The sequence below is a fragment of the Pyrus communis genome, chromosome 3, assembly GCF_041283825.1.
Source record: "Pyrus communis isolate YQ-2024b chromosome 3, ASM4128382v1, whole genome shotgun sequence".
In the NCBI taxonomy this organism is placed as follows: Eukaryota; Viridiplantae; Streptophyta; class Magnoliopsida; order Rosales; family Rosaceae; genus Pyrus; species Pyrus communis.
The window spans coordinates 12,510,352-12,582,440 of NC_142567.1; the positions used below are offsets into that span (position 1 = coordinate 12,510,352).

General features: G+C 36.9%; 2 protein-coding genes across 7 annotated transcripts; one reads left to right on the forward strand and one right to left on the reverse strand.

The window, feature by feature from the left end:
• The first annotated feature begins 736 nt into the window (after positions 1-736).
• LOC148697959 (hydroxymethylglutaryl-CoA lyase, mitochondrial-like) lies at positions 737-7,644 on the forward strand. Of its 3 annotated transcripts, none has more exons than XM_088691050.1 (9): positions 737-1,193; positions 2,876-3,068; positions 3,426-3,627; positions 3,763-3,942; positions 4,326-4,406; positions 4,477-4,640; positions 5,565-5,701; positions 6,290-6,405; positions 7,188-7,644. In XM_088691050.1, the coding sequence occupies exons 2-9, from the start codon at positions 2,902-2,904 to the stop codon at positions 7,434-7,436; spliced, it is 1,296 nt and encodes a 431-aa protein (XP_088547176.1). In that variant the 5' UTR covers positions 737-1,193; positions 2,876-2,901; the 3' UTR covers positions 7,437-7,644. The 3 variants fall into 3 exon arrangements, with proteins under 3 accessions (XP_088547176.1, XP_088547175.1, XP_088547177.1); XM_088691049.1 differs by lacking the exon at positions 737-1,193 and adding an exon at positions 1,989-2,132; XM_088691051.1 differs by lacking the exons at positions 737-1,193; positions 5,565-5,701; positions 6,290-6,405; positions 7,188-7,644 and adding exons at positions 2,002-2,132; positions 4,753-5,115 and having other exon boundaries at positions 4,477-4,662.
• A 17,453-nt stretch (positions 7,645-25,097) lies between these two features.
• Positions 25,098-52,844, reverse strand: LOC148697960 (ARM repeat superfamily protein). 4 transcript variants are annotated; one of them, XM_088691055.1, is made up of 35 exons: positions 52,553-52,844; positions 52,174-52,341; positions 52,005-52,094; positions 51,684-51,820; positions 51,517-51,604; positions 50,745-50,827; positions 50,536-50,642; positions 48,951-49,103; positions 48,392-48,456; positions 44,505-44,592; positions 44,312-44,390; positions 44,025-44,133; positions 42,438-42,497; positions 42,159-42,277; positions 40,307-40,688; positions 40,033-40,217; positions 39,831-39,903; positions 37,664-37,814; positions 37,406-37,575; positions 36,192-36,539; positions 35,254-35,421; positions 34,872-35,165; positions 34,434-34,610; positions 33,580-33,843; positions 31,688-31,786; positions 31,418-31,602; positions 30,157-30,492; positions 29,471-29,624; positions 29,251-29,361; positions 28,997-29,164; positions 28,148-28,274; positions 26,752-26,907; positions 26,552-26,664; positions 26,313-26,372; positions 25,098-25,548 (listed from the first exon to the last, which is right to left on the reverse strand). In XM_088691055.1, exons 1-35 carry the CDS (start codon positions 52,730-52,732, stop codon positions 25,330-25,332), a joined length of 5,466 nt encoding a protein of 1,821 aa, XP_088547181.1. In that variant the 5' UTR covers positions 52,733-52,844; the 3' UTR covers positions 25,098-25,329. The 4 variants fall into 4 exon arrangements, with proteins under 4 accessions (XP_088547181.1, XP_088547179.1, XP_088547180.1 ...); XM_088691053.1 differs by having other exon boundaries at positions 26,752-26,910; XM_088691054.1 differs by having other exon boundaries at positions 37,406-37,578.
• Positions 52,845-72,089: the final 19,245 nt, after the last annotated feature.

A 72,089-nucleotide genomic window follows, 5' to 3' on the forward strand; every position in this document is an offset into this window, starting at 1 on the left:
TGCCATGAAGATCTGAAAGAGGGAGAGAGAGCACACTGAGGTTAACTGACGGCGTAGAAGAGCGGTGGTCAGCGACAGAGGTAGGAGAAATTATTTATTGTGACGGGAACATAGATGGTAGACCATGTGTTTTTATATAAGTGGTAAGAAATTGTATTTTTTAAGTTATTAATTTTTTAGGACATATATTCCACTATTGGTATAGTAACATGTGGTGTACTACCTGTCTTCTAATCACATTGATGTTATCTGGTTTTTAATAGAGTAAACTTGGTGTCAATTTTCAAGTGAACGGACACGTGTGAATACGAAAGTGCGCAGGAAGAGGAAATGTCAGCACATGTGATCCGACCCTTTTCCCACCTCTCTCTAGACTTGGCATTTTGAACCCAACCTGTTAACCCGACCCGACCCGACCCGTTAATATTAGTATTTGGATGAATGCTTAACGAGTCGGGTCGCTATCAGGTGAACCCGTTAACAACCCGTTAAATAACGGGTCACTTTGGGTCAACCCATTAGCACCCGTTAGTTGATGATGTTTTAGTAATTTTAATCAAGTCTTAACAACAAAAAATAAACTCTATGCAAAAAAAAATAATAATAATAATTGTTAACGGGTGAAACGGGTAACTCGTTAGCTTAACGGGTTGGATTCTGATAATCCGTTAGCTTAACGGGCTAAGTTCGGATGACTTGTTAACTTAACGGATCGAGTTGAACCCGATCCAAACCCAATAAACCCAACCCGTTTACTGGTCTCTCTCCTCTCTCTTCCCTTCTCTCTTGGCACAGCGTTCCGGATACGCCATTACACACACGCAACAAGAGAGACGGGAGAGATGTCAATGCCTCTCCATTCAACAAGAAGAAAATCATAGACGAAAAGAACCAGAAAGAAAGATTAAAAAACAGAAAATTTTTGAAAAAAGCGTAATTTCTAATCAGGAAAAAGAATTCAGAGTTTAGGATTTAACGTCGTCCACCTACCCATCCAAACCATCCCATCCCATCCCATCAATCCTTACAATTACAAACGCTTTAAACGACTCCGTCACGTTTCATCACCTTCTCTTCTTTCCATCTAACCACCTATAACAGCAACCAATCTCAAACTGCCTAAATTATCCCCAATTTCTAGGGTTTCTGTGGGTTTTTGTTTTCCTTCTCAGAAACCCTAAGCAATTATTCAGGTCTGTTTCCCTCTCCTTCCTCCCTTTTTTTTATTTTCTATTTTATTTTTCAATGTTTGCTTGTGTTGCCAAGCAAACCGAACAGAGGGTCTCTGTTTTTCTTTTCTTTTCTGTTTTTTATGCTTAATTTTGCTCATTGGACTTTTTAATGTTTTTAGTTAATTTGCTTTACTACATGGATATAACGAAAGACATGGCACAAAATTGAGCACAATAGCGTTTTAGGATTTATATGGCTGACTCCACTTAGTGGATTAAGGCTTTGTTGTTGTTGTTGTATTTATTGCGCCGATGGGCTATTTGGCTGCTTTGGCGTAGTAGGAAAATGTTGCTAACATAGTTTTGGTGGGGTGTAATCGAGCTCGTATACTGATGCTCTTTGCATTGTATTTACTAGTTGTTTTGTTGAGATAATGAGGAGAGGGATGATTACTCTTTTCCTTACCAGCTTTACTGCTTTCTACGCTATGTTTTTATCTTCATGTTCCACAACCGCTGGGAACTGTTACCTGCAGATCAGTTTTCGCAGAGAGTAGATTAGTAGGTAAAACCAAATACACAATGGCCATAAGATTGCTCATGTTATGTTTTAGTTGCATATGTCTTCGCGTGTTGTTCATTGACCAAAGTTCGGAAATTATTTGTAATAGGGTCTCTGATGTGTCTGTGATCGGTGAGTGACAGAAAACGAGAGGACGTAATCACCAGACTGATCTGCACCGATATCCATATATACATGGCTATATATTGAGTTTTTCTACATTAGAATGTTTAAAGAAGTGTCAATGTATGAAAGGGAAATTCGAGGAACTAGAATGGCAATTGAAAGTATAAGTAACAAGCTAATACAATTGCTCTGGTAGAGGAAAGATGACCCATGGATTTTATACAAGATTGAACCGTTCATAGAGTGGACTGTAAAAATCGTCATGATACATGGTACTTTGTTTTGAATGGAAGATGTGTAGCATTATCACTGTAACAGGATATATATAGAGTACTCAAATTGTGGTGTGCTTGTTATCATCTGTGAGAGTGATTTTAGCTACAAATGTTATATAACAGTTCATGCTTCAAGTTTGGTTGGACTCCATTTTTCACGGAACTGTTATTACTATATGTGCTTTCATTCTGATAAATTCAATAAAAAGGGGTCGGAATTGACAAGATTTATGCATTTTCCTCCAGATTGCTAAAGCCTCTATCCTAGTCTCTGTATTTGTTATTTGAAAATTTCGGTAGTTCATTTCTTAGTGCTAAATATCTTAAAACAAACAATTTCCAAGTTAATTGGCTTGCAATTTACTGTTTTCATAGTTCTTTGTTCTTAATTTTCTCGTCTTTTGTTGAGATGTTGACCTGGATTACTAATACTAACTCAAATTAATCGTCATTTAAGTTAATTATGTGAGAGTAATGGTACAATGCTGAAAAGTATAATGCCATGTTGGTTCATTTTCATTTTTCAATGATGCTTCAAATGCCGGACATGATATTCTGGTTCTTTGAAAGTATGGTGGATCGTATGAACTTTAATGTTTACTTTTTCAAGTATTATTTTGATGGTCATTTTCCATTTGTAAGTTAAAAGAAATTATTCATGGTGTGTTATTGGTTCATGCTAGAAAAGTATGTTTTTGTGCTTCCAGCAGATATTTACTTCTGTTTCGTGGCAATTTCAGCTGGGATTTTTCTATCTACTTACACCATGTCGAGCGTGGAGGAGCCACTTGGTTGTGACAAGTTGCCTAGCATGAGTACCATGGACCGGATTCAGAGGTTCTCATCCACTGTTTGCAGGTCTAGTTCAGATGATGCAGCGCTGGGGAACTGTTGGATCGAAGGAAGAAGTTGTAGCACATCGAATAGCTACAAGTAAGTAATTTGTGTTCTGATTTGTTTGTGGAACTCGCAGAATGTATATGTGTATCCATTTGGTGTGCTTTCATGTTTGCAAAACACTCGAATCTGTCATATTCCTTTTATTTTATGTCCATGTGTTCTGGTCGGACCATCAAAGGGACATTATTGGAATTGTCAGCGAGATCTTGCTTTCTCTTCCTTACCTTTCAGTTAAAGATCAAATTGATTTATCAATCTTCTCTTTCCATGTTTAAGTTCAATAAGTCGGTTCCTAATTGTTTCATGCCTTCATAGTAACGTAGTTCAGCTGCTTTGTACTACAAAAATCTTCGAGTGATAATCTCACCTTAAACCTCTATTTATTTTCAGTGAAGATTATGATGAATATACAAGGGAGGCCTTTCCATGGAAAAGACATACAAGAGACCAGGGCTTGTCCCATGGTGACTCATTCAATCAACGGACGTTAAGCCTACGCAGGAATCACAGGGTATTTGGAAATATTTGTGATTCATGGTATTTCTCGGATCAATATAACCCTAAGTGCAATAACACAGATATGGAAAATAAGGTGCTTCGATAACTTTAATTAAATGATGATATATTTTCCATTTGTTTTGACACTTTGTATGAGGATGTCGTCATTTCTTTGATTAACAGATAAAGTTTCCTTTTTCTGTACTGATTTGTGCTTTGGAGGAAACAGTTTTTAAAAGGTATACCAAAGTTTGTGAAGATAGTAGAAGTAGGTCCAAGGGATGGACTACAAAATGAAAAGAATATTGTATCTGCATCTGTAAAGATTGAACTGATTCAGAGACTGGTATCTTCTGGGTTGTCTGTTGTTGAGGCTACAAGTTTTGTGTCTCCCAAATGGGTTCCTCAGGTAATTTACCTTTACTTGTTATTTAATTTTAATTGGTGACTTCAAATTTATCTTAGAAAGTGTGATTTTAATGGGAATAGCTATCTAATAAATATCTTAGAAATTTCTAGGGTTTTCATGGCTTAACCTATAAGTCCCATGAAGCTTAATCAGATGACATTTTCTGAATCAAATTTTGGCAACTAAGCATTAATTTGTGATATGATAATGCGAGGTAAGTATCAAATTTTTATTTGTACAGACCTCCCCTGAGGTTCAGTGAATTACACAAACTTTCCTCTTTTCTTGAGAAAGTAGGCAAATTTACTTTGTCTTAATTCAAAGATATTTAAAATGTTTTGTAATTGTCAATTCACTCCCATCCCATTTTCGTTTCTATATAGTTAGCAGATGCAAAAGATGTAATGGAAGCAGTTCAAAGTCTGGAGGGTGCTAGATTGCCTGTACTGACACCCAATTTACAAGTGAGTGATCTTTAGAAGTACCGGACATTAGTCATGTTACCTATCTAACATATCACATCACTTTTTATAGGGTTTTGAAGCAGCTATTGCAGCAGGTGCTAAGGATATAGCGGTGTTTGCAGCAGCTTCTGAATCATTTTCAAAGTCAAACATTAATTGTAGCATTGAAGAAAGTCTTGTTCGTTATCGTGCTGTTACTCGTGCTGCAAAAGAGCTTTCAATTCCTGTACGAGGGTATGCTCTCTCTCTCTCTCTGGTAAGAAGCAGAGACTTTATTAAATAAACTAAGCATGACAGCTACTTGAGAAAAAGATGGTTTATCAATATTATAGTGGGATTTACACAGATACTTTCTCAGCCTCCTCTCTCTCTCTCTCTCTCTCTCTCTTGTTCCCACTTCTCTCTCCTTGGATGCAAACAGAGGTTAGATCTCTGTGTTTGCATAAAACGAATGTTAAGTAGAGTGTACTACAGTTCCCCCTACTCTATGCTAGCATTCTCCTACATGATGTCTGGGTTAGATCTCTGTATTCTCTCTGATATGGCATGCTTCCTTTACAATTTGGCCTTATTAGTTTAACATATTCTGGAATCTGGCCTAACCCTTGCAGACCACAGATGAAAGTACAAGCTTGTCGTTGAACTAGCTAATTTGTATTTTCAACCTTCTGTCTCTCTTTGGTTTTCAACCCCTCACATCATCTCTTTACTTTGAGACAATAACATAGCATGCAAACTTAAAAAGTATGTGAGGAAATAGTGATGGATTCTATCTTAATCTTGTTTTGCGTAGTTTTTTCTTGTTTCTCTTTATTTATGTAGGGTTTTATGTTTTATCTTTTTTTTCCTTTGAGGGAAGGGATGAAGAATTTAGTGTTTGACTCGGTGGGTTAGATAGAAAGGTATATATATCACTTCAAAGTGTATTTTAGAGCAGATAAGAGTTTGTTGTCTTATGGTAATTTAAAATTTAGAGTTTAAAATTCAATACTTGGTTGTAATGAATAAATTTCCTTTGCTGGAGTTTGGTTTACGAGCTATGTGTTCTTTGTTAGACGAGAGTACAGATCAACATCTTGCTTCTTTATTTGTATGTATCAGTTTTATTATTTTCTTAGTTGGTTTCTTTATGCGTAAACATGGTTTTACCTTGGATAGGTATGTCTCTTGCGTTGTTGGATGTCCAGAGGAGGGAGCAATTTCTCCATCAAAAGTAGCATATGTTGCAAAAGAACTTTGCAACATGGGCTGCTTTGAAATTTCTCTTGGTGACACAATCGGGGTTGGTACACCTGGTAACATTCTGAACTTTGTTCTTTGATTAGTCACTTTATCTTTACAATCATATTATTTTCTTTCCAAAGTTTCGTTCATCCCATTTTGTTTTAAAGATTCTGTATCTGGACTCTTGAACCATTCTTTTAGCTGGTGTTTTGAGTAAAGCATACCATTTGGCACATATTGTACCTCATTGTAGTCATAAATCATTCCACAATAGGATGGAGAGACCCAATACCGAGGCAGATGTTTTAGCCATATTTGGATGGTTCTATTGGACACCCAATATTAGGATGGAAAATGTGTTCATTTCAAAAGAAGGTTATTACCCCTTGTTGACCACACATATGTCGGGTCCTTGGATCCGTCCAAGAATTGAACTCAGGCACTTGTGCTTGATCAATCGAAACCTTATACCATTGTACTAGACAAGGTCCCTAAAGATTGGTGTCGATTCATGGGGTGAACTTTTGTGTTTCCTCTGAAGCTTTACTCCCAGAGGCATGTAGGATTATCATTTTTATTGCTTTTCAAACCATTGTATCCGTCTTTGGTTCGGTATTTTTGGCCTTGTACTTATTTTTTTCTGTCTTCCTGTGGAACAGGGACAGTTGTCCCCATGCTGGAAGCTGTAATGGCTGTTGTTCCTGTTGAAAAGCTTGCTGTTCACTTCCATGACACCTATGGGCAATCTCTCTCAAATATTCTCGTCTCTCTTCAAGTAAGCCATCTTAACATGTCAAAATTGCCTCGTGTACAACCATGATTTTTATTTTTATATTTTTCAGAAAGAAAAAGAAGACTCTTTTAAAAATTAAAATATGAATAATAATTACGACCACACTTAGCGATCTGTCAGCACCAAAGCTGCTTTCATCCAGCTTGATAAACTTCAAACATATATCTATAATAGAAAAATATGTTAGCTACCAATCCACATTAGCTAACAATTAACGATCTGTCCACATCAAGGCTCACGGTGATGCCAAAAAGCAAACTGTATCTTAAAAACTGCTACTTCCCGTAACAGTTTACGGCAATAATTTTGTTACTCAACACCACCCAAATGCCAACAAATTACAACTTCAATAAACTTAAAACTTTTGCTTCCTTTCACCCACCAAATGTGTCTGATGTTTCCATGAACTCAGAATCACCCACAACGAATTAGCTTACCTACAGTTTGCGGCAAAAAGTGTAAAGCAATTAAGTAATGGAGAAAAAGATGATTTGTATCTTCAGCCTCGCTTTGTGCATAATTACATCAGTGCAGAGATCGAAAAACATCAGATCCTTCCCTTGGAATAATATTACTGATATTACCATACCATGTGCAATGATCCAAGCTAAAAACTCGTACCTTGTAGACATTAACGTGCAAACGTCATACTAATTAATGATTCACTTCATGAGTACAAACCTGTGATCATTTTGTTTTCCTCTAATTCATCCGTAAATTTGTTGCAATGTTAATGTATTGCAAACTCATAATCCATTGAACAGATGGGGATTAGCACACTGGATTCCTCGATTGCGGGTTTAGGCGGGTGTCCATATGCCAAAGGAGCTTCAGGCAACGTTGCCACTGAAGATGTTGTGTACATGCTGAATGGACTCGGTGTGAAAACCAATGTGGATTTGGCGAAGCTTTTGACGGCTGGGGATTTCATCAGCAAGCATTTGGGTCGCCCGTCTGGCTCAAAGACCGCGGTTGCCTTGAGTCGAGTCACTGCTGACGGCTCTAAGATATAAGTTGTTTCAGGCCGATAACTTCTACTCAGGCTATACAAGAAATGTTCATGGTCTGCAGAGGCATACGGCAGGAATAAACACTTGACTCTCTTTCGGGCTCTCCGAATATAAATTTGAAACGTTGTATTTGTACAATGAATACCATATACGATGTCCGGTGTATTTGCCTTGTTATCTTTTAAAAATAAAGTTATTGCAGTGATGAAAATATGAGGGATGCACATGGTACTAATTTGTGAATTTGCATGAACGTCGTAAGGTAAGGTTGAAAACTGATGCTATAACATAATGGTTGGGTTGGATTGGATGGTGCTCAATGCAATAATAATGAGTAAAACCTTGTTTGATGTGAAACGAGGATTTCGAAATGAACATGATTCGACTTATTTTATAAATTAATTCATTATTTTCTACTGGTGAAAAAACATTATCGAAATGTCCAAAGTGTATCTTGTTTCTTTATTTGAAATCTTGTAATGTGGATAATTTGTTAGAACCACCAAAATTTCATTATTTGCTTCAAATTGTCAAGATGGTTAGGTTAAATGGTTAATCTTAATCATTTTGGTTTGATAAAAATTTAACAAAAGTAAGAAAATAAATAGGCTATCTGATGTGTTAGTTTCAACCTCTAATCTTAAGTATATAACGAGGGTGAACTATCGATTTAGTCTCTATAACCTCAGTCAAAATTAGATCTCTAAATTATTTTTTTCGGTAAAATAAGTCCCCAAATTCATTAAAACTGTTGATTTCATCCCTAATATTATTTTCAAAGCTATTTTATCCAATTTTTCGTCAACATAAGTCACACGACACATTTTAGGGGGTAAAGCTGTCATTTTATTGCCTATAAGTCCTTAACATTGTATATATGTTGCAAATCTAACGTTTAATTTACCTTCTAGAGTTAACTCAAACACACTATTTCTTCGAAGAGACTAAGTCCTTAAACTATGAAAACTACCAATATATCATCCAAAGTGTGTCACATGCAAATCACATGACTTAAATTGACGAAAAACTGAATAGACCAACTTCGAATCTAATATTAGGGATTTAATTAGCAGATTTTTATTAGTTTAAGAACTAATTTTTTCCGGAAAAATAGTTTAGGGACCTAATTTTCATTCGGGTAACAATTTAGGGACTAAATCGACAGTTCACCCATATAGTTATTGTCTTTAATTTCACATGACTATTAGAAACCGATATTGTATTTCCCATTCTAATTTCCAAAGGGTTTAGGGAACATTCAACCTTTTTTTTTTTTTCCCTTTTTAATTTGCGCGGTTTTATGCTCGTCGTTTGGCAAAAATTAAGAAGGCTTAATTGGATTATTAATCCTTGTGATGATATGGTAGTTAGAAAATAGTTCATGTAGTAAAAAAGCTAGGATTTAAGCCTATGTGGTGAAGTATGTTGGGATTTATGCCCAAAATTAAAAATTATGTCCACTTTCTGTTAATTATTAGCACGTGAGCCACATTTATTAGACTAAAACAAAACTCTCGGTACACATATTAGGCTAAAACAGAACTTTCCGTTAATTGTTGGCACGTAAGGTTGGCTCACGTGCTAATAATTAACATAAAGTTTACAAAAATTTTAATTTTGTGTATAAATCCTAATAGACTTGGCCATAGGAGCTTAAATCCCAATTTTTCTACCACAGAGGCTATCTTACAACTACCCTATTACCACATGAATTATAAATCTAATTAAGGTTGCGTGTTCGATTCACGTCGGGTTCAATTCCTGTTACCCTTGTAATTTCATTTTTCATTTATTTTCTGTTTGTTTTCCTTCAATGACATTCAAGGGTCAAGATTGAACGCCATGCATAATCAAGAGGCAGATAATATTAGTCCTCTTCAATCAAACAATCAGACATCTCAGTTGAACATCCCTCCTCAAGACTCAAGACAGTAGATTGTAAAGAGGAAAGAATGTGAAGGACTATACTAATGTCATAGTTTTCTTGCTTTCCTTTTTGTGCACTGTAAGAAGACATTTACACAACTAGTTTTAGTGGTTTGACAAAGAGCTCGATGTACGCAATTCGACTGGCATGCTTCAAGAGTCAAGTAATTTTTGTACAGTTATAAAACAGTTTGTTACAAGTGTATCAAGTTAGTTGTGTGTGCTAGTGGCTTCATTGTAATTAGTTGTTTTACCTAGGAAAAAATTGTCATCAGAAATGTCTTTATATATACACCAAAGTGTACCTTGAAATTATACATTGAATGAAAGAGAGTCTCTTTTACAATTGAGATTTTCTTACAAGCTAAGTTTCCTTTATGTATCACTGGCCAACTACCTTACGGCTTCTTGAAATCTCAATCCTCTTCCGTTTCCATTTTTCTTCAAATTCTTGCTCAAATTTTTCTCTAAATTCTTAATTTCTCAATTGTTGTGTGTTCCTGAATCTTGATTTTCTCAATCTATGGAGTCTCTGTCTGATTCATCTTCTTCACTCCCAAATCCTTCTATTTCAAACACTAACTTGATGAACACATACACCTCTCTCATCATTCAAAATATTGGAAGCACGGTTCCAATCAAGCTCAAGTGGTCCAATTACCTTCCATGGCATGTGCTCTTTGCTTCAATTTTCAATCGCTACAAACTCATCGAAATCATTGACAGATCTAAGCCATGTCTGTCACCTGTGCTTCCTAATCGATCTCTTAGTCTCGACTTTGAATTGTGGATGTAAAAGATCAAAATCTTTGGATCAGGTTAAACTCCACTCTCTTTGGAGAAATCATTCCCTTTACGGTTAGAGTTTCTTTGTGTCTAAATCTATGGCTAAAGTTTCACTCACAGTTTGGAGGGGTCACTGATGCTCACATTCATCAGCTTCGGTCTCGTCTTCATTCTCTTCAGAAATGATCTTTCACAATCTATGAATATTTGCAGCAAATCAAGGAGATATATGATTCCTTGAACTGCCATTGAAGATTCGGTGTCTTGTTGTGACCTAATTGCTACAACACAGCATGGCTTGCCTGAGGACTTCGAGTCTTTCATTGACTTAATCAACCTTCATCTCTCATCTACAACTTTAGATAAACTCCACAATCTCTTACTCACCAAAGAACTCTCCATTGCTCATCGCAAGAAAGTAATTTCCTCTGCTGCCACTGAACCTTTCAAGCCTTTAATGTACAAGCTTAGCCATCATTATTTCCTTCACCACATCTATATCAGGCTTATGCACAACCTCTGCAACAATTTTTTCACTATAACTCCAATCGTGGCCTTGATAACAATCAATTTCACAATAATCAGAGCAATCAGAACTTTCATGATAACAATCATGGAAATCAGTCCAACTTTGGGTTCAATAATTGCAGAAATCAAGGTTTCGCTCATAAGACTCTTCTAGATCTAACATTCCTTGCCAAATCTCTTGAGCCACTAGTCATAGGACTATTAACTGTTATGACTGCATGAATTCAAACATTTTTTAGAAAGGTTCCTCCTACTAAACTTGCTGCCATGTACACTCACTATGCATCTAAGACAACTCCATCCTGGATTCTTGATTTTGGAGCAACCTCCCACATCACCAATGACATCTCCAATATTCCATCTCCTACTGGCGAAGACAAAGTTTACATTGGCAATGGTAAAGGTCTGTCCATCCATCATACTAGTTCTTCTTCTTTAAACGCTACTCATACTTCATTTAAGTCGAACAATGTTTTACATGTTTCTTAAATGAAACACAATTTATTACCTGCTTATCAATTTCTCAAAGACAACTACTGTTCTTTGACTTTATATTCCAATGGATCCATTGTTAAGGATGTTCCATGACAAGGATGCTTTTGCAAAGACTAGTTAGGGATGTTTTTGTGGGGACTAGTTAGTGTTAAAGCTCTCATCAAGGTCTGGCATAGCCGATTGGGGCATCCATCATCCTTTATCATTAAAAATGATTGCCTCCACTAATAAAATTGCAATGCAAGGCAAGCACTATGTTCATTTCTTATGCTCAAACTGTGCAATTGCTAAGAATCACAAGCTCCCATTTCTTATTTCTAGTTCTTCTTCTACTAGTAGGTTAGACTTGTTACATAGTGATGTATTGGGGGGCCAGCTCATGTTGTTTCTGTTTGTGGCTACAAGTATTATATGTTGATTGTGGATGATTTTAGTAAGGGGTGTGTTATCCACACAATTGGAAGTATGCCCACAAAGCCACTCATTTGATTAATAGCTTTTGGAATACTCATTATGTTAAACTCTTGTTTGTTTAATGAATGGAAAAACTTATTATGCATCACATGTTTAGGCAATAAAGGAATCTAAATAATGTATTTGATCTAAGGAAGAAGTGATCTAAGTAAGTTAGATTAACAAGACCTTTCTTTGATGTTCATTCCTAAAATGTTCCTAGCCATAAGATTGCCAATTGGACATTGACAATCCGCTAAGGTTAATATATGTTATGTTGACTCATCATGAGTATGACTAGTCTCAAGTCATTTAGTGTTGGAACTAAGACAAGCACATAGGTGCTCGAAAGGGCAATCGAATACACTAAACAATGATCAAAAGAGGGTTCAAACATAGATGTCATTTAAGAACTTATGAGTTGGAACATGCAAAGTAGTCCTTTGACTTAAGGGATCATAGTTGTCTGATGGTTAAGCCTTTGATCTTTGACTATGTCAAAGCCATTCCATTAAGAGTGTCCATGGCATTGTTGGGGTCAAGCTATCTAGTCATGTAGACATGTGAATGCACAACAAGGGATCTATAAACTTCCATGGTGGAAGGAGAATACTCTAAGATACGATTCGGAAGTCTTGGCCAAAGCATAATGTGATCAAGAGTATTTTATTAGAGATAGGTCGTATTACATTGTAGTTGTAACTGAATAGATTCTCCAACCACTTCTACTTTGCTTGGGTAGGTTCTCCAAACACTAATCTCTATCAAAAGGGGAATTGAAATGTTGTTTCAATTCATAATCGATCATTAAGAGTAACAATCCCCCACTGTCTCACTAATCGGAACCTAATGGATTGTACACCGAGTAAGGATGAATGTGAAGATATAAATGAGATGGATAAGCAATTAAATAGTTTAATTAATAATGGTCAAGATTAATTAATTAGTTAGTTAATCATACGAAAGGTTTGTATTGGGCTTTTAAGTTAGTTTCGGGTTTCGGGGCCCAAAAGGGTGGTCCAAAAGGCCCATTGAGTTTAAGTTGTATGACAACTAAAATTAAACGAGAAATTAGCCCAAACACAAAACCAAAACCGGCCTAAGGAAGAGAGTGAGTTGGTTGACTTATTACAAGTTTTCCACTCACTTATGAGGTGGTATAAAGGCAACTTTATAGTCATTCCCTCATTAGGGTTTCTTTGAGGCAAAAGAGTGAAACATTTTCTCTCTTTCTCTCTACAAAGAGGCTGGCCACTTAGAGGATTTTTACTAGCATAGAAATCTCTCTAAGTCATTCATCTTCTCTTCACACAACATCTTTGGTGTAGAGACTTAGAGGCACCAAGCCTTTGGTGCTTTTGGGGTTCCTTTCCTCAAATCCTCAAGGAGCAAAGGAGAAGGAAAATAAGCAAAGATCCAAGGAGCAAATGAGGTGACTTAAAGGCACTCCACTTGGGTGAATCCCTTGTTTAAACAAGGATGAGCTTCAAGGGTAATGAAACTCAAACTCTTTATTCTCTTTAATTTCTTAAAGAGTCTTATGGTTCACCATTCACTAGGCTTTGAAAGTCATGGGTTTTATAATTGTTTTGAGTGCATGCCTACTTTAAAGTGTTATAAGTATGCTTATATGTTCAATATTCGCACATGTTCTTAGCTAGGACAAAAAATTTCCTTCACACACCCCCCTTTTTACTTATCACTTACCCCTTGTTAATTTATGTCCTTTGATCTTCTTCCACTCAACATATCTGATGACCAAAAATTAAAAGGGTGTGTGAGAAGTAAAAAGGAGTGTGTGGATATCACACCATTTTTAGTAAATACACTTGGTTCTTTCCTTCAAAGGCCAAATTTGATGTGTATTTTATATTTGTTGTATTAAAAAAACTATGTAGAAACTTCTCTTGGAAATAAATTAAGTGTTTAAGATCAGACTCATGGGGTGAATTCACAAGTAAATTGTTTGCTTCATTTCTTAGTTCAAATAGTATTTCTGATCAACTTAGTTATCCACACACACCTGAATGGCTGTGCTGAGAGAAAGCATAGACATTCGATTGAAATTGTAAAGACATTATTGGTTGATTCCCATGTTCTACAGTTGTATTGGGTTGAAGCATTCTCCACCACCATTTATCTCATAAATCGATTACTTATCTCTAGCTTGACTACATCTTCATGGGAACTTCTATTTCACTCTTTCCTAGAAAGCTCAAAATATTTGGCTGCAATTGCTTTCCATAGTTAAAGCCATATGTTACATCAAAGTTAGAATGTAAAAGCAAGAGTTGTGTTTTCTTGGGGTATAGTTTGCAGCAGAAAGGCTATAGATGTCTTGATCAAGCCGCTTAATGATCTACATTTCCAGGCATGTGCAGTTTGATGAGTACACTTTTCCTTTTCATAATTATATATCTTCATCAACTCAATCTCTACCTAAACCAATTGGTTTTCAATTCTAGTAACACATAAGGCTGCTCCACCTTTTCACATCATTCCATCAATCACTCCATCAACTTCATTGCCTATTATAGATCGTACTAGTACTTCGCCTCCATCATCCTAATCATCCTTAAAAATTGGTCTTAAAATTGTTCCCACTAATGCTGAAAATACTCACCCTATGGTTAAAAGATGTAAGGCAGGTATCTTCAAACCTAAAGCTTACTCTGCAACTAAGCATTCATTACATGCATCAGTTCATTATGTTCCAACAACCTATTTCCAAGCTTCCAAGTATGCTCATTGGGGATTAACTATGCAAGACGAGTTCAATGCTCTTCAAACTACAGGAACTTGGTGTTTAGTTCCATCTTCTTCTTCTCATAATGTTGTTGGATGTAAATGGGTTTTTAGGATAAAAAGAAAACTTGACGAAACAGTGGATAGGTACAAAGCTAGGTTACTAGCTAAAGAATTTCATCAACAAGAGGGTATTGATTACCAAGAGACTTTTAGGCCAGTTGCAAAACCAGTCACTGTCAGAATTTTAGTGACATTGGATGTTCAGTTTGATTGGTTTGTTAACCAATTAGATATAAGCAATGCTTTTTTTCATGGGGACTTAAAGCAGGATGCCCTAATGCAACAACCTTTTGGATTTGTTGATTCAAACTAGCCTCATCATGTCTGCAAGTTAAGAAAGTCTCCGTATAGCTTAAAACAAGCCCCAAGAGCTTAGTTTGATTGATTTTTTCAAGCTTTACGAACATTTGGATTTAAACAGTCATCCTCAGATGCATCTTTGTTTGTTTTACAAGCACCAATTCTTGTTATTGTCTTGGTCTAAGTGGATGACATCTTAGTCCTAGGACCAAATGCCTCTCTTTGTCAAAAGTTTAAAGAACCTTTGATTGTACCTTTCTGCATCAAAGCAAGTGCTTGATCTTCTTACCAAAACAAATATGGAAGGTACCAAACCTTGCTCTACTCCCCTTGGAACATCAAAGCATGATCACAGTGGTCTCTTTCTGGCAAATCCTATTGAGTATAGGTCTATTGTTGGTGGTCTTTTGCATTTTACTTGGACCAGACCTAATCTTTCATTTGCAGTCAATCAAGTCTGCCAGTTTATGCATTTTCCCAAAGAACAACACTTGCAGGTAGCCAAAAGACTCCTACGATATCTTAAAGGAACTCTTATTCATGGTTTATGGTTCAAAAAGGGTTTTCTACATATTTTTGCTTATTCAGCTGCAAATTAGGATGGATGCACTTTTGACAAAAGATCCACAAGTGGTTTCTGTGTATTTTTAGGCAATAATCTCATCAGTTGGAGTGCTAAAAGGCAACCCACAGTTGCTAGATCGTCTACAGAGGTTAAGTATAGGTTATTTACACATACAGCTGCTAAAACTACTTGGATATGCAAAATTATTTGTAATATGTGCTTTCCTTTGTCCCTAAGTACCTACTCTTTGGTGTGATAATATCTCAGCCATTTCTCTTGCTTCCAATCTTGTTTTTCATGCCATGACAAAGCATGTGGAAATAGATTACCACTACATTAAAGAGTTGGTTTTACCCAATCTTGTCAACGTTCTCTATGTTTGTAGTGAAGATCAAATACCTGATATCCATAAAAAGTCTCTGTTAAAACACAAGTTCAATTTTTTGCAATCCAAGCTTCCTCTTGGTACGTTGTCTGCAACTAACGTCAACATGAGGGGGTGTAAAGAGTTAAGTGATTCTTGTATAGCTATAAAATAGTTTGGAACAATTGTATCAAGTTAGTTGTGTTAGTGATTTGATTGTAATTAGTTGTGTTAGCTAGGGATAAAATTGTCATTAGAAATGTCTTTATCATACACCAAAGTGTACATTGAAATTATTACATTGAATGAAAGAGAGGTATTTGTTGTGGTAAAAATCCCCCATCTTTAGTCTTGACGAATTTGTACCTACAAAACAGTTAACACTTTTGATCAAAAACCAAAGCCTCGCACCCACGAAATGAAGGAGTGGAGATTTGGCCAATGTTACTCCGATGCCTAAGTCAGTATCTCTGAAAATAGTGAGTGTTTAGGGCTTGTATATGTAGCAAAAAGCTTACCAAAAGTTGGTGGAGATGAAGGTATTTAGAGGAGGAGATGGCCGACCATAGGGTTAGAGTTTTGCCCTACATATGGTAGCATCCTATTGGCCAAGGTGTGTTATCCATTGGATGAGTGAGGAAAGAGTATTCCCAAGATATTAATTAGGAGAAAATATCTTGGGATAATAGTGGAAGTATCCCTAATACCTTTGACTTTTCCATGCCACAAGTAGGGGAGCTTTGAGCAGTTGTAATTAGCTACTTGGACTTTTAAGGATTCTGAGTTGCGCGTGGGAGCAGTTGAGGGTCCTGCCCATTTAATGAAAGCAATCTTGTCTTTCTTGAGAAAAAGTCTACATGTTGTCCTTTGGATTTCTAGGATTATTTATTGATAGGAGCATATTTATGCGATTTTGTTATCTTATTTCTTTGCATTTACTTAGTTAATTTCCATTTATTTTGGTAATTTAAGTTATTTTCGTATTATTGTAGGTCCAATTGGCAAAGGTGCAAAAAAGGGCAAAATGGAGCAATTTGGAGCAGTTTTGGACTTGGATTGGATAGCATGCGTGGGGAGCACTTGGGATGGACGTTTTTTGTGTTTAAATGAGGCTAGGAATGTGCTACAATCTAGAAGAATTAGGATTGAGGCTTGGAAGATAAGGAATCAAAAATAAATGGGAAACCTTATCCAATCTTATCTAATCCAACCTTATCCTTAACAAACCTTATCTTATCTTATCCTAATCCTACTTTACCTTATCTCCAGCTGCAAGGGGGATTCCTTATCACATTCAACCACTTCTAATCTGATTTAAGGAGTCCTAAAACACTGCAAACAACTCAATCCTTTTCCACCACAAAGTAGGTCGTGCCCTAGCCCTATAAATACAAGTTATTGCTGCAGCTTTCAGGGGGGAAAAAAGACAGAAATAATAGAGAGAAATAGAGGTATACCGCAGCCTTGGGAGGAAAGGAGGAGCTACATCTGCCATCTAGGAGAGAGGGTGCCGAATCTGCCATTGCTGGAGTTTTTCTAGGTTCTTTCTATCCTTAGTTTTAGTTTCAATGTTTAAATTAGATTGTTTTTATTTAGTTATGACGAACATGCGTAACTAAATTTTTTTTTAGCTAAAGGTGAATTCGAAGCCATGAACATATGTTTTATATGAATTGATTACATCCAGTTATTGTTTCATAAAACATGAATGCAATTTACTTATCTGTTTTTATTAAGAACTTGTTCTTGTGTGTTGATTAAGGGTGCACATTTAGTTTGCATGCAGGGATTTGATGCTAGAATATAAGGGAATTTCACCTAATCGTTATGAACTTATATTTACAAGTAGTAAATGTCACTAGTCATGATTGTGTTAAGTAAATTTCTGGCAGGAGCATCATGCAGTTCATAGTTACGAATGCCTTGTCAATGCTTATGATTTTCACAGAACTTAATGATCTTTGATATGTATCTCTATCATGTTGTTCATATAAGGAACTTGATAAGAATAATTTGATTGCGTCCCTGAGTCCAATTCAATGAAAATAGGAAAATCTGAGAGTTAATTAGTGGTGTTCACGATTAATTTGGAGCATTGTCATTCACGGTTTATAGGAATAATAACTGGAAATCGATTTGTATGCATATGGTTCATGTGTGGAGAAGAATCCTCTAGCTAGCCTTTCACCTAATTTTCGTCCAAATTCACTTTGTTTCTGCAATTTAGTTGTTTTAGTGCAAAATTCGTTCAAAAAACCCCCTTTAGTTCTTATTGTGTTCCAGTTTACAGTTTTTAAGTCCAGTTTGTATTGATTAGCAGCCCTTCTAATCCCCGGCCTAGAACGATCCCTACTTACGTATACTGCAATTGTCTAAAAAGGGTTTAATTTGTGTGTTAGTTTTTACCACATCATTTATGGTTCCATAAATGCCTTCCCACTTGCTAGTTTGCAAGCAGAAAATGGCAGTAGGTGTAGAGTCCAAGCTACTTAGGTGTACAGAGAGTTGTTTCCCAATTTGATGTAGATTTTCCAGCTTGTTTCGGAAACAAAGTCTTCACGGGAAAAAAAGGCAATTGCCACCAACACTTATTAAGCTTGTCTTAAGTAGAGGGCTAAATAAACTCAGATAAACATTTTATCCCTAAAAGAAGAAAGAAAAGGCTAGAGGATATTGTAAACCCCTACCCTAGTTTTCTTTTTTGCTTGCCCTTGCAAAGAGTTGATCGTTGTCGCTGTTTTTCTTCTCCACGTTACACCAAGGATAATTTTTTTTTTTTTTTTTTTTGGAGCATTGGGGCTCGATGGAATGGCTTGATAAGGGCCAAGGAAAAGATTAGACCGCTACAGGGCTGCAGTGCAGATAGGGCAGCTCAGGGGAGCTGTTGCTAGTTCACGTGGCTAGGCCAGCTGACTGGGGCTAAGAGCTGGCTAGGCTTGGGGTGAGGAGAATAGCACAAGGCCGTGTTAGTAGGTTAGCTTGCTTATTAGACATTCAGTCGAGAAGAAGTCCTTCTACTGCTTTTGGAAAGCTTAACGTCGAGCTATTTCCAACGTCTAGGTTTGGAGGTAGACTGATGTATCCAACTGTAGCTAAGTCTGGATAGGTTTTTGAAAGGCTCAGTACTAAGAAAAGTAGGGGAGGAAAGTCCATCACTTGGAAAAGTGGATTCAATCGTTAAAAATCATCTTTTAATGAGGAATCATTAAGTTAGACCTACTGGCTCAAACACTGAGCCTAAAGTGCATGCCACCATTTTTCGAGGCCAAAAGGGACATAAGAAGCACCATGGCAATCAAAAAAGGGTCTAACCTTCAGCCACAGGCCCAAAGACGATAGAGCAAAGGCTCGTCTAAAGGCGGAAATTCGACCCTGAAGCTCGATCCCTAGGTCTCAAGGCTTCCAACTTTAAGAAAAGGAAAAACTCAAACCAATCAGGTTTCTACTGTTCTCGATATGTGTTACCAATATGGTTTCAAAAAACAATTGTCTCGCATTTGCTGAGCTTCCCTTTAAGCTATTAATAAGTATCACTCACACCGTCAGAAGATTGAGACAAACTTTGCACAAGTGGATAATCCTAAAGATACCATCTTGGATGACACACCCCAACCCCAATGTCCAGTGGGTATCGAAACCATGGCTTGTTGGCCATCACCCAAATAGGTGACGAAGCCAAGATATGCATAAAGACATAACTAAAGTGTACAATTATTAAAATCTACTAAAAATTTAGCAGAACTTCCTCAAAATAGAGATAGAACCAATTGAGAACACCTGCACGTGACAACAATTATTCCAACACAACCCAAAGGGCCACAACCAATGGGTCTCTGACCCTCTATTACATGCATGATTGTAGGTTCAAAGCATGGTTGTCAAAGTGCAAGTCACACCGATAAAGCTGAGTAGATATCATAATCGGTAAGAATTTGTCAAAGCTTAGGAAGATGCCTTGACGTTGAATATGCTCACATCCATTGATATTGATTTCTTAGGGGAAGCAAAACATAAAAGTGTGAGTGGACAAAAAATAAAATTTTTCTAAAGCATGAACATACTAATCCCTGTTTCGAAAACACATGTAATGCTACATATACTTTTTGAAAACCTAAGTATGCATATATACTGAGCTGATACTTATCAGTGGCATAGCATAAAATATATCCATTAGCCGTAGTCAATGGAAGCTAGATACTATAATCATATCATTACTGAGTAGTCTTAAAGTAAAGACAAATTAAGAGTATAAATGTATAACTATGTCATTATTGAGTAATCTCGAGCAACTACAAGCTGAGAGTATAAATGTAGTACCTTAATACACATGTAAGCAAATATATAATCATACACTAGCCGAAGCTAGTGTAAGCTGGAAATATACACTACTTATAGCTAGTGTAAGTTGGAAGGATTGTAAGCTGGAAATATGACACTAGTTGTATCTAGTGTAAGTTGGAAGGAGATGTCCATAATATGGACAAGTTGAAAATTCTATGCACGTTCAAGCTGTGTTCTATGACTATGGACCGGTACCATACTCTAAGTATGTATGGGTGCTGCCATAAGATAAAGTAATAATAAAGGAATAAGCATTCCTTAAATCGACGTAGAAATAAATCATAATCATAATCCGTAAGTTGGATATTGAAACATGGAATTTGTTTAATCCTCCATGTGTCCCACTGCACCCAAACAAACCAATAGAATTCTCCATCATGGAGAGAAAGTCACGAAAATGCCTTTACATTTAACGACCAGTAAAAGCTTTGTTTTAAGTCCAAATTTTGTTCTCCTGGCGCCCAAGCATTCGTAGCAACGAGTACTATTTGAATATAGTAATTAATACATCACACATGTCACGGAAAATAAAGTCAACAATAGTCAATAAGCACCCTTCTAGGGAATTTGGTATTTTACTTTAGCCAGGACAAAATTACAAGAAATTAGGGACCGTACTAACAATGAAAACTTTTGATCAGTTCCCCCAAGTGGCTAAGCCCCCTATTTTCCATCGTTTAATTTTTCGAACTATTTCTTATGTATTTGGATTATTTGTTTAGTCTTTTGTTTTAAACTTTTGAATAATTACTTTATGGATATTATTCTCTAATACTTGTTTGTATGAATAAAGTTCAAAATTTTCCTTATACAAGTGACTGATTCAATTAATTTATTTCTAGGTAATGTCTTGTGGGGAAGTTGTTGTCTAGCAGATAATGCAACCACACACACCATCTTGCGTGGTGCCCCTATTTTACTAACTTTGTACCATAAAATTCACCTCTAACAACCTTTTTAGCCCATTCAACCTAATTTAGAGGTATGACATTGCTCATATCATGTTGTCCAATGGTAATGAATTAACCATTAAAGAGACCATTTCTTATCCCGTTCTAGAAGAACGTTGTTAAGCTTTAAGGATATTCGAGAGAATAACTATCGTTATTCACGCTGAAACCATTGAAGGGAATGGTTCGGAATATCTTTGTATCACTTCATACAAATATGACTAAAAGCGTATACATGAGAAGATGGATCGTTTCCTAAATGAATTGTATATTACAACCATACGAGCTGTTGAGGCCCACCGTGTGGTCGACCAAGGGTCTAGGCTCCAGACCACTTGCTTGCTTTGGTATGATCGTTTGGGACATCCAAGAAAAATATTATGCGTCATATCCTCAAAACATCTCACAGGCATCTTCTTAACAAAAGTTTGAAACTCATTCATGGGAATACGCCATTTAAGGCTTGCTTTTTGGAAAAATTGTTAATGCAACCCTTAAGTACAAAGATTACCCATGACCCCTAATGTTTCTTCAGAGAATTTAAGAGGATATTTGTGGACTTATTCAACCAACATGCAGACCATTTAAATATTTTATGTTGTTGGTTGATGCATCGTTGGTCACATGTTTGTTTGTTGTCTGCACTCAATGTTATATTTATGAAACTCCTAGCACAAATGATTAAGCTTAGGGCTCACCACCCTGTTATCTAATTAAGTCAATTTAATCGGATAATGCTAGAGGGTTTAAGTCGCAACTTTCGACGATTATTGCCTGTCAGTTTTGATTGAAGTTGAACATTCAGTAACCCACATATACACCCAAAATGGCCTAGCAGAAACGTTCATCAATCACCTTCAATTGATTGCTCAGACCTTGGTCATACCAAACTTCTGGTATCTGCTTGAGGTTATGCAATTCTGCACACAACTATGTTGATCTGTTTGAGGTCTACCACCACCCAATCTTTTTCACCATCACAGTTGGTTACTAGGTACGAGCCTAACGTCTTACACTTACATGTGTTTGGGTTCGTCATCTATGTGCCCATAGTGCCGCCACTGCATATCAAAATAAGTTATGATTCGTCATTAATTATTCCCTATTTAGAGCCCTTCACAGACAATTTTTTTTGCTGCACAATTTGCAGATTATCACTTCAATGACATAGTATTCCCGTCATTAGGGGAGATAAGAACATTAACTTCCTTAAAGAACTTCATGATTTTTTGTGGTTACCCCCACTATATCTTATTTAGATCCCCACACTGCACAGTTTGAAGCTGAAGTGTGACATATTTAGATCAACGAAGTGTTGTTCAAAGCATGCACAATTCTTTTACTAATCTAGAAAAGTGATGAGACCATATATACTAGCTGCAAATGCACCTGCAATGGTAGATGTACCTTATATTCATCGAATCATCGCCCCTGAATGATGGTTGGCCACACATGCTGCACGGCTTTGTACATTTGCGGCTAGCCTCGAACCTGAAGCGTGGAAGACCTGTTGGTGTAAAAGATTCACAATCCCTGAAGATGAAGCCTATGCCATAACCTAAAGAAACTAGTTTGAATCTGACCATCACTTACTCAAGAGTCCAACACATGAGGTTATTCTAGATTATGGAAGCGTCATTGAAGAGTCGAATTTGCCTCCCGAGAATCGTGAGATTTTGGTCTATTATACTAGTTTGATGACGTTTGGAAATGAGCAATCCATGTCTAACTTGGCTCCCTCGCAAAACGCAAGGGTTCTTTTCCATGTGAAGCCAGTTAGCTACAAATGGATTTTTGTAAAGAAGCGTAATGACAAGATTGGGATAGTGTGATATAAGGCACACCTCGTGGTGCAAGATTTCTCTCAACGCCATGAAGATTCATTACAAGGAGATGTATACCCCCGTAATGGACATTATAACATTCTGCTACCTTATCAGTTTGGTAGTTTCTAAAAAACTAAATGTGTAGCTTATGGACGTGGTAACCATGTAACTTTATTGGGACCTTGATACGGAAATCTATATGAAAGTTCCCAAAGAACTTACAATAAGTGGATTAAAAGCTCTAGACCACAGAACACCCTCTTAATTAGATTAAGGTGTTCACTCTACAAATTCAAATAATTTGAGTGGTTATGGTATAACCGTCTGAGTGAGTATTTGATTAGTTAGGGATATGTGAATAATGAATTATGCCTATGCGTGTTTATTAAGAAGTCGCATTCTGAATTTGTAAGAGTTGCAGTTTACATTGATGACATGAATCTCATTAGGACTCTGGAAGAGCTTGAGAAAACTACATAACACATGAAGTTAGAATCTAAGATGAAAGATCTTAGGAAAACTCAATATTACCTAGGCCTGGAGCTTGAGTATTGTTTGAATGGTATTATGGTTCATCAATTGAACTACACCTAGAATGTATTGAGACGCTTTAATGAGGATAAAACAAAACCTTTGAGTACTCTTATGGTCGTTCGGACGCTAGATGCAAAACAAGACTCTTTTCGTTCTAAAGAATATTAGGAAGAGGTTTTAAAGCCTAAAGTTCTATACTTGAGTGCAATTGGCACTTTATTGTACTTAACTAAATGCAATGGACCAGACATGTCTTCTTTGTCAAATCTTTTGGCAAGATATAGTAATGCGCTTACACCTAGAAACTGAACTGGTGTTAAAGACATCTATCATTACCTCAAATGTACTGCAGATTTAGGCTTGTTCTATCCCTATGCATCCTTGAGTGGAGCGCGCCCCTACCCCCACCCCCCGCGCAGCCCCCCGATCCTCATGTTAATTTTTTCCTTGTTGGTTATTATGCTGACATAGGTTGTTTATTTGGGGCATGTTCTCAAACAAGTTATGTCTTTAGCGTTGGAGACACCACAATATCTTAGAGATCAACCAAGTAGACCTTATTTGCTACTTCTTTGAACCATGTTGAATTCTTGTGGATTTCCTTTCATCCTTGACTTAATGATTTATGAAGTCAACGCCACCTGTATTGACCAGATCAAGAAATGACACATCAAAGGAGACAACACCAAGCATATTATGCCTAAGTTTTTCTTTTCACATCAGTAACAAGAGCATTAAAAGATTGAAGTAAAGCAAATCTGTTCCCAATACAACCTTACCAACCTCTTTACGATTTACGAAGTCACTGTCGAAGTCTACTTTCCAGCAGCTTGTCCAAAGAATTGGTATTCTTAAATATCTGATTTGAATTGTTTGCAGTTCTCATTTGGATGTTTTGTCAAATTCATGGGAAGCATCAAGAAGTATACTCACTTGATCTTGATATACTTTTTTTTCCTACAATTAGGAGCATTTTCCCTTTGGGATTTGTTACCTAATGAAGTTTTAACGAGGCACCCATCCTGGGCTGGTCATACCCTTGTGTGTGTTCTACTTGCTCCTTAAGAAGACATTTAGTTTTTATTTAATGCAAGTTCTCCCTTTTCTCCTTAGACTACGAGTTTTTATCGTACCTTGGATTTTACTATTGCGAAGTTTTGTGAGTTTTACTACCTTTGCATTCTTCCGTTTGTTTTGAGACTCATATTCGCTCATTGTGCCAACGACTTCATTAACTGTTCTTGCTTCATCATTGAAGACCCGATGCTATATTTGTTTGAGTATTTACACTTATAGGGGAGTGTTGCAGTCCTAAATTAGGAATGTGATTGTGTAAATCCTAGTATATTACTGTTGGATTCTATAATATTTTCTAGATAGTTTCCTGATTGTAATTGTATTCCTTGGGGAGTATGGGAAGCACTATAATAAAGGCACAATAAGATGAGAAATCATCATCACAAGTTCACCAAATTCTCTCTTTTCAATCTCCTTGCCTCTGGCCGCCACTTTGTATAATCCCTCAACAAAATAGGCCTACAACAACAAAATTTTGTTTTCTTTTCAGTTTTACTGTGCGTTAAACCCGTTTCAATGAGCACCACCATTTTTTTTTTTTTTTAATTTCTCCAATTTGCCGTCGTGGTCTCATGATGCTCCTAGTCAACAGTAACTCAATGTCTTGTAAAGACTTAGGCTACTCCTGATATTGTGTAGTTTTGAAGTGTAAGCAAACCCAATTTTCATCATGGTGTTGGTGCCAATCACACGGCTAGGTTGACAACTCACTTGCAAAGCCGAAAGTCACGTCACACGTGCTCAATGCTGCCCAATTTACTTAGAAACAGTACTACATAATTTGGGTACATAGAAGGAAATATTGGGTCATTCACCAGAATTTAATGTAATATATTTGTTTTAATATAATATACACATTGGACGTCCTAGCATTTCTCCAAATCCACTTTCACTATAAAAAGATGCTCACAACAATGGATTGGCAATTATTGGCCTAAAAGTTTTATGCCAAACACATCGAGTGATCTTCGACATTCTCTTGTTTCAGGTATTCAAGAGCGTCGATGCATTTTTTCAACAAGGACTTTGCTTCACCGTTTTTCTCCACCTCATACAGATGAACAAGCTCGCCCATAAATTTTTCGTCCCTACAATGTATCGTTTGGAGCTTCTCGCACAGCTTGACGATCACAAGGAAGGTCTCTGAAGCAGCGACGTGAACCTGAATTTGTGCACACAAACTCATGATAAATAAAAATGTACCTCAAGGACAAAAACTTCTAATCCAAAAAAGGTTCTCTTACATTATTGTTAAACATGTGTTCCAAATTAGATAAAACTCGAGGGAATTACTAGTTGCTAAAAGTCAACAGAAGAAAATAGTTGAAAGTGGGACTAGTCGGATATAGAGACGGTACAGAAGAACAAGAACAATTACGAGAAGAGAAATAGAAGTTTAAGACTTAAATTTGGAGACCAAAAGAGCTGTTGATTTCGATAATAGTTTATAGATGATATGAGCTTGTATGACAAGGGTCTACATGAAATTAAAGAAACAAAACAAGGAATTAAAATGTAAGTATTGTCTCGGTCATAAGTCATAACCCTTTTTCGTTGAATTTGGACATGGCACATATGAAGTAGGCTCATAATCACCAAATATTACTGTTTGAATCATAAAATGCGAAGGGTATAAGTTATAAAGAGAAGATAGTTGATTAGTTGATTAATTAAAGTTACTGTTGGTAGCTTGTTTACATCTCATCTTTAATCCGGAAATTTTTGTATACAGGATCATCAGGAAACATTTACTTCAGTTTTCCTAATACTTCAAAGCCATGCACAATATACGTCAACTATACTTCAAAGACACGCACAAGAGTAAGATAAGGTACTCAATGAACAATCACTAGAACAAAAAAGTGTAATTCGACCAAACAAAATGTGATGTGCAAAGGATACCAAACGAGGAAAAAGGGAATATACCTGGGCAACGTTAATTGTTCGTATGCATTCAACTATTTGAGGTGGCATTGACAGAAACAACTGAAAACAGGCAGAAAAATAAAAGGGTTAAACAAAGTTCCATAGAAAAGTATACAACAACAACAACAACAAAGCCTTTTCCCACTAAGTGGGGTCGGCTATATGAATCTGAGAACACCATTGGGCTCGGTTATGTGTCGTTCCATGGAAAAGTATAATGATAAATAAACCCTGATTACCTCCTGAACTGAAGATATTATGCTGGCATGTATAGAAGGTTCTTGAGAGTCATCCAGAGCCTTCTGAAGCATTGAACAAAGTTCCTTTGTTGATGAAAGTGCAGATACTTTGACTGCCAAGAAAAGGTTCAATCAACAAGGGACTAAATCTCACAAGAATGATGCAAAAGATGGGGTTAAAAGGGGCCATTGGAGCGTACCTGTCCATGGAAGTCCAGATGACAGCGTGGTAATCAACACATGCAATAAGTTCTTCTGTTGTCCAAGAATATCATTTATATGTGCCACATGGATGCAGGCTGTCATGCAGTCCAAAATTTTGTTGTGCGGAACAGAAACCTTTTCAACTTGATCTTCTTCTGGGTACGAAGCGTTGCATCTCAGATTATTTTAGTATATTCTACTTCGTTAATAAGAGGGATTCAAATGGTTCTACAAGGATAAACAGAAAAAGCAAGCAAACAACTGTACACTAGCAGCCCTAGTAATTTATAATTCTAAAAAGGCAATATATAAAATGGCACTAACAATCTGAAATTAAAGATAAGATCATACTGGTCGAGTGCAGCACAACTTCATGCCTTAACATCCAAAGTAGAAATAATAGTCCAACACCCCCGCAAAGGTTTTAGTTGATTGAAGTGTGAAAATTTTGTTCAAGACCGAAACTTAAGTTATTGAGTCGATTGACTTAGCATAATTATATAATGATGAAGATGCCTTTAGTATAGGCTAACCATTATTAGTAGAATTCAAAAGATGATAGGAAACCAATCCCATTAACAAGAACCGCCTATATGCATGTTAGGCCCACAAGATCGCTTGCTTCTGGTAGAGTTCAACATAAGCGAACAACTATGTCCCGAAACACAACCTAACACATTAACGACCCATCTTTTCGAATATGAGTCAAGAAAGGGAGGGAGAAACAAGCAGACCACATCAAATAAACTGAAACAAAGAGTCTTAGAAAAAGAAAACAACCAGCTCCGAAGAGCTTGAATAAGCCTAAAACTGGCTTAAAGGTAACCGCTATCCAATCAAACCAAATTAAGGGAGAAGTGAACAAGACTCCACTGAACTAGGGGGTTACCGATGCCCATAGGCTAAGAACATCCAAATTCTGTCCTGCAAGACCAACTCCGACATAATTTTCAAAAATCATTCTGTCCCTCTCTATCGAAATCATCCAAAGCACATAATGAATCATGCAACCCCACATAACCAAGCTTTCTTACCCTTCCGAACTAAAGTATTGGTTTTGCTAAGAAAAAAAAAAGTCCCTTGGGTTTACCAGAACCAACAACTTAGAAACCGATAAATAAAATATGTAATCCAGAGAAATCTCAAGTCAAATATGATTCCTTGGGCTCTGGTCAATATTTCATAGGAAATAAATTTGTAAAACGGCAACAAGAGTTTACTGATATGTTGATAAAGTGAGTTTCATTGTCATCCTTACACACTTCTAAGCATCCAATGTTAATCAATAGTGCACCAGTGGCAGTGAACCGATACCCAATAAATTATGTGACTTACTCTAGAAATTAGAACTTAAATTCTTAGTTACAGAAAGAATTACTGTTAACTACCAACCTGCTTTGGCACCATCACCAGGCAAAGATTCTTTCCCAGACTGATCGAGAGTGGCAGAACTGAAAATCTCAAATAATAATGGAAAAACCACACTAAAGACCTCTTGGTTACCAAAGGCTCTAACAACCTGAAAACAGAGCAGGAAACTTTGTTACAAGACTAGCGTCAAAATAAGTCAAATTTCAGTTGAGCATTATCATGGAGACTAAAGAGAAGTACAAATAAAAGTAGATTAATTCAAGAACCCAATAAAACACTAAAAGGAGTAGCACGAATTGGAGCATAGATTGCAACGCAATGACAAGCACTTCTCAGCAGGAAGTACAGAGTAGATTGACATTTGAGCTGTCGTCATCTAGACTCCAATCAGGTAGCTTCTAAACTCTGAACTCAAAGGATGATCACATTTGATTTGTTTGATCAATAGAACACATCACAAGAATTTAATGCACCAGAAACTCAGGCATCATTTTCTTCTCAAATTAACCAAGAGAAAACATTGTTTATAATGTTTTGACAATGAAGCGTACAAGGATAAAAACATTTTTCCTTCTCCCCTTCAAAACTTCAACTCCTCCCACGCCTTGTTACAAAAAACAAAAATTTTGGATCTGTTGCATGCAACACCAGAAACAGGCCAACCACCTTATTACTCACAATGCCCATGTAATAAACATCCACCAACCAATAGGTGATACAACCAGAACCGCTCTAGGTTTTAAGAATACAAAGAAGTAAAAGTGAATATTTTATTGCCCTAAGATTGAAATACTTCAGGAAAAAATAAATAAAACAGAAGTAACTGATGAAAGTTTACTTGTGATACAAACAATCATGATGGAACCTTACCTTTTCAAGACAGGTGAGAGCTGCTTCACGGTATTTCTTTGCTTTTTTGGTGCATGCAGAAGATACTATGCTCAAAATTTCATTCAGGGTGGAGGGATCATCACTTGAAATTGCTTTGTGGCAAGACACAGAAAGAGCAGCTATTGCATCTAATAGAGCATCCTTTCCCTGTCACATAGAAATAACTATACATTAAAAAAACTACTTAGATGGACTAACACTCATCACCAAAGACCATGAATACAAATCCCCACCTCCCATAACCGACCAGGAATCTCTTTCATAAGAGATTGGAGCAAGACAGGATAGTAAGAAGACAACGATTCACCCAAAACATCACTGAGCTTGGAGATTGCCTGTGCTGACTGCAAGTTGAAAGATGACACATTAAAAATATCTCAGGTACAAAACCTACAACGACTAAAGTGCAATGTGCAACTTACTGAAGGGGAGAAGAAAAGAGATGGTGCATACCTTCTTTTTACTTGCCCATGATGATGATCCAATGCCCTCACAAATCAAAGAAACAATTTCTGCCAAGTACAACTGAAGGGCTACCCTTTCACCACTTGTATGCTCTTCCCACAACTCTTCAAACAGGCTAGAAATAACTTTGTCATCCTCAAATCTGCATATGAACCATCAGATTCCAAGGTCAGCTATCGCAGCTCATTTACATAATTATCTTTTTTTGTTGTTTAATGATGATTGTCATGAGGCTTTCACTAGTGAGTTAAAACTTACCTGACCTCATCTAAAGTAAAGTGAGTAAGAGATGACAAAGTTGGCATCTTAAGCCCCACTGCTTGGTTTGAACTTCCCAGAATAATGGTTTTAAGGAAGACGAGTAATGTAGAGAATATACGAGGTGGAGAGTTTCCTTAATTTTAATTCATCATATCAAATCCTTGTTATGGTTCGAATTCAATTTTTACTCATAGTTTAAATAGACAAAACTCAATACATCAACACCTGTATTGTAATTGAACAGGTTTTGTTATCTTGAACTTTTAATGAAATAACAGCTTAGCATTCATCTCTGTATGGTAAACTCAGCACTTAATATACGAACTGCACAGTTGTATAAAGCTACAAATAATTCCATATATTCAATTCATAAAAGGGAAACAAAGAAAAGGAGTTTAGGGCATGATTCAGACCTTGAGATAAAAATAGCTGGAATAATTGCTGCAAGATATCCACTTAGGGCATCTGAGGCCACAGATGAATAGCTTTTCAATAAAATTGCACATGAAACTTGATAATTTTTATCACCGGTATGCAAAGCTACAGTATCGTCAATCAATTTTTCTGCCTGAGTAGGTGCTGCATGCTTTAAAACTGCTGCACAAGCACCAGCAAAGGCACGTTTTGATGCAGCACTTTTTTCATCCTTAACAACTGGAAACAACAGCCTCAGTAGCCTGCTCGTATATGGTTTGATTTCAACACCAACTTTTTGAACTAGTAATGTAATAAAGCTGGCAACCCCAACCCTGTGACAGGTTATATAAAGAGGCCACACAGTAGCATCAGTAACAGAGAGATAATATAGATTTGTAATACTACTAAAGCACCAACATTCAATCTGCTCAAATTTCTTACGTCCATCTCATGGACACCGAGCAATTTTTATTTCATCATTCTTGTGATCAAAGATAATCTAGATTTTGTAATACTACTTTTTGTTTTGAATCACACGTTAAAAATTTCACATATTCTTTCGAGTAGAGCAAGGTGATTAAAAAAAAAAAGCACAAGGGGGAGCTGGATATACAATTCATTTTATTTTATTTTTCAGTGTTACACCTCAAGTAACTCTTGGCACACAACTTAAGGGCCCATTAGATAACCATATTGTTTTTTTCATTTTGGGTTTTAGTTGTGTTTAGTGTTAGTAATAAAGGGGAAATATGTAAGGGAAAGGATGAATAAAGAAGCTTGGATGTAGGATGTGGCAGAGATGTAAAAGAAATGTACAAGGAGAAAAACACGCAAATGAAAACTAAAAACCAAAAACTAGTTAAGTTGTTCACTTTCAAGATAATTGTTTTCGTTCCTTCTTCCTTATTTGTTCCCTCTCTCCCATCACTCCCTTCCCTTAATACACCTTCCTCGTATCTAAAGCACAAAAAGTATAAACAAAAAAAGCCGAAATGGTTATCAACAGGCCCTAAGTTTCTTAGAGTTACCCATAACATTTCATATGATAATTGAAGCTAAAGATCCTACGTTAAATCCTTGTAATTGCAATTTGTAAACTCCCATTGTAACTGAATTCCACATGGCGGACTCCACAACATTGGAGGAAGGCCCAAACATGAAAGGGAATGTCAACTAAAGACTAATTGTTGGCTCACATCCTAACATTCCCAATAATAATCCCTTAATTTCGGGTGCGACAATGGCCCAACTACAAACCTTGTATTGAGGCCCACTCCGGACCGAACCAACTGAGCAAGACGAGGAACCAATTGATCTAATGATTCCACATCCACAACTTTAATGCAGAGATCAAGAGTTTCCCACATAGGAGAACCTTTTGCAATTGAAATTCTTAAGTTCTCAAGCTTCTCTGTCTGTATTCCAGCATTTGCTGCATGCAACTGGAAGAGGAAAGTAAAATTAACAAAAGAATTGCAATAAAGTGTGTGCCACATAAACAAGAGCTGCATTAAAATCTTGCCAAACCTCCACATAGTTAAGCCCTTGGTCCTCAAGGCTAGATAAACTTTCCAGCATGCAACAAACTAAATCAGATAAATGTGGGCGAATTGCAATCCCTGCACCCTATATATAATCAGAAGAAAAAGTAGTTACTAAACACACGTGAGAACACATCAATTTCAGTAAAGGTTCTAATTAGATTTAGGAAAGATGAACTTAAGGTTCCATTTTTTATGGAGAGTAGAACTAACGACTGAAAGTTTCATTTCCATTTTAATAGAAACCTGATAACTTCTCGTCTCTCTGATTTGTGAGGGTTGTGGGCAATAGGGATCGTCCTTTGAGGTTGAGGTTGAGGGTGAGGATGCTCTACTGGGTTTCTGTTTTGAGGTTTTCTTTTTTTGTTCTATTTTATGGGCAAATTAGTTTTGTACGGTCCAAGGTAGTTTCTACACCAAAACATCTGTATAATACTCCTATCCTATTCACTCCAATCCTAGCCTATCCTATCTGATATACCAAGTTCTACCCGATCCTGGCAACCAAACAAGGCCTGAAGGTTTGCATCATTAATTGCCCCATCACCAGTTGTGTATTCTGTGGATAAGGCTGTATAGTGAGACCAGATTGAGTTGGGCAACCCCAGATTGAATTTGTGGACGGACTATATCTATCAACATCCTTATAGGTTTCAGTTTCATCAGATTTTCAGGATTGGTCCTTGCATGCTATATTTTCTGATTACAGAACTACTGTGTAAATTTTTGAAATGAAACAAACTGATAAGAAATAAACAAGACAGAGAACACAATGTCAACCAGAAACACAAAAATTAAACAAATTGATAAGAAACAAACAAGACAGAGAACACAATGTCAACCAGAAACCAATAGCAAGGAAATTAACAAAATCTATAACAACCACAAAAAGAAATTATAACAGTAACTTATTATATTTTATAGAGCTGCCTTGCAATTTAGCAAAATGCATGACAATGAGTTATCCCTGAACTCTAACAAAAAAGAAACACAAAGTGAAGACCAAAACCTGACCCTTTCCCACAACTCTTCTACCCCCACCCCCTTATTATTGTCAAAAATTCTTACATTCTTATCCATCCAAATCACCCACAAAAGAGCTATCCTGCAATATCCCCACAACACTTTAGCTTTACTTCCTTTGTTTGTAGTGTCCTGCTAGTTAGATGTAGTTTGGGGAATGTCTTGTCCACTATGTTGCATACAGTGTTTTAAAAAGCAAGCCCTGAGGCGCGACTAGGCGGCTTTGGAGGGTGGGGTGGTGATGAAAATGCCTCTGTCCAGCGGGAGTGGGCTTAAACTCACCAAGGTGGCTGAGGTGCACCTAAGGCGTTTGACTGGGCCATTTTTTTTTGAAAAAAAAATATATCTGCCCAAGTTCAAGTTCAACTAGACTATATGACATACCCTCCAAGTTCAAGTTCAACTACACTATTGACATACCCTCCAAGTTCAACTAGACTATATGACATTTCCTCCAAGTTCAAGTTCAACTAGACCATAATTAATAATTTTAGTTCAACTAGACCATAATTAATAATTTTAGACTATATGACGTACCCTCCAACTAGACTATAATTAATAATTTTAGGTCTCTTGACGTTATCGCCTCATGCCTCAAGGCTTTTGCCTAGGAGGGACTATCCATGAAAAGCATTGGCTTCGCCTTCGCCTTTTAAAACATTGGTTGTATATTAGAAGGACACTTTACATTTCCAGTTTGGAATCAACAAAGAGCGGGATATTAAATTATTACATTCCATAGAAAGTTCATCTTTCTGGTAATATCAATTGAATGTATAACTGGATGAACCATTACACAAGGATAAGAGGTACATAGTTATTCTTGACCTATAAAATCATAAGAACAATGCTAACCTTTGCAAGCTTCATAACAACTCCGATAGATGCTTTGCGAATACTATCAACTTTACTTAGTATTCCATCTGTAAGCAGATAAGGCAGAACAATATCCATTGTCTGGCGTGCCTCTGACACATCAGTTAGGGAGACATCAGAAAGCCTCACTGTCAATGAAGTTAAAGCACGGCATAACTTGTCACCAGAGTTTCGAACAGTCTCTTTTATGTCATCCATGGCACGGAATGATGCTGACCATAATTTTCTTAAATGCTTCCCCACCTTAGTACAGAATATGGAGAAAAACGTGCAGACAAAAAGCAAAAATATTACACTCTGAAAAAGCAAAATAATAATAGCATGGGAATGCTAGATTATGTTGAACCTCTAAGCAAGCTTATGGATCTAAACATAAACAATGACACAGCAGAGATGGAGAGAAATATAAAGGTGTACCAAATCTTAAAGCAATCTACAGAATAGCTACGACCGGGTGGTCAATTGAATGGGAAAAATGAAAATATGCCTAAAGTAAATATATATGTGTATATATATATATATATGTATATGTATATATATAATAGGACAGAAACTAATCATAGACGCTTGAAATTAAAAAACAAGATAATTTGTATCTTCATTCATGCAGTGTTAGTATAATGCCAAACCGGCAGGTATTTCTCATTCCATCTATTTATCTAGTGAGGAATGACCCCCTTGCAATAAGTGCAGGTGGACATTGAGGGAATCACCATACCAGGGGGTAGAAGGAGGTTTTTGGTTTTCGGATAATAGTAATACACATCAAAAGGGAAAAACAGAAGGAGCTTCCATTCCAATTAAATACATGAGATCCATTAAAAGCTTATCACCTGATCAAACTTTCGACCCTGGATGATATCCGCAAGAGCAAGACATGACGACTCACGGGAGCGCCAAAGCCGGGATCCACATTGTATTAACAAATCATCAACAATGAGGTCCATGTTCTCATCAATGGTTTTCTTTGAATCTGCCACTAGTGATTTCCATATGTGTGACATAGCATCCTAACACATCAAAGAAAAGCATAATGACAAAGTCAATACTTAAATATGTATTTTACAAATTATGATATTATCACTTGTAAAAGAAAAAGGGGAAAGAAAAAAAAAAGGAAAAAACTGCTTTGAGGAAAGATGGGAAATACTAACGTGAAAAAACATTTGGCACAGAAGAAATAGCAGAGATGACATAAAAGTTACATAGATGGAAATGTTAAAGAATTTGTTGCTTTCATACCTAAGCTAGAGAAGTACATGAATACATACCTGCACATTTTTGTCAGGATCGTATTGGTACCGAACTAGTCTGGGAATCAATGAACGCAAGTGTGGCTTTAGAGCATCTCCTGCTTGCTTAGCTATCTTTGAAAATCCAAAGGCAGCACCCCTCTTGGAATTTAGAGAGGCTTGATAATTAGCCAGATCCATAAACTTATAAATTAGATCTGGTTGCCCCATCTCATTTGCTACATTGCAAAGCTCCTTGTATGTGCTCAGTTTCCCTCCACTCAGGCCTTCACCAATAACTCCCTCTTGAAACACTTCGGAGTCTTCATCGAGCTAACAACAAAAATCTATGAACCTAAGAATTTGCAGAAATGCGGAGAGAGAGAGAGAGAGAGAGAGAGAGAGAGAGAGAGAGACTCACCTTGATAGCTCTTTTCCTCTTCCCTGAACCAGTCAGAGAGTTAACAAGTGCATGGACCAAATTCTCCTTCATTGCTGTATCACCAAGTTCATACACAATGCTCATCCCTTGTGAGGCCAGCTCCTGTGTAAGTTCATTCTGTTCGCCCAGAAGATGTGAAAAAGCCTCCTGCATGCAAATGAAAATGTAAAATCTATTCCCTATAAATTTTCAACTGATACCCAGAGCTTCCAAGGTTCCAGAATTCTGGTATGAGTATACTGCACGGAGACTCATTAATTTACTATGCATCGATTTTCAAAATGTTGTGAATATTACGGTTAAGAATGGGAAAACAAGACAAACCTCAGGAAATCGAAAACAACTAATCAAGATAATCAACTCCAAGAATTAACGTGGTTCGGCTATATGTGCCTACGTACACAAGGCATCAACAACAATCTTTCACTATATCAATAACGAGTACAACAAATAATCTTGTCAAGCCTCTAGGACTAAGACTTGACAAAAAACCTGGGAGAACAAGAACAAGAATGCATTCTTATCTCTTTTCTTCTCTCCCACACACTTTGCCCTCACAATACACTCTCACTCTAACTCCTTGAGTGGTATACAACTTATTGTTTTGCTCCAATTCAAAACTAGTGCAATAGCCTCTTTATATAGACATAATAAAGGTCTTCTTCAATAAGGATTACTACTCCTAATTGGAATCCAGTTATGAATCCTTCTCCAATCGATAAATCAACTCCAATTGGGAAAACCACTCCAACTAGGAAAACAACTCCAATTGGGTAAACAATTCAATCCTCTAAGACTATAATTCCTAACAGACTTCGGACAACTCATCATGGGCAGAAAAACCCAACACAAAGGACTGATAATTACAAATCAACTCAATGACTGGAAAAAGGAAATTGTTGAAACCAAAGCCAAACCTGAATGTCTGGAAGCATTTTCTGGATAGCTGGGTCATGGCCGCAATACATTGTAATTGATAATAACCAAACAGTTCCAGAACACCGATCTTCCTTTCTTGTACTGTATAGAAGATCGTCAAAGAGCTTTTTAGTTATTGCATCTCTAACTTTGGCATTACGTTCTTCTTCAGCTCCATTCTTTTCAATTGAGATATATTTTGACAGAGATGAGGTTACATCTCCCATAAGAAAGTTTGAAGCCATCGAAAGCGAATAATTAGCTTTGAGAATTAAATCTGCAGTCACTGGAACACCACCCCATAAAAATGATAGAGCCTCGCCAGCAGCAAAGAGGACGTCCTCAACCTGTATGAATCCAGAGTTGCACGAATTAGATATTTTTCTCATACCCTTCGTTAATTTTCGTCCAAAGAATATTTGAAGTCTACTATGGGATTGGAGTGTAGAATTTGGGGAGTATGGTGCTAGGAGTTATATGTAGGTTGTGGTTGGAAAGAAACCAAAGACTATTTGAAGATTGCTATGAGGTTGGAGTACAGAATTCAGAGAGCATGTTGGAGGGCAGCTGTGTGTTAACTTCAGCTAGGATATTCTATATTTTCTTCTTTTTTATTTTAATTTTTTTTTCTTTTTATAAGTTGAGCAGGTATTTGTAAAGTTTTTATCCTTTTAATGAAATCGGGTGATTCTTCTAAAAAAACAAAACATTTTTGGGAGTGACATTTTAGTCCATTACAAAACTTTCTTCAGAGTTTGACAGGCGTACATTTGTGAAAAGAATCTGTGTGACATGCCCAATTCTGGTCACTTCAAAGAAAATACTTATAACTATGTAAACGTACAGCTTACAGAGGTATAATTTTGGAGGCTGCTTGCTTACTCTCTCTAGCTTTGACTTATGAGTGACCCATCCCCACACTGTTACCCATATTATAAAAATTAAGAGATATTCTTTAACCATAACGTGTCATTGGGTGGGTTGAACTTGGCCTTAATTTGGCTAATTTAGGGTTAGGAATATAGGAATTATCCCTTCACTCCAATTATGGATTGAGACCAAAATGCCTTGACATAAACCAGACTATTGCTTTAGTCTGCAACATTTAAACAGGAAAGAAAATTGCTGATGAATATGGTTTTTCTAGTCTTTAAAAGCACTGCTGTAAATAATGAAAGGAAATTATTTTAAGAGAAAATAGTTTCGTACAAACCTTGGATCGGGAAAGACTGAAAATTAAATCAAGGGCAATATTTAGACGTGAAGATGAAGTTTCCTTTACACACATATGGCCAATGGATATAACAACTTTTTGAATTGCTTTATTGTCATCGCCACTGAGTAGTTTTCTCAACTTCTCATGTAAAACCACCAGAATATCAACTGCTGTTTAATCATTCGGTTAGTAAGCATCTCAACACAAGGAGAAGAGAAAAGATAGTAAATGAAAGAGCAAAAACCATCAAATTACCTGAACTAGAATCAATAACAAGCAAAGGCAACGGGATAATCAGCCCAATGTGACCTAAGGCTTGGGTTGCTATTGAGGCCAGTGGTGCAGTCTCAGAATTAGTAACATCAACAAGGCACTTTAATGTAGTTTGAAACAGTGCATCTGGAATCTGCACAGTATGAATATTGAACACAATGCCATGAATCAATTGCAAAAAAGAAAATGAATAATACACCATAATCAAAATAAGACATCAGTAAATTGGAAATTTATATACAATATTCTAATGGAAAGACAATATCAAACTGAAATCAAACTTATAGACAATATTCAAATGGAAAGACAAACTCCAGTGACCAATAACTTTCAATTGCCAGCAAGGTCAATAAGATAAAGAATACCCAAAGCTAACTTGGCAAGTGGTCGGCAACATCTGAGACAATTTTTTTGTTTGTTTATGTTATAGGAAACAATTCACTTTTGTATTTGGAAAGGAATAAATTTGATTGCATAAAACAATAAAATTACAAATGGGGTGGACAAGATAGCCACAACATCGAATGCACAAACATCAATGAAACATAGAAACAAAAGTTCTCCTATGCTAAAAAGATATACCCCTGAAGCTCTTTAGATATTGAGGGCCATTGGGATTTCCATAACCAAATTCTATCCCATAACCTCTCTTTTTAGCTAATAGGAAAATCTTCAAAAATCATTGTATTTCTCTCCTGCTAGACTACCCAAAATATGAACGATACTATGCATCCCCACAAAACTTTGGCCATCTTCCCCATCCTTGGGAATTTATGCTTCTCAGAAAAAAGAGAGAAACGGTCCCTGTGAATAACCCAACTTAAAACACCCTAAACAGCTCCAATCAAAGACTCAAAACCATAGGATAATGCAAAAAAAAAAAAAAAAAAAACATATGGATTACAAGATTCCAATTTTTATTTTTTATTCAATAAAAGAACGGTCATATTAATATCAAAGAAAATAGAAAAGAGGTTGGTCAAGAGAGCAACCAGAACACAGAAAACAAACAAAACTTAGAAACCTAAAACAAAGAAAACACAAAGCACAAATAGCTGGGAAAACACCTAAAAACCTCAAAAGATTCCAAATCTCTTGCATAGAATGCATCACTGAGGATAAAGGCAAGAATTGGGTCTCCTTTGATTCTCTGAAGAAAGATTTTCATTGAAAAAAAAAGGATTACAACCAGTGTCTTGAAAAACTAGTTTTAAGACTAACCTAGGCAGTTTTGGCGAACGCCTCTGCCCAGCAGGAGTGGGCTATAGACTAGACTAAAAGCCTAGGCTATCACCTCAAGTGCCTAAGCTATCGCCTCAGGTGCCTAGGTGTTTGAACTGTTTACTAAAAAAAAAAAAAAAAATACCAAACCCCAAATGACGTCATTTTTTGGGCAGGGTTTTCATAAAATTCATGCTAATTTTATGCTTCTAACTTTGTTTCTATTAGTTTATTATGACTTTGTGATTAGAAAAATAACAATAATAGTCAAGTATTTGATTGCTTGGCATGCTTGTCTAACAATGTATGATATATATATATATTAAGTATTATAATTAATTTAGGTACCATGAGGCCATTGCCTCACGCCTTGAGGCTATCGCCTAGGAGAGGCTATCCGCAAAACACCTTGGCTTCACCTTTGCCTTTTAAGACATTGTTTACAACACAGGGGACAGGTTGTTCTCTAAACAACTGCTGTCTACAAAAACGAAACAGAAAAACAAAGAAAAACCAATAAACACCAAACAATATACTACAGCACCTCAATCAGAAAATAGCATGAACTGACCAATCCTGACCAGGAAACTCAAACCCATGAGGTTGTGCACAAAGAATCCATGAGAATAGCAGAAGATTCAAGATAAATCCCAATAGTAAATCGTTTATATAATTATGAACTCAACTCAAATGAGTGGAATCTGTTGTCAAACCTAGTTTTGTTTCAAAATTATAGTCTGATATGTGTACTTTGCAATTTTTCTTGTGCATTCAAACTAGGAACTATTGTGCAAAAAATCAGCACGGATGAATGGAACCCAGAATATTTATGTTCCGAGTGTGATTTTTATTAGAGAATAGGGGGTAACAGACGTTTCATATAGAAGGCAACACATTACCGGGACAATTCAAAAATATAAGTACTTACGGCTGGTGTTCGCGACATACAGTCTGCAGTTACATATCCTACTGCACATAGTGCTCCATGTTGTTCTTCAAACCTGAAAAATATTTTAAGCAACCCAAGAATGAGAGTTACATTATCATAACAAAGAAAACAGCAGAACTGAAAGGCAGATTTTATAAACTCTCACTGATAAACGGCATAGTGCAATATATAAGCTACCAACCTTATCTTACGTCTTCCACTAACTGAGGCAATTAGTTCAGAGATAAGAGCAGAAGATTCAGCTGGATCAAGAGCAGAGGAAGCAAACCCAAGTAAACGTGCTGCAGCTTCACGGGTATCCAAGTCAACATGACTGAGTAGTTGCCTTAGCCATGAAACTTTTTGGGCATAGGTCGAGGCTATCAGCTATAAGGAACTAAGATTTGTCAGATGTGCTCTTACATTAAGGGAAAGAGGATAGTAGTAAATAACAAGAAAAGTTTTTCAGTCACAACCTCTGGCATACAAGATCCAATTGCAATTAAAGCCTTGGAAGCCCGGGCATGCAACTCGATAGACCCTTCAAAGGCCATAGCATGTTCAAGAAGTAAGCAGAGTGCCTTTACAGAAGACTGAAAATCAGTTGACCCTTTAATAGAACTGTCTTGCTCCAATTCCGAGTCAAAGCACTTCAACAGAAATTGAATCATAACTAGATATGTTTTTGAGGGAAAATGAAGCTTCTGCTCCCTCATCTCAGATGAATCTAATAAATTCGGTTGCTGCCTAAGAATATAATCTAACATGACTCCAAGTTTTGGGTAATGTAGCTCTTGCTTCTGACTCATGATTTGCCCATCATCTTTCACAAGTAAAAGGCCCTCAAGAGCCATCTCCCTACAGAGAAGGAACAAATAAGGTGCAACATGAAATTGTGCTAATTTTTAGAAACATAAACAAAGAGAAAATAGGGTACTAGTAGTACTAACCAATGTAAGGTTCAATTGTAACCATAATAATAAAACCATATATTCAGATCCCTCAAAAATGTTTACCCTGACTTCTAAACTCAATCATTTAAAACTCTGAATTGACTAACCAAATTTACAAACATATAAATTAGTACACTATAAAAAATGCAAATGCAGTTAAATAAATATAATAGGTAAGCAAACAGGGTGTCAAGAATTTTCAAGAGTTCATAAAGGTACACCTTCAATTGGGTCCTTGTTCATTTGTAAGAAACAACACTTTATTAGGGAAAAAAAATATGCAGATAAGATGGTAAGATGTCCAAACAACCATAACCACAAAAGAAATACAAAACCCAAGAAACACTTGGGAGAATACACCCTCTCTAGTACAGAAGCTTGTTCGAAACTGCTTTTCTAGGAAGCACTTCTAGAAGTACTTTTATTATGGATTAGATAAAAAAATTTGAAGTGCTTAGGGTTTGAAGTCTTTCTGCCAAGCATAGTTAGAAGCACTTTTGGTTGTCAGAAAGTACTGTTAGCTCGTCCAGAAGCAATCCCCAGCAGGTCCTTAAACTAAAAGCAGTCCTTAAAATGCTTAAACAAAGAAGGCCAATAATAATTTCCTTGTTCCACTCCAAGAAGGCACCACTAGGGAGCCAACAGAACATCTTGAAACAGTTAAACTTCCCTGCTAGCGCCAAATATTAAAAAATTAAAAATTAAAAATAAATAAAAATTAAAAAAAACAATAAGTAGCTTCTAGGGCACGCCCAGACCAACCCAAACATATCAAACAAACGAGACAAGATCTAACTTGTCTTCAGTAGGATATGATCGAAAATTCCTTAATTTGTTTTTAGGGAACCATTTCAACTTTGGAAGTGTTAGACTGGAAAGAAATCGATTGATTTTTAAGACTTGCATGCAACAAAAGTCCGTCTATGGTCTTTATTATGGGCCTCAGTTTCAATACACTATAAATTTCTCTGTTCAAATATTTGGCTCCTTTGGAAATCCGCTATTTGTTAGGTTTCGTTGTGTTAAATTTTAATTTTAGTTTTTGGAGTTTAGGGGAACTTTTGTTTTCCATCTTGTGGCCATCTTTTCCCATCCTGTAATTTTATTGTTATATTCTACAAAATTCAGTTTCTTTCTCAACCAAAACACAATGAACCCCTAACCATGAAAGTACCAAATTGAACCCTTATAAATATCGACGGCTTGTTCAAAGCAAATCAGTTAGCATCTGACCATCAAATATGAAATCAAATTGTTCAACTGGAACCTTTACACCTAATGCACCCAGGCTAGGAATTGTTGACCAAAAGAAAGAGGGAGAGGTTGCTGACATATAAGCATCAAGCATACAAATAAAGAAAGGAGCTTATATTACCTTATATCCAATTTAGTATCAGCTGCCCCAAGCATACAAATAAATCGGCTAGGGCAATGTTGCAAGTCAAATAAAGAAGTCGCCCATCTTATCACACAGAATCGTACTTCACTTTGTTCCTGGTAAGCAGTGACTACCACTTTATCAGGCCTCCATTATGAAAAGTAATTTATGAAACATAAAATGAAGCAATAAATTCAAATACCAGGAGAACAGAAGGGAAAGAAATATAAGAAAGTTATTGACACCAATATACTAAAAATTCAAAAGTTAAGACACCTCTTGAGCATTTTTTAGCAAAAGCATCTCCAGATCCTTTAGCACTGTTGATGGGGCACCCTGAAAGAAGATAATAATCGGTATAAATATTTTGAATATACAAAACTGGTAACTAGAAAATTGGAACTGTGAGAGATACTGACATAAAACTGGGAAATGAATAGATCTAGAAAAAGCTTAATGTATTATATCTATATTAGAGGCAAAACAGTTCAGAAGAAAAACACAAATAGAAGAGAATTATCACTCAAATATTTGCAATATTTGAGAGACATTTATGCAAATGCGACCAAAATTAATCTAGAATATTTCCAAAATCTCAGTTTTTATGGCCCCTTTCTACTGTTTTGGACCAACATCGGCATTTCTATTAAGGATGGCAGCTAAATTGGTTGTTTTCTTGAACACTCAAGCAAAAATGTGTTTGAACTTCGAACCAACACCAGGCCTTAACATTTCTGTTTGAACCAACACTAACCATGAACCATGACAAAAAGAGAACATCTTTAAATTAACTAGGAAGAGGGCTGGAAATGCAAACATTACCAGAATGCACTCAAAAGTAGAATCATGCACTCCTATCTCCTTTATTACTAGGAAGGAGTACAAGATGATTTTTTGGAGTGAAATAACAACTTCCAGATATATAAATCAATGAAGTTATTTATTGTGCTCTAACATGACGACTTGCATAAATTGGTTGTTCAAAATCTTTGAGGCCAAATAAAATCTTTACAAATAAAAAGTAGGTAAATGTTTATAATCAAAGATACAACCAAATACAGAACATTGGCATTGGCGCCGGGTCTGCTGTCCACAAAATGGCGTCTCCTCCATGTCTCCTCCTCCATTTTTTTTTTTTTTTTACATGTCATACCACTTAACTCCAACTTAAATCTGTTAACTTTTAATAAATTGAAAAAATAAATAATAAAAAGTGAGAAAAAAAACTAGCGGATACAAAACTCCCCAATCCCCACCCACCCCCCACCCACTCAGCCCTAAAAGCCAGCCACCCCTTCCTTACCCGTCACCGGCCCACAGCCAAAGCCTCCTCTCTCACTTGGCTTAAGATTCAGATCTATGAAAGATCATTGCGTTTTTTAATCAAAGTGGCCCAATGGCCCCAACCCTACTCGTTCAATGATAAAAATCATTGCTTCACGTTGTTGTACTCTAATTGACAATGGATGATACCTATGGCTTTCAATTTGACTATTTAGGAGCAGTGGGGGATGGGGTTATCTCGACGAGTTCTCGGTTGATTTGAAAATTTGGGAAAGTTGATTGAATAGTCTCCATGGATGAGATTATTCAGAGAGAGAGTCGAGGGAAGAATTTAGCAATGGCGACTAGAATCGGGGTTTGCAGCCGATGACTGTCAGGCTTGGTGGGTGGGACTTCAGTGGCAACTGGTTTCTTGGTTTTTTTATTTTATTTTATTTTTTTATTTAGTATTTTAATTTGTAAATCATTAAAAGTTAAGAGAGTTAAGTTGGGATTAAGTGGTGACATATCAAAAAATGAAGGAGACATGGAGGGGAGACCGTTTTGGGGGACAGCAGACCCCACAGCCTGTGGCATTACCTTGTAAGCAGTGGCAAGGGAATTGGTTGCTTCTTGTATACTGAGGCGAAAATGCTGGGCCTCCACCTTCAATGCATCAAAAAGACGCACAGCCATGTCAATCTTATCTCTGCAAGGAGGGAAAATACAACCAAACATTTTTCCCCTATAAGTTTTGATATGAAGCATGCAAGAGACGTCGGAAGAACCATATGCACAAGGTTAAGGAATAAAGAAAATGGAAACAGAAGAAACAAATAGGATGGTTTTTTATTTTCTTGATAAGAATAAATAGGAAGGTACTCAACCTGAAAAGTTGAGGCATGCGCTGTGCAAGCAAGCCAATTGCTTGATAAGCAAAAGTTTTGGAGTCCCTAACAGTAGCATCTGGGTAAATTCAGTGCACTAAATCAATCAGACTGAAACTCTGCCCTTTCCATCTAATTGTAAAATGTACAAATGAACATAAGTTAAAAGGTATCCACTGCATAGAGAGCAAACCTGATTCTGAACTTGAAACAGTGTCAAGTGACTTCAGAATTCCACTCAGAATAACAGGGCCCATGAGTTTGAGTTGATCAATCTTTGACTGCACGCATAGAGGTTTTAAAACTAGAAGTTAGAAAAATATAGAATAACAGTACAAACCCTGAAATAAGTTAAGTAGGAATACTATTTCCCTAAAAAAATAAATTGAGGCCAATTTCTATTCACTGATTTTTAATCAAAATAAAAAATATGCAGATCAGTCTCAAAAACATTACAAGCCATGAAATAAGTTTAGTAGGAATACTGCTTAAGACTGAATCAAGACGACCCAACCCTCTATAGAGAGATAGGCTTTCCTACACCCAGCCGTTTCCTGACATTTCCCACTACAGGGATCCCAAAAACTCAAACAGCACAGCTTACCACCCAAAGCAAACCCCAAAAAAAAGGAATGCCACTCACATATTTCAGATCAAACACCCATAGGAAAGGAATCATAATCCTACAATGATTGATAGCCATCGAAACACAATTCCAGATGATTATCCAAAGAACTGTCACAAGGGTTGTGGTTCATTCCGGTATGCGGTACAAAAACAGGTAGGGAATCGACTAGTCACTATGGTACGGGTATGGAGGTGATAGGCATAGTCCATACGATATTTCAGTCAAAATTCGTCTGAGAATGTAACTTGGTTCGATTATTTCGGAAAATGGTGATTTCCACACAAAGGCTAAGTTGACGGAATAGGGTAGCAGATGGCCTACGAATAGGATCACTCAAACCCCAGATCGAAAATTGACGGGTTTGAGCGTAATGGGTAACACTGATCCAAAGAACAATAAAACCAGCCTTATCCCCCGAACTGAATAAATGGTGTCATCTGGGAAATTGAGGACACCAACCTACTTAAGAGTTAAGACATCAACCTCCAAGGTTAAAGAAAAGGAAAAGGGAGTTCTAACAATCTAAGCCGTGTAGACACTTTAAATCTACCGCCAGGTACACCGTTAGTGACAACAAAAAAAGTTAGTTGGCTCAATCTCCCAGAACCTTTTCTAGCCAGAACAAAGTCCATGAAACAATAACCATTATCCTCATCCTTCCAGGTCACTCTCCATGCTTTTCTAGGGAGACCACATTTAACGTCAAAGTGTTTAAAATGTCCAAGGTTCCCTCAATAACCATTATCCTAGTTTCAGTTGTCTCTCGCTGTAGCTTATCTTTGATGACTGCTAGTCCACGAATCTAATTTCCTTTCTTTTATAGTTTAAATCAATAAAGTTACAAAAGCAGACAAGATATCCAAATAGAAAAGCATGAACATTATCAACAAAATTATCACCCTAAACCATAAACCAATGTTTTAAAAGCAAGAGATGAAGTTTTATAGCTTACACCAATAAAACTACAAAAGTGGACAAGATATCCACATAGAAAAGCATGAACATGATCAACAAAATGATCACCCTAAATTATAAACCAATGTTTTAAAAGGTGAAGGCGTGGATGAGGCATTTCATAGATAGTGCCGCCTAGGGAAAAGCCTTGAGGCATGAGGCCGTTAAAATTTTTAATATAAAATATAATGTATAAACAATATAATACTTTGTAAAACAGAAATTCATTGTCAATCAAAAGTGCACAAGTCACAAACAAGTTTAACCAAGCAATCAAATTAATCAACAATCAAACAAATAGAGGGGAATCCAGACATCTAGTCTTATGCAAGTGCATCTTTATATGTATATGAGATTTATGGAGTGCAAGTTCAGTGCAAACAAAGGCTCAAATGAGTTGGGGGTGAGGATTGGAGATCAAGGAGTGCCAAAGAGCGACCGCTTTTGCTACCTAGGATCTATCTTGCAAAAGAATGGAGAGTTGGATGAAGACCTCAACCATAGAATACAAGTTGGATGAATGAAGTGGAAGAGTGCATCCGGCATGTTGTGTGACCGTCGTATGCCACTGAAGCTCAAGGGAAAATTTTATAGGACGGCAATAAGGCCGACAATGCTTTATGGCATGGAATGTTGGGCGGTGAAGCATCAACACTTCACAAAATGGGTGTAGCGGAGATGAGAATGCTTTGTTAGATGTGTGGGCACACGAGAGAGGATAAGATTAGGAATGAGGATATCCGAGGTAAAGTAGGAGTAGCCAAAATTAAAGGAAAGATGAGAGAAAATCAGTTACGATGGTTTGGACATGTGAAACGAAGGCCTACTGAAGCTCCGGTTAGAAGATGTGATTAGGGGACAGAGGTTTAAGGCCAAAGGGGTAGAGGAAGACCTAGAAAGACTTTGGAAGAGACTCTAAGAAAAGACTTAGAGTACTTGGATGTAACAGAAGAAGTGACATAGAACCGAGCGCAATGGCATTCTAGGATTCATATAGCCGACCCCACTTAGTGGGAATAGGCTTTGTTGTTGTTGTATTTGGATGGGATGTGTAGTCTTAAAAAAAGAAATAAGGTTAAAATAATGTTTCTTTTAAGAAAATAGTATAACGTTAAAAAAAAATAAAAAAAGACGTTTTATCTTTTTTTCCTACTGACCTGTCATGAGAATATCCATTAAAAGATACTTCTTTATCTTACAAAAATAATAATAACAAAAACAAAAAATGCTTATCTATCTTGTACAATGTATTAAAAGTGTGAGGCATCCGAGGGATAGCCTGGCCTAGGCGTGAGGCATGAGGCGTGAGCTGTGAGGCGAAACCTCACGGGACCTCAATTTTTTAATATATACACTGAGCCTACTCATATATTATATTAAAAAAAAAATTATTAATCCATAATCACCCTGAGCACACACATATATTATAAATATATATACACACATTTATATACATATATTATATTATATATATATATATAATAAAGGATGAAAAACACAATGAGTACACATATAACAATGCACGCAGACAACACACACATCCATTATATAAAAAAATAAAAATAAAAATAAAAGGCAGAGAGACGATAGTGCAAGGAAGAGGTATGAGGCAGTTAAAACCCTACCCAAAATTTGGGTTCGGGAAACAACAGCAAAAAAAAAATAAAAATAAATAAATAAAAAGCAGCAGCCAAATAGAGAAGCCAGGACGCCTGCCGCCCACTCCCTCAAAATAGAGGCGGCAACCCTCACACCCAGCCTCAAAGGCCGCCTAGGCGTGCCCTGAGGTGAGCCTTTTAAAACATTGATCTTGTATATGAGAAAATATATATATATATATATATAAAACAAAAAGTGAACAGAAAAGAAAATGAGGGGGCAACAAAGTGGTCATTTTAAACTTTGAAGAGAAAAAAAATATATAAAAAAGAAAACTCAGCCTAAAAAAAAAAAACTAGCAACTTCATTTTCTTCGCTGGGCAGACCGCTCTGCAACTCAAAAATTTTCAGATCTGGGCCACTTAAAAGAGAAAAAAGGACACCCAGTCAAACGCCTTGGGTGTGCCCTGATGAAGCCTAGGCGAATTTTTCGCCGACTTCCACAAAACAGAGACAATTTTTCCTCCCGCCCCACCTCCAAAGCAGCCTGGGCGCGCCTTGGGGCGAATTTTTAAAACACTGCTCTAAACCAATAAAATACAAAAGCATAGAAGATTGTGTGATCTTCTCAAAAAAAATAAAAAAATGAGAAAATAAAAATAAAAGACTTAGGCTTGTGATCTGCACATAAATAGAAAAGACAATTGACAGAAAATTATGTACTGCAACCATAAAGTTAATATGCCTAACCCTTAAAGTGGGCCAACTCCTGAAAAGCACATCATATTGCAAGTTTTAATCAATGCCTTCTTCAAAATGTCCAGAAAAAGTTTTGCAAGTGAAACAGAAATCCAAAAACAAAAAATAATAATAATAATAATAATTCACGAGGTCCTTACATGTTTAAATACCCAGACAGTGAATTCCATTCCCAACTGCTTCAACCTCGAGGTGGTATCACTTCCTATCAATTACCCAAACACAACACATCAATATAAATAATCTGTATCAGAGCATTATTACACACTCAACACCAACATAATATAAAATGGAAATAATGTTTCTGTTGGAAAGGGGTAAAGCCAATTGGAGAGATGTTACACATAAACATTAGAGGATTATAATTTATATTAGTGTGATGGTTCTGATGTAGAAAGAGTACACTGGTCATGTGACTTTTTTAAATATACAATCTTGCTACATTTAAATTCCTTTGTCAAGAACCAACGCTACCATAATATATGACTCCATTTTCTTGAAATTTGAGCAAAAGCATCCACTCCAGATATGCATAGAATAGATTTGACTCTCAAAAGAACAATTTAATTTATAACATTTAGACCATGCTCAAACACTCATTAACACCAAAAAAGTTTATAGCCAACATTTAGGCATCAAAATTTTGGTCAAGTAGTAGGAATTGATTTGTAACTAACTTTAAGAAGATAATCTGCATACCATATATGCAACCAAAAATGCACTGTAAAGTTGCAGGGAAACTGTTGGCTGCTGTAATAGACCGGCAGAAAATAGATATAAGTTTTGCTTTCAAAGCAGGATTTGCCGGAGTGATTCTAGATTCAGGAGCAACACTTTGAGATCCAGCAGTACCTGCGTAAACTGGATCTTATGTACAGAAGATGGATTGAAACTAAAACAAACTTAATTCATGTCAATAAAACAAAAGAGTCCAAAACCCTTGGAAATGGACCAAACAAAAGAGTTCAAGTTCTGCAACTGGATAAGCAAGCAGCACAATGCAGCTATAATCTGACCACAAATATGTCAATTCATATTTAGACCACAGATTATAGGCTTTATATGATATACTATGAAAAGTGATTCCATCTGGCATAAAGTGATTAGAAGCAAGTATGGTCTCAGTGACAATGGTTGGGATTCCAAGATAGTTCGGTTGGAAAAAGTAGAAGTCCTTGGAAGGATATTTCCCAAGGGTACAGTTCTTTTCTGGAGTGCTGCCGTTTTGTTCTTAGTAAAGGAGATCGAATTAGATTTTGGGAAGACATTTGGCTGGGCCAAAGATCTTTACAAAGTCTCATTTCCTAGGTTGTTCAACTTATCCAGGTTTCATAACAAGAGTATTTCTAGTGTGGCTAGTTCGCCGAACATTCTTTGAATTGGGAATTTGCATGATGTGGAATTGGACGAGTTGTCATCTTTCCGGACAAGTTTGGATCAGGCTCGCATTCACCCCTCAAGAGTTGATGCAAGAAATTGGATATTTAATTCTTCAGGATTCTCTGTTAAATCTTATTGCGATTTCCTCCTCAAAAACTGTGCAGAGGGTTTTTCAGGCTTGTGGCCTGGTTTGGAAATCTAAAGTTCCTAATAAAGTGAAGGTTTTGGTTAGTGGCTCATGGGAAAATTAACACTTGTGACATGCTCCAAAAACAGAGACCTAGTTCATGTCTACAACCTGATTGGTGCATTTTATGCAAGAAAAGTTCAGAGTACAGATTATCTGTTTCTTCACTTTCCGGTGGCTTTAAATCTCTGGTTGAAGTTGTTTAGGGAGTTCGGTATGACTTGAGTTTTACCCAGGTATTGTATAGTTTCAGCTATCTTTTGGGTCATTTGGATGGTAAGAAACAAGCTGATTTTTTAGGACAACGAAGTCAGTATATCCTTGTGGGATAAAGTTCGGTTATGGTCATCTCTGTGGGCATCGGTTACTACAGAATTTAGATAATTGTCTTTTTCAGAATTTGGTGTAACTGGAATGCTGCTATTAGTTAGTTTTGTGTTGTTTTATAGTTTCTAAATGTCAAGGTGATGGTGCTATTTGTCCTGTTTTGTTTGTGCCCTTGCAGACTTCTTGTCCACTCTTGTATTTTCATTGTTTCTTTGCAATAAAAAATTGTTTCTTCTTCAAAGATGAGTTCACAGTTATCTCACCAGAAAGCTATTACACAAATACAAATACAATAGAACAATATATGAACAAGTTAAAATCTACATCTGAATTTAAAATTACTAACTCAGCCAACCAATTAAAATGAACAAAAGAATTCAGAATTTGTACCGTTAAATAACAAAAAAAGTTTGTTTATCAGGTCTGAATCGTCTAAGTTAGCACCAGCAGCCTTCTTCTTTAGAAGCTTCTCCCCTCTCTTAACAACAGGCTCTTGACTAGAATTACACAATTATTAACATATGAATCCACATATCAAATAAGAAAATCAAATAAGTTGAGACTGAAATTTTAGTTATAGTGGAGAAATCAAAATGTACCAATCTACAGAGGAAGCCACATATAGCGGATAAACGAGCTCAGGGGCCAGCTCTATAGCGTCAATAACATTCAAGATCCCCAACTGCTTGCAGAAAATCAAAGGGAATATTGGAGTTTATTGATAAATATATATTTACTGATAGTAGTAAAAAACCATGCACACAGACACATGGATAAACATACATGCATTAATTGTGATAAACAGTTTTAGTTTAAATTACCCTATGTTTGGGAGGGGAGAGAGGTGGAGGATGGAAAACAAAGAAGGGTGATGGCAGGACAAGGATAATTCATATATTTTTGAAGTATGATGAAGGATATACGAGACAAAATGGGAGGGGGTAACCTTCCCCGTCATCCCAAAAAAAAAAAAAAAAAAAAAAAAAATTAATCCTTTCAGAAATGGAAGGAACAAAAAGGTTTTGACACTTAAGTTTTCCATCAGTCATTTAAGGATTGCAAATGGAGCAAAATATGTGCAATGAAAGAAAAAGAATATAGGAAATAAATCAAACATGTTACCCAAATACTTTTGTCCTCCTACTTCAAGTAAAGGGAAAACACTTTATTAAATCATCCCTTCCCCCTCCAAACAAACAATAGGAAATAAGAACAAAACCTATTATATTTCCTCTCCCCACAACCCGAACCCCAGCAGAATTATACCCTTAGTAAAAGACCATCATAAAAAGTAACATATCACTACCTATAGGAAAAAAACATGCACAATATATTATACACAGAAGAACTTCCAACTTGTACAAAATTTACCTTTCTTGTTAGAAGTATATCATTTTTCAATGGTTGTTTCCCTGTCACACGGTTGGTTTGAGCAATCGAAAGTCCAGGTGGGCATTCTCTGTTGTGAAGCATGAGTACTTTAGTATGTATGACTAAAGAAACTTTCGAACATTTTATACTAAAACCCACTTCCAGACCTTTGAGATGACTGTTGATACAACATTGTATGAAGGCAAAATTCAAGAAACACGTTCCTGTCCTGGGAATCACTTATCATTCTATACTTTGCAGCAACTTCATCGTTAATTCCTTTTGAGTGACATTCACCAATGACCTGTAATCAAGTCAGAATATTAAGTTCTTATTCTGTCCTATACTCTTTTATGATCCTCAAATGAACTGGATACCATATTTTAATACAAAATCATAGTTCAATAAGCTCAGAGCATATCCATTTTTACTATACAAAATGTACACCTTTTTCTGGTCATACCCACTCTAATAAGACTGCCGGTTACCTTAGTAGCGAGTCTGAGTATAATTTCTTGGTGCTGAAGAGGAAGCCTGGAAACGCCCGACAGAAGTATAGCCGCCAAATCTTCCTTTTGCTGTAAAAGAAGATACAATGTTGTACGATCATATGCTGTACATACAAAGATATGAGAGGAAGAAGGAACATGGAGATACCTTTGTATCTGCACGGTCCATTGCCATCTCGATATACAGAATGCTGAAATTCCTGACCATTGAAGCAGCATTAGCTTCCGAATATATATTCCATAACTCCAACAAGGGTAAACCAATCTCAGGTTGGTGCTTCACCCTCTTGTTTACGTGACTCAATATCTCAAGAACCTGCCCCCAAACAACAAAATCCAATTCCAGATTAAAATTTCCATAGATTCAAAACCCAATTACCAAATTCAGCTAAACATACAAGTAAACCAATAATTGTGGCAACTATTGTTCAGAAATTGAAGACCACCATCGAGAGGAAAAAGTAGCAAAGCGAATGGAGAGAGAGAGAGAGAGAGAGAGAGAGAGAGAGAGAGAGTTTGACTCTGACCTTGTTGCGGACGGCGGAGGATTGAGAAGAAAGTGAGGAAATCGTATAGGGGAGAAGCTTGGAGAGTAAGGGTTGGAGGTTGGAGTCATCGCAGAGAGCTAGCCGAGTTAGCAACCGGTCCAGCATCTCTACTTTCTCTTCATCCGACTTCGTCGCAGACGCCGATGATGCTTCCGCCATTTCTTTCACAGCACGAAATGTGTAGAAGCAATTGGGAACAACCTTGGACCTCCTCCTTCGCCTTCGGTTGTGATTTACCTTTTATATTACAATTTAGGCCTACAAGTTTTATACACCTTTTGTAAATCTAGTTTAAGCCAATTTTAAGAAAAATTTTAGTAAACACTGTTTGGATTGATTTGCTCAAAATAAAATTACTGTTTGGATTCAGAAATTCTTGAAACTGCTTGATTCAAAATTTCTTCGACTGAGAATTTCACAGAAATTAGGTAATGACGGAAATTACAGTTCAATTTTTTCTTTTTTTTTCTTTTTTAATCAACCAAAGGTAGAAACTTTTATCAAACGAACAACGCAAACTTACAAATTACTGGCCCAAGACAAAATATATACAAGCAAAAGTAGACCAGCCAAAATGACAGAAGAAGCCCAAACAAAAGTTTGAGCCCAAGACACGCTGGAAAAAACCAACCATGAAGCATGTGGAAGTCTACATGCAACGCTGCCGAAGGCAGAGAAAGAGAAAAGGTGATGGTGTGGATAACACCAAACCGGTGAGACCACCAGAATTCGATACACCTAATCGATTGATCTCAACGAATAGCGATGAAAAGTGGTTATAGGTCAAATTGGAAATGACCTAGAAAATGGTGTGCCAAAGGATTGTGGAGAACAAACTAGAATAGGTTTGAGAGGAAAGGGAAAACACAACAAAGAAATACAAAATAAAAAAACATAGCGTAAAAAGAAGAAAATGCCACCGACCCCGGCCAGAGTTAGGGTCAGCGACAACGAAAATTGAAAAAATTGTAACTACTCACACAAGATGGTGAGAAAGGCTCTCAAGCAGAGAGAATTGCTCTCAGGGAGGAGAGAGTTATTATTGACTTTGGTTGGTTTTACAAATTGTATTGTTCGAATAACTTGTAGAATTTGTGTTTTTCACAATAATAGATTTTTTTTTTTTTTTTTGAAGTCAAAGTACAAAGTAGAACACCAAAACAAAATTTGCTATCATTTAAACTACTAATTTCTATATACGATACATGTGGGACGGGGCAGGTCAACGCGGTTTGGGGCGGGTTGGCAAAAATGGTGAGACGGGACGGCTCCAAAAAATTGAGACAACAGGGCCCCGCCTTGACTATAGGAGAATTTATTATTGTGTCTCAAGTTCATCTAGTGTTGTGATTGTTGGTAACTAGTTGTTATGCTTGGGCTATATTGAGAATGTGAATTAGCAGACTGCAAACCCAAATTCCTACTAGCTGAAACCTACATTATTTCTTTTTCATTTTTCCTCTTTTGAAATTCAATCTCATTGTGAAACGACCTCTTTTGGCTTATAACCCTTACCTCCAACTCCAAACCCAACGACCTCCTTTTCCTTTTCGTTTCACTGGAAAGTTTAAGCTCTATTCTCATTATCCGCTCTTGTCCGTTGTTCCTCGCTGCTGAAGTTCATCGCCGTCCAAAAAATCTCATCATCGTGGTAAGTTGTTTTTCCTTTGGGTGTTTGTTTTTTGTCCTGTTTATGGCTGAAATTGAATTTATTTTTTACTTATTTTGCTGCTATTTTTCATTTTATTTTGATTTTGATTTTGTTTGGTTTCTTAAATTTGTTTGTATTTCCTTTTGCAATTTGTCCATTTTACTATTGATATGCATAGATTTTTTAATTTTATTTATTTTTTTAGCTCATGAGGACGAATAAAAGAAAGAAAGCTCGTAAGAAAGTTCATGAGAAAGTAGCGGTGAAGCAAAAAGAAAAGAAGGACTCATCGTAAAATTAACAAAAAAAAAAAAAGACCAGTGGACCCGTATGACTATTAGGGAGCTATGAATGAAGGAATAAGAAAGCTCAGGCTTGCTCTCAGAAAAATGACAACACTAGAGTAAAGAACGTAGGTAGCCACTCCCTTCTTAGGGAACCGTACGTGAGACTTCTGCATCATATAGCTCTGTCCCCAACCCGTTTTAAACGAGTCAGGTTAGGTCGGCTCAGTTTTTTTTGAAGATTTTGGAAGGCCTTGTTGAGCAGTCAGGACATACAGAGGGATCACAAGGTGGAACCAACCTCTTTAAGGCCAGGGCTCATGATTTCTCCAGGACTTGTAGTAATGTGCATCAAGAGTCTTCTTTCATCATTGAAGCCATAGAGCTTTCAGGACCTCGTTGACAAGAAAATATCGAGTTGTATTGTAGTATTAAAGAGAAATTGTAATGGAAAGGCTTAACTTCTTTTTCCTCCACAACTTCCTCCATAGCCTTCATCCTCTCAAAGCTCACACAAATTTGCAGAGAAAATCTCCTCTTTGTATTCTTGAGAAAACGAATTGGGATTGGATTTGGGAAAGTGAATGAGACAGAGGGAGGGAGGGACGAGAGAGGAGCTGCCAATTGGGATTGGATTGCAAATAAAATTATTTTATAAATAAATAAAATACTAATATTTTATTACCAATTACCGGGGCTATTCAAGTGCAACGGTGGAGATACAAAAGGTGATTACTGATTATTAATGGCAATTACTGTTCATGAGGTGGATTAAATAGTGAATAGCCAGGGGGAAGGGCTCCTACACTGGAAATGCTCTAAGGGGTTATTGGTTTTCTTTTTACATGAGGCACATCAACAGAACATGCTGACTTTTTCTTGTTTAGAGTCTTGACCGTTAGCTAATTAAGTGAAACCTCATTAATAATCAATATCTTTTAAACCTTATGTATCACCAACCAAATCAATATGATTAGGTTTATTAAGCGATGAGTCATAATCTCAACGACTATTATACCTGATTTAGCACCCTCAACTGTGGCTCTATTTTTACCACACAAATCCACTATATCGTCCTAATTTGGAATGACCTTCCAACAAAAACTTTTAGAACCACTATGGGACTACCAATAAAAAATGAAAATTAACAACCAAATCATAAGTATAAGAAAAATTAAAAGGACATCACGCGCACACAAAATAAATAAAAAATGAATTTATGATATTTTCACACTCTTGCCAAACATGGTCTTCACTTATCATCTTTTTGTTTGCATCCCAACTAAATCCACTTTGACTTAGCATACCCCTCACTACTGCATAAATTTTTTTCCAAGACTTCACATAGTTTTGAATGTCATCTAAGCAGGCAATATGGCTAAAGCTTAATTATAAGCAGTTATGACATGTTGTGCAATGTCCATATGACATTGGGCTAGCCACGTGTTGGGCGACAACTAAGGGCGACGCAAGTCATCCTATTATACTTATGCTAAGAACATGTAAACATGCATGCAAATATGCGACGAATAAAATAAACATAAATAAAATGCTTATCTTTAAATATTAAAATATGAGTATGCATGAACATGTTTTCAAAGCATACTACTAATCAAGATTACAAGTATAAAGTATATTATTTGAGAGTGCGATTACAAAGAAAGAGCTCCTCCATAAAGATGAAGACTTATAGCTACCAATACAGGAATGCCTCGACGCCGAGAGTCGTACACCTTGTTTCTATGCAGCACAAAGCAAAGGTGTGGACCAGAGTTCATAACATAAATAAATAAAACCACTTTTCCTTTTAACATACTAACCCTTGGTTTATAAAACTCATATACATTTATAGACCTGGCAATTTCTTACACGACATGTTAACCCAACTCAGAACGACACGAAAATGACAGGTTTCGTGTCAACACGTTAACTAATCAAATCGTTACCAGACTACATGTTAAGAACCCGTTAATAACATGTTCTTAACAGGTTTACCCACTGGTGACCCGTTTCAACTCGATAAGAAAAAGTTAGTTTGATAATTTTAAACTACTAAAGAAACTTACTACAATAGCCATAGTAAAAAATATCAAGGCACATTAAAAAATTCATAATACTTCAATTTTACAAGTGTAAAACAAAAAAATAATATATATATATATATATGTGTGTGTGTGTGTGCAAACGCTCGTGATTGCATCCTGACACACCCCGACCCGGTATGTCCATTAGGACTCTGAATCGAGCTGTGCTGGTAAACACCTGGAAGGTGACGAAGCCATAAAGTGAAGTGATGTGGAAAATGTGAATAAATTTAAATCTAAAAGTGCCTAAGTATAAGAATGCGCTGGTGAGCGGGAATGAACCCATTTCACCCGTGACGTCAGAGCATAAGTAAAGTACAGTAGAGTGGATAAGGATTATACCCTCAGAGGTAGCCACCTCTACTGAGATTGACCAAGAATCCTCATCGATACAAACGTTCAGCAGCTAAAACTTGGATGGGCGAAAAATAAGGGTGAGTGGGCCTGAAAATAAAGTTTTAATAAAAACCTTTTGAAAACGTTATAACCTCTTGCTGTAAAACCTGTATAATTTCCAAAAAATAATACTACGTAGGTATGAAACCACAAGAGCAGCGAAAACTTAAGTATGCCATGTCAAAACATTTTAGCACTAAAAGTTGTAAACCAGATGTGAAGCCAATATAAAATAGTATGCCAGTTGGAGTCACCTAACGTGACTTGTACGACTAGAATTATAGCTCATCAATCTAGGCTAGCACACGAGTCGAAGTCACCTAGGGTGACCTGTACAACAGGTTGGGTAAAAATATGTACGCACAAGTGCTACGATCACGTGAAGGCTGTGCGGTAAATCGCAGGTTACCTACGAATCCGAACCACATATTGTGGTCTGTACAACAGGCTGGTACCAGACTTGGATCCACGGTGAGCATATGGTGTGGAAGGTGAACAATCACGTGAAGGCTGGCCCTAGCCCCGAACGGGAGTACTAATACCGGGGTGCAACCATGATAAGCTCTAAATAAATGTGTGCATAGCAATGCAATACAACCCATTCAATCACATAATACTCACCTAAAGCTTCCCTGAATCTCCACAACATCACACAATACAATTCACAAGTGTAACAATGCCATATTTAAAATGTAACTTATTTACGACATGGCAAGCAAAGCATAATTCCATATAAAAACGTTTCTGGAAAACAAATGCCCCCTCACCTGGAGTCCGCGCTACAACTCCCTGGCACGAATATCAAGGCGCCATGAACAATCGTCGCCTAGAACAATTATCAAATCACGTCTCATAATTCTTATCAATAAAACACATAGCTTACATAAAATATATCCCCTAAGGACGTTCTAGAATGATTGGTAACCTATTGACCAAAAGTCAACCATCGGTCAAAGGTCGACAGTAGGGTCCACAACCCTACGTAACTCGATCCGGAAAATCTGCTCCTCGGATTTCCGATTCGTAATTTCCAGAGATCCACAAAGAAACTCTGACGCTCCAACCACTGATTGGGCATTGTTCCTAACCTCTTGAGGAGTGTTTTGGTGGTGGTAATTGAAGGAAAACATTTCGGAATTGGTGGATTTCGGACAAGTCTTCCGTTGCACCCACGGGGTATTCTTCGTGCAATCTTCACCATTTCATGTCAATTTTGGCTAAAATTGGATGTTGGGATATGGTGATGAGATTTGGTGGTGGTGAATGGGTGAAAATCACCGAAAAATTGCTCAGAATCATCGGAAATTGCTTCGAACCCAATGGCACCGTTGGTCGAATACGTGAGTATATGGGTGAAGGGGATAAAGGTTTAGGTTGGGTGCCACTCAGCTCTCTCATTTCCCCTCATTTCCTTCTATTTTCATTAGACAGCTGTCATATCCCGGCCCAGGTCCCCATCATATCCCAGGCTCGACTCCACCGTAGCACGATATTGTCTGCTTTGGGCCCCGACCACGCCCTCACGGTTTTGTTTCTGGGAACTCACACGAGAACTTCCCATGATGGGTCCCAGGGGATGTGACAGCAGCCTCTTCCTTTCTCCTCATCCGATTCGCCACCAACCCCTCTTGAAACTCTCATCTTTATTTCTTATCTTCTATCCAACACTCTCATTCCTTTCATCTTGTTTCCATCCCAGCCACACATGTTGCTCCCTAAAACAAGTCACAAAAAAATATCTATCAATTATGAAATTTATCAATTTGTCTTTGGTATTTGATGTTTCGTTAAATTTTAACTGCAACTCTGATTTCAATTCCGATTGCACCTTCGCGTTTGTATAGTCGAGTACTTCAGGAATACGCCAAAAGAATATTTTGTACGTCTCATTATACGTGGGTCAACGAAAGTCAATACCCTCACCTCTAAGGGAATTTTCGTAAAATCATGCTTTTAAAATTTATAAAAACCAAAAATTAAGGACGGGTTGTCACACTTCTTCTATACTTTGATGGTGGGTACATAGTCATTTCGATTTGTAAAACCCTACAAACCCTCGTGCAAAGTGTTTTTAGGGGAGTTCAAAATAATAAAAATTCGTATTAATTAATGTAAAAAGTGAAAAATGTGAAAGAAAATATGTATAAACACTCGTGATTGCATCATTTACGCTTAGACGATCGTTACATCATCGGTTGGATTTTTAAAACCCTCCAAACCATCATGAATAGTGTTAATTGTTTGAGTACAAAATTAATAAAAATTCATAACACTAATGTAAAAGAAAATATACAATCACTCATAATGACAAACTTTACAACTTTTGTGAAATGGTCAACTCCAAAATTTGATATCATAATCCATAATTTTATATTTAACTGTCGATTGTCGTTTACACTCTATTTTTTTACCGGATTTTATTTTTTTAAAACCTAACCTTTTAGCAGTTGCAAAAAAATGAATAATTCAAATCGTTGATATCATATTTCGATGTTTACTGTTAACTGAAATATAAGTTGTCTTATATAGTTTCTAGAGACTTTATACACTTTGAACAGTATTTTCACTAACCGTAAAAATTTGAATGTAATATCAACAATCTGACCCATTCATCATTTTGCATCCGCTAAAAGATCATGTTTTCAAAAAAGAAAATTTGAAAAAAATGAAATTTGATGAGAAGAATGGAGTGTAAACGTAAACAACAATCAACAATTAAATTGAAATCTATATTTATGGGATTATGGTGGCGTATTTTGGAGTTGGTCTCTTTACAAAAGTTGTAAAGCTTGTCATTACGAGAGTTTGAAATATATTTCTTTTATTTTTCATACTTCTACATTAATTAAGAACTATTAAAAAACTTACTACAACAATATCATAGGAGTTAATGTGAGATTAACTCCATACTGTTAAATTCTTTGATCACAGTTACATTTTTAATATTATTTTTTCATCTGATTATTTATTGATTTAAAATATATTTTGTTTAACGAATAACGGGTTAGGTCATACTACCCGGCAATATTAACAGGTCGAATTCGGTCGGGTCATACTTGTTCGTTTTAACGAGTGTTACACGACACGACTCGTTAGGATATCGAGCATGTCACAAAAATGGAAAACACGACACAAATGCTATATCTAATTCGTATAACATATATCAGTGCACTTATTAGTGATATGATAGTATAAGAAGACTCATTCTCAAAGGCAAACTGGTACAAGACTGGACTGCACTAATGAAGAAAACATGGCGGACTCATTCTCAAAGGAAAATCTAATTCATATACCAGATACTCCCAGCTTTAGTGGCAAAACCAATGTCGAACAGCTCCACTAGCCAAGGTTAGTGTCGGTGTGATATGTTTCTGAGTAAATTGTAGTAATAGTCCCTCAACTTTAATCAAATTAGAGCAATGGTCCCTAAAAAAAATTTCATTACCATTGGTCCCTTAACTCATCAAAATGTGTAGCCATAGTCATTTTCGTCAACTTTGTTAGAATTTTGCCAAAATGAGTTATGTTGGAAGGACCATTGCTACAAATAGGTTAAAATTGAGGGACCATTGATCCAATTGGGTTAAAGTTGAGGGACCATTTCTCTAGTTGGATTAAAGTTGAGGGACCAATGGTAATTGACTTTTAGTTTAGGGATTATAGGTGCACGTTTTGATGAGTTGAGGGACCAATGATAATAGATTTTTAGTTGAGGGACCATTGCTCCAATTGAGTTAAAGTTAAGAGACCATTGCTAAAATTTGTTCTATGTTTCTTCACTGGCGCAACCTAGTGTTGTCCCGATCATAGTGTCCTGGATATCGGGATGACCACGTACTGGCAGACACCTGGTGTTACACAGCTTCACTAGCTAAGACTAGTGTAGCAAGGGAAAGTCGGACCTACATGGAGATTGCTCGCAACCATAAGGTCGTTGATCTTGACGAACTTTGTATGGGTGAGGCTGAGCATGCGAAACATCTGAGGTTCATGTTGGAGAAGTTAAAGAAGCACCAGTTGTATGCGAAATTGAGTAAGTGTCAATTTTGGCAGGACCAGATCAGTTTTCTTGGGAGATTTCAACAGTTGTAGCTTGGGAGCAACCCAAGAACATTTCAGAATAATGAGTTTTCTCAGTCCAACTGGTTTTTACCGATATTTTATGCAGGATCTCTTAGATATTGCCTTACCTCTCACAAAGTTGACTTGAAAAAAAGTGAATTTTATGTGGGATGAAGATTGTGAACAAAGTTTTTAGGAGTTAGAACATCGAAATACGAACGCACTCGTCTTTTCTCTTCCTCGACAATGGCAGTGAGTTTTAAGGCTTTAATGATTCATCCTGGTTAGGTAAATGTTGTGGTTGATACTCTTTGTTGGAAATTCAATGAACAAATTGCCTATCTTCAAGCTATTTATGTCATATTGGTATCTATGCATACTTGGGATTTTCTTCTGCTCTATTAATGTGCTGATTGTGATATCATTAGAATGTCTGGGCTTTCGAGTAGACATGTCCGTCAGCACTGATGTGGTAGAAACTAACACACAAATTAAACCATATAAATTATGCAATCGTAGTACGAGTAAGTAGGGATCGTTATATTTTGGGGATTAGAACGGATGCTAATCAACACAAACTAAACTTATAAAACTGAAAACTAAGTTAAACTAACATCAAAACAATGACTGAGGGGGATTTTGGACGAATTTAACTAAAACAAAAGTAAATGGCAACAAGTAAATTAAGTTGTGAATGAAATATGAATGAAAGGATAGCTAAAAGATTCTTCTCCACACATGAATCATATGCATACAAATCAATTTCCAGTTATTCTTTCTATAAACCCCGAATGACAATACCCCAAATTAATTGTGAACAACACTAATTAACTCTCAGATTTTCCTAAGTTCATTGAATTGGACTCAACTACACAACCAAATTATTCTTCTCGTGTTCCCTAACTATGAAAAGCATGATAGAGATACATCTCAAAGATCATTAAGCTCTATGAAAATCATAAGCATTGACAAAGCATTCGTAACTATGAAAAGCATGATACTCATGCCAAGAATTTACTTAACTCAATCATGACTAGTGACTTTTACTACTTGCAAATGTACGTTCATAACGATTAGGTGAAATTCCCTTATATTCTAGCATTAAATCCCTGCATGCAAACTAAGTGTGCACCCTTAATAAACATGCAAGAATAAGTTTTCTATAAAGCAAATAAGCAAATTGCATTCATGTTTTATGAAACAATAACTGGATGTAATCAATTTATATAAAACATATGATCATGGCTTCAAATTCACCTCTAGCTAAAAAGAAACTTAGCCACACATGTTCATCACAACTGAAAAGCAATCTAAAATAGACATTGAAACTTAAAACAAAGAGAGAGAACTCTGAAAACTCCAGCAACTTCAATGGATGAATGGTAGGCGCGACACACCCTAAATCGCTGCAGGAATTTCATATTTATAGGGGGAGAACAGCTAAATCCAAGTAGAAAAGGGATTAGGTGTTTTAAGTTATTCTAGGACTCTAAGAATCAGGTAGAAAGTGTTTGAATGTGATTAGGATTCCTCTTTGCAGCTGGAGATAAGATAAGATAATGTAGGATAATATAAGATAAGATAAGATAGGATAAGATAAGATAATATAAAATAGGATAAGATAATGTTCCTCTCCAACTAAGATTCCTCTTTCTTGTATAATTCATTGTCATCCAAGCCTCAACTTTAATTTCTCTAGATTTTAACGCATGTCTAACATCATTTAAACACCAAAAATGTCCAACCCATATACTATCCACATATTTTATCCAATCCAAATCCAAAACTGCTCTAAATTGCTCCATTTTGCCATTTATTATCATCTTTACCAACCGGACCTTCAATAATACGAAAATAGCTTAAATTACTACAATAAATGGAAATTAACTAAGTACATACAAAGAAATAAGATAACAAAGTCACATAAATATGCTCCTATTATGCAATCTCTTGTCTCTCTGAATCTTGTTTTGTCTTTTATCAAAATTATGAATAGCCGTGGTGGGAATATACCTCATCAGCAACATACTGAAATAATAGGATGACTTGTTGATAGGAGCATATTCATGCGACTTAAATGGCTTGTTCTCGTGCATTTACGTTATGTTTCTTTAGTAATTTTAGTACTTTAAGCTATTATCGTGTGTTTGTAGGTCCAAAGGGCTAAAGGAGCAATAAGATGCATTTTGGAGACTTTTGGAGCACTTTTGGGCTAAGGATGGATAGCTTATGCTTGGAGCCAAAGTGTTGGACGAAATTGAAGACCTAATTAAAGACCAAAGTGTTGGAACCTTGTTCCCTTTAGTTTTAGGACATTTAAACCTTTCCTAATCCCAATCATGCCATGCATTCACACCATTCTCTCCCAAAACCGTGCATCTCCACAATCCCATTCATCAACACATGCATCCACATGCATTCACCCTTTAATCCATTAAATCCACATGCTTTCCTATTTAATTAAATCAGCCACATGCATTCATCATCATAACCTAGCTGTCATTCCACTTCATTGCACATGCATCTTCAAATAAATCAGTCATTCCACATGCATATTCAACCTAGCTGTCATTGCACATGCATTCACTCTTTAATTCACATGCATTCACTCTTTAATTCACATGCAAAACACCTTCATTCCAGCCACATTCCACATGCATTTATAATCATTCACCCTAGCTTTAATTCACATGCACACACAATCACAAAACAGCCATCATTGCCGTGCATCCCATTCCATCTCCCATTTCAGATTGCATTCCATTCATTCCAGCCAAGCCACATGCACTCCCTTTAATTAATTCAACCTAGCTGTCAAAGCACATGCACATTCACCCTAATCATTCACATACACAACCTGCCATCATTCACACAAACACCATCATTGCCGTGCACATTCTCCTTGCATTTCAGCCAAATCACATGCACTCTCACCCTTTAATCACATGCATAAATCAGCCACATGCATCTCCCATCACCATTCCAGATTTCCACCAAGTTCCTAGCTGTCATGTTCCCTCTTCTTCACCTATAAATAAGCATCCATTGCAGCCACATTCTCATACACTCTTCCATATTCGAAAACACCACAGAAATTGGTCCCTTGGGGCCGTGCCCATCACACCATAATTCCATCCATTCCATCCATATTTCAGCCATCAATCCATTGCATCCATAATCCCCAAAACTCACCTTAGAACTTGTACTACAACAACGAGGAAGAGAAGAGTGCCTAAACGTTCATACAATTCAAGTTTGAGTTGTTGGAATGTTTAGGTGTTTTTTGATTTCAATATTTAAATTCAATTCTCTTTGTTTTGTACATATGAGGAATGGACGAGAAGAGTGCCTAAACGTTCATACAATTCAAGTTTGAGTTGTTGGAATGTTTAGGTGTTTCTTTGATTTCAAAGTTATGAGGAACTAAACCCCCCCTTGGCTAGGGGGGGATTCGAAATATATGTTTATGCTTGCATTTTGATTTGATTACTTCTAATTGCGTTTCATAAGTTGTGGATTCAATTTGTTTAACTGTTTGATTGATAACTTATTTATGTATGTTTATTGAGAGTGCACGCTTAATTTTCATGCATGAATATGACGCTAGAATATAAGTGAGTTTCACCTAATAGTTAGGAACTTATATTCACAAGTAGTGGAGGTTGCTTATAAACAATCACGTTAAACGAATTCTTGGCATAAGTTTCATGCGTATTCCATAGTAACGAATGCCTCGTCAATACTTAAAATTTTCATAGAGCGTAATGATTCTTGCTTGTATCTCTATTATGCAATCATGTAGAGGACTTGTGGGGAATGTTTTGGGTTGTCGTATGCAATCATCCAATTCAATAACGTTAGGAAGATTTGAAAGTTAATTTAAGCGGACCTAATTAACTTGGAGCGTTGAGAATTCATGGTTTATTGAAATGCAATTGGAAATCGTTTTATTATGCAAGTGTAACATGCATTCACTCTTTAATTCACATGCAAAACACCTTCATTCCAGCCACATTCCACATGCATTTATAATCATTCACCCTAGCTTTAATTCACATGCACACACAATCACAAAACAGCCATCATTGCCGTGCATCCCATTCCATCTCCCATTTCAGATTGCATTCCATTCATTCCAGCCAAGCCACATGCACTCCCTTTAATTAATTCAACCTAGCTGTCAAAGCACATGCACATTCACCCTAATCATTCACATACACAACCTGCCATCATTCACACAAACACCATCATTGCCGTGCACATTCTCCTTGCATTTCAGCCAAATCACATGCACTCTCACCCTTTAATCACATGCATAAATCAGCCACATGCATCTCCCATCACCATTCCAGATTTCCACCAAGTTCCTAGTTGTCATGTTCCCTCTTCTTCACCTATAAATAAGCATCCATTGCAGCCACATTCTCATACACTCTTCCATATTCGAAAACACCACAAAAATTGGTCCCTTGGGGCCGTGCCCATCACACCATAATTCCATCCATTCCATCCATATTTCAGCCATCAATCCATTGCATCCATAATCCCCAAAACTCACCTTAGACCTTGTACTACAACAACGAGGAAGAGAAGAGTGCCTAAACGTTCATACAATTCAAGTTTGAGTTGTTGGAATGTTTAGGTGTTTCTTTGATTTCAATGTTTAAATTCAATTCTCTTTGTTTTGTACGTATGAGGAATGGAAGAGAAGAGTGCCTAAACGTTCATACAATTCAAGTTTGAGTTGTTGGAATGTTTAGGTGTTTCTTTGATTTCAAAGTTATGAGGAACTAAACCCCCCCTTGGCTAGGGGGGATTCGAAATATATGTTTATGCTTGCATTTTGATTTGATTACTTCTAATTGCGTTTCATAAGTTGTGGATTCAATTTGTTTAACTGTTTGATTGATAACTTATTTATGTATGTTTATTGAGAGTGCACGCTTAATTTTCATGCATGAATATGACGCTAGAATATAAGTGAGTTTCACCTAATAGTTAGGAACTTATATTCACAAGTAGTGGAGGTTGCTTATAAACAATCGCGTTAAACGAATTCTTGGCATAAGTTTCATGCGTATTCCATAGTAACGAATGTCTCGTCAACACTTATAATTTTCATAGAGCGTAATGATTCTTGCTTGTATCTCTATTATGCAATCATGTAGGGGACTTGGAAGGAATGTTTTGGGTTGTCGTATGCAATCATCCAATTCAATAACGTTAGGAAGATTTGATGGTTAATTAGTGCATCACGGTTAACTTGGGGTGTTGAGAATTAATGGCTTATTGAAATGCAATTGGAAATCATTTTATTATGCAAGTGTAACATGTATGGAGATGAACCCCTTAGCTATTCTATCATCCATTCATTCCATTTCATCAATTTCATATTTACATTCTGTCTAGTTTATTTACTTGTTTCGTTATTTCAATTTTCGTCAAATCCTAAATCCCCCTTTACTTTAATGTCCAATTTAGTTAGAAAGTGTATTAGTTTGTGTTTATAAGTGTTTTGATTCAATTTGTTTCACAAATTCGTCCAAATTCACCAAAATGCTCAAAACTGCCCAGAAAGTGTTTTTAAGGCAGTTTTGAGTGTTTTGGGTGATGTTTGAGTCTTTTGGTTTGTTTTAGTGTTTCAAGCATTTAGTTTCGTATTCTTTGAGTCTAGTTTAGTGTTTTAAACTTTATTTTACGTTTTTGAGTCAGTTTCCAAGTGATTTGCAATCCCTCCTAATCTCCAGTTAAGAACGATCCCTACTTACATACTTACTACAATTGACAAAAAGAGGGTTTAATTTGTGTGCGTATAAATCTTGCATCAAATTTTGGCGCCGTTGCCGGGGATTAGCAACTTTGCTAATCCTTTGGATTGTTATTTTCGTTTTCTTTTTAGTTTTAGTTTTAGTTTCTGTTATGTATTTTAGTTTTAGTTTTTGATTTGTGTTTTGTTAGTTGATTTCAAGTACTAGAGAAGCACAACATGGCACTTGATAATGCTTCTCTTTTGTCACAGCTTATGGAAAGGTCCCAATTGCAAAGCGTTGGTACATTTGATCTTCAATCAAGGAATAACGTGTTTTCCTACTTACAATTCGGATTGGAGTGATCATTCAATTTCTATGTGGTGGGAACCTCAAAATGTTCAACAAGAAGGATATTGGCAGCCACCTCATATTCAATATGCCCAACCAAACTCAAGTTCGTCAATAGATTATAATCAAAAGCTTAATGAATTAATTTGTTTGGTGCAGGGCTCACAAAATCAAGTCAAGGAGGGCCAAAATCAAGACAAAAGGTTGGACAACTTGGAAATGCAAATTGGGCAGATCGCAGAGTTCGTAGGACAGTTTCGAGACCAAGGCGAACTCCCTAGTTCAACCATTGCAAATCCGAAGGGAGAATTTGAAACTGCCAAGGAAATCATGTTGAGAAGTGACAAGGAGGTTGGAACGGACCCTCAACCATCAAAATCAAATCACAAGGAAGAGGAGTACACCCAACCCACGACAAGGGTGGAAACACCTTTACCGGAGGCACCTATTGCTCCTATGCCATCTAATTCAGGTATGGTTGTTCCAAATTTCATTATTTTTAACCCCGTTCCAACAAGTATCCCTATTCCTTGCAGATTCATGACTTCCAAGGAAGAAGAAGGTGAAAAAGACATCTTGGAAGCCCTTCCAAAGGTGAAAAGTAGAGAATGTCATGAATTCATCAAAGAGGACATTCTTGAAACCACAAAACCCAAAGAAGTTGAATTTGATGACATTGGACAAGTCATAACCATCACATGCAATCTGGCCAAGTGCAATATCCCTGAAACTTTCAAAGGAGTGGTGTTTGTCATTGAGTTCTTGTCGAACAAAACAAGTAAGTCATCTTTTCCAAATTCCATTACATTTTATACTAACTTGCTGTTTTTTATGAATCAGGCACCTACACTAGAATTCAAACCAATGCCGGTTCACTTCAAGTATCACCTTCCATTAAAGGACCAATTCCATGCCGTTTGATTTGATTAAAAAAATAAAAAAAATAAAAAAAATAAAAAAAGAGAAAAGAAAAATAAAAGAATGTAACTTTCACAAAGGTTGTTTGCGTGAAGACCCACTACGTGGCAAAACTTTCACAAAGGTTATTATAAACATTATTTCCTTTGTTTCCCGATCTACGTTTTTAGCGAAGTATGTCAACCAAAGCACTTTTCATATCTATTTTCCATCTAAAATAATCATTTTCTTCTCCTTTCATTTTCAATTTCTTGGGGGTTCTCTTTCTTTCTCTTTAGCTTTTGTTCGCATACTTATTTTCTTTGGGATCCGTTCATTGCTCATAACATAAAAAAATATTTTAATTGAGACATTAAGCCACGCATCAAAACTATATTAACATAACAAGAAATAATCCTTAAACACAGTAACAAATTAAGAGGGAAATTAGAATCGAATTGTTGGGTTTTCAGGCATATTAATGGGACAAATGCAAGGTTCTAAAAGATGCTAGGCGCTAGTCGGGCGGCGAGCTGGAGCCTGCCCGCCTAGGCGGATTTAAGTAAATCTATTATATTTTGTGTAAATAAGTGTGTTTATACTTAAAATATATATAATTTCATTCTAAATGACACACCCCGACCGAGATCAGGGCGTGCTGGCCATCACACGGAGGTGACGTAACCATGTGCACGTGCGAAAGCTAATAAAATAGTAATATAAAAAGTACGAATAATTAAAACTAGCATACAAAGTACTAAAAACATGTGCTAGCGTAAAGTGAGACGCTAAGTTCAGAGTAATAAGTCTACAGCAGTCCAAAGAAAAAGATACGACAATAGTACACCCGAGGGTGACCCTACGCTGGTGAGCGTCTGTCAGAAATGCCGGAAAAGCCCTCTGGGAAACCACCGAAACAGCTAAGCAACTAGAACCTGGAGGGGCGCAAAACAAAAACGTGAGTAGGCAAAAACAAAGTTTTTCAAAAACCATTTAGTAAAATACGTTCTAACCCCTCGCCGTAAAACCTGTATACTTCCCAGAAAATAAACATATATACGTATGTATATAGATATGCCAATCATGCTCAAGAATATGCCATGTCAAGTCTCATAATGAAATGCAAGTGCTCAGGTATAAATCATTTTCATAACATATAATCTGGCAGCCGGAGTCACCTAACGTGACCTATACGACTGCATATAGAGCTCAAATCTCAAACTCAATAACTGAACCTGCCCACGAGTCGGAACCACCTAAAGTGGTCTGTACGACAGGCCTGGGTGTAATACATATATACGCTCTAGTGCTACGATCACGTGAAGGCTGTGCGAATAATCACGGGTCACCTACGAGTCGGAACCACCTAAAGTGGTCTGTACGACAGGACTGTGCACCTAACTTGGATCCAAGCTGAGCGTGTGGTGCGGGAGGTGAACATCACGTGAAGGACTGTGCCCTACTCTGGGCGGGAGCACTAACACCGGGGTTGCAGGTTATGAGCTCTCTAAGCATCTCAAACCACTACTGAAATATAAATGTAGACATCGAAATTTCAGTAAAACAAATGTTCACCAATGCATTAAAGTTTTGACGTGTCAAGGCATACATGGCATACGCCACGTGTTGTACAAATTGTACACATGGCGTGTGACTCAACAAAATAGGAAGAAATACCCTTGAAGGACTAAACAAGTTTTTCTTCTCATTTTGGGCAATAACAAGGAAAGTACATTTCAATCCACTGAGGATCAAAACAAGTTTTTCTTCTCATGTTGGGCAATGACAAGGCAAGCACACTTCAATCCATTACGGATCAAAGCAAGTTCTTCTCATTTTGGGCAATGACAAAGCATACACATTTCAAGTTTAAAATGGTGTTAAGTGGGAAATTAAGCCATAAGTTAGACCACTTCAAGTTTAAAATGGTATTAAGTGGGAAATTAGGCCATAAGTTACACCACTTCAATTTCAATATTGCATTAAGTGGGAAATTAGGCCATAAGTTAGACCACTTCAAGTTTAAAATGGTATTAAGTGGGAAATTAGGCCATAAGTTACACCACTTCAATTTCAATATTGCATTAAGTGGGAAAATTAGGCAATGGTGCTTGGAAAGGAAAAAAATATTTTGTGGTGGTGATTCATTCTCAAAGCCTATAAATAGGCTTCTCCATCAAGGTATCAAGCATCAACCAATTCACAAATACATTTCTCTACTCCCAAATTGGAAGAGAATTCCCCAAATCCTTGAAGCTTTGAAACTCCAAAGCTTCCAACCATCCAAATTCCCAAGAAAAGCCAACACACACCAAAACCAATTCACAAATACATTTCTCTACACACCAAAACCTTGAAGCCTTAAAGTTCTAAAGCTCTCAAGAAAATCCTGAAGGATCAAGAAAGCACTCTTCGTTTCTTCGTCAAATCCTCCTTCAAGATCAAGCCCCAACGGCCCTTGAAGAACTTCCCCCAACTCAAGATCAAGCCCCGACGGCCCTTGAAGAAAGTGTTCATCGTTCATCCTAAGATCAAGCCCCAACGGCCCCTTGGATCAACAGCACAAACAAATCCACACATCCAATCGTTCTTCAAGACTAAGCCCAAAAGCCCTTGAAGATCTGCTCATCCATCAACCTTCAAGATCAAGCCCAAAAGCCCTTGAAGAAATCCATACACCCATTCTTCAAGATCAAGCCCAACGCCCCTTGAAGATCTGTTCATCAACTGTTCATCCTTGGATCAAGCCCCGACGGCCCTTTGGATCAACAACTCATCCACAAACCTACACCCTACGAAGATAGAATCAGAGGACCAAATTAGAGAGAGATCGTAACCCCAAAATCATAAACACAAAAAATATTATTTTGTACACGTTATTCTGATTTCTTGTTTCAAGGAATCTTTCGTGTTCACAAATTTGGCACGCCCAGTGGGACAATCTCTACCTCTCATCTCTGTCTCCGTTCAAGATATTCAAGCACAGTCCATGGCTTCAAACAAAGAACAGGTCGTGACTATCGGCACTACCTCCATTGAAAAACAGCTGGTTCAGATGAAGGAAACAGTTGCAAGGCTGATAAAGACTGTAGAGGAGAAAAACTTGCAAACCGCCGGACTCATCAACCGTCTAGAGGCACAGCATGGCGTCAAAGTGAAACCAAGCTCTCTTCCAACTAAGAAGACCGAAGAAGGCTTTGACCCAAATGCCTACGAACTCATGTCAAAGGCTAGGCATGACTTTGCTCCCTCTTCAAATCTTGGAAAGAAGGTTTCAAACACCATCAACGACAAAGATCGTGACCTCACCGAGACTCAAAAGAAGTTGAAGGAGCATGATTACGGAGTTGACAACAACAAAGCTGGACTTGGCTTCACACCAAATGCACTCGTGAAGATTTCAAGCAAAGCGAAAAACGCTAGCGCTCAACACATCAGCGTGAGCATTGAACAAAATCAAGAGGAGCCTAAACCTCCTATTCGAGTGTCAGTCTTCGATAGGCTGAATCATTCAAAACCCAGAATTTCGGCACTTGATCGTATTGGAGGGCAAGACCGAACTTCCGTCTTCAAGAGGCTTAACGCGCCAACATCCCAAAGCTCTGTTTTTGAAAGGTTGTTAAAGCCTAAGAAACAAAGCAACACAGCTATCTCTCCTCTGCGACGATCAGCTTCGGAAAGATTTGAAGATAATGAGAAGCCTTTTGGAAAGAGGAAGACAACACCAAAGGAAGAAAAGCTCGATGGGTTAGCAGAAAAAGGCGACGTTCGAAGCTTGATTCCTTCAAGGATGAAGCGCCAAGCAATCCTGGAGGTCGACACAAAAGGACCACTGAAGGTAAAGAGGCGCATCATCGTCCACACTGGCAAATCTTCATGCCAACAAACCCAAGAGAACGGCATTGAAGATGAAATCCCTAAGAAAGATGTCACTTCTGGCTCTTTCGACTCAAAGTCTTCACCTCGACTGTTGGGGGCATGCTCCAAGTCAAGTGAAATTGAAGGATGGACTCATGTCACTCCGAAGAAACTGCACGAGAAACA

Excerpts from the sequence above, each read along its gene's own strand:
- LOC148697959 (XM_088691049.1), top strand. Across the intron at positions 4,407-4,476 it reads TACTGACACCCAATTTACAA|GGTTTTGAAGCAGCTATTGC; the intron begins GTGAGTGATCTT and ends CACTTTTTATAG. Across the intron at positions 6,406-7,187 it reads ATATTCTCGTCTCTCTTCAA|ATGGGGATTAGCACACTGGA; the intron begins GTAAGCCATCTT and ends TCCATTGAACAG.
- LOC148697960 (XM_088691052.1), bottom strand. The coding sequence starts at position 52,732 with ATGGCGGAAGCATCATCGGCGTCTGCGACGAAGTCGGATGAAGAGAAA. Across the intron at positions 51,821-52,004 it reads TACTCAGACTCGCTACTAAG|GTCATTGGTGAATGTCACTC; the intron begins GTAACCGGCAGT and ends ACTTGATTACAG. Across the intron at positions 51,605-51,683 it reads TATCAACAGTCATCTCAAAG|AGAATGCCCACCTGGACTTT; the intron begins GTCTGGAAGTGG and ends GCTTCACAACAG.